General features: G+C 40.6%; 1 protein-coding gene across 2 annotated transcripts; it reads left to right on the top strand.

Moving 5' to 3' along the window:
• The first annotated feature begins 26,726 nt into the window (after positions 1–26,726).
• Positions 26,727–65,568, top strand: LYPLAL1 (lysophospholipase like 1). Of its 2 annotated transcripts, none has more exons than XM_073338868.1 (5): positions 26,727–27,007; positions 31,675–31,774; positions 49,934–50,103; positions 64,607–64,722; positions 65,314–65,568. In XM_073338868.1, exons 1-5 carry the CDS (start codon positions 26,932–26,934, stop codon positions 65,551–65,553), a joined length of 702 nt encoding a protein of 233 aa, XP_073194969.1. In that variant the 5' UTR covers positions 26,727–26,931; the 3' UTR covers positions 65,554–65,568. The 2 variants fall into 2 exon arrangements, with proteins under 2 accessions (XP_073194969.1, XP_073194968.1); XM_073338867.1 differs by lacking the exons at positions 26,727–27,007; positions 31,675–31,774 and adding exons at positions 41,692–41,764; positions 49,353–49,428.
• Positions 65,569–72,089: the final 6,521 nt, after the last annotated feature.

Raw genomic sequence — 72,089 nt, 5'->3', positions numbered from 1 at the left:
ATGTTTCACGCTGTGACCCCTCTGAAATTTCTCCTGCTCCAAAACCCAGCTATAGGAGAACTCCTTTCACTATTAGCAATATAGGACTTATGACTCACAGTTGCGCAGTTCTGATTCTGTCCAATAGAGAGCAGTGGTACACATGCACATATACATACCCCTCCCCCACACCATTTCATTATTTTGCCATTTGATTTACACCTACCAAAAACCAAAATATAATATAACTTAGTTGTTTCTATGCTGAGATCTAGATTTATAACGGTTAGTGGATTCCTGCCACTCCTCTCTTTTAATTGAATTTGTACACCAAAGTATTTTGTTTGTTGGGGGTGGAGTTTAATATTTTTTTATTGTGCCCTAGCAACTTCTTTTCATTTTTAATAGAAAGATCAGCTCTGGTCACTAAAGCATACGTCTTCTACAGCTGCATATGTGCTGCAGGTCGCCATGTGATATTGGGGGGTGCTGCCCTTGCACCCACCTAGTTATTCTGCCCTATCTAGAAGGGTAGTCTTATTGACTCAGGCCTTTCTGCCCAATAACAAAGGACTCTGGCCATTAGGCATGGACTCCGACCATTAGGCAACAGTGCCTTCGGAGCCAGGGCTGCTGTGGCAACTTGGTAGTCTAGATCACTTAGGCTGCCCAAGTTTTACTTTAATTGCCCCACAACCCGACACCCCCTGACAGGGTGGACCTAGCTCACGACAAGAAGAAAGACAGAAAATAAATAAACTTCAAATGAGGTTGGGATAGTGACCAGAGATCAGCTTCACCGCTGGTGTAAAGTGGCAAAGCTCCATTACTTACATTTTGACTTCACTGGAGTTGTGCCAGTTTAAACCAGTTGCAGATCTGGCCCCTACTTCTGATATTGAGGGTGCTCAGCATGTTCCAAGACCATGTCCTTAGAAAGGTGACGTGTCCTAGGGGAATGGTCCATGTTAGGAATCAGAAAATCTTGAGTCAACTTAACTTCACCCCTCTGTTCCAGTTTCTCCTTCGGTAAATGAGAATGACAGTTGCATTACAAAATTAGAATAATATAAAATCAACTTGGTGCATGTTAAATGGATTAACAGCTGTCTAACAGATGGGTCTCAAAATGACAGGCTTCAGAGTAACAGCCGTGTTAGTCTGTATTTGCAAAAAGAAAAGGAGTTCTTGCGGCACCTTAGAGACTAACCAATTTATTTGAGCATAAGCTTTCGTGAGCTACAGCTCACTTCATCGGATGCATACTGTGGAAAATACAGAAGATGTTTTTATACACACAGACCATGAAAAAATGGGTGTTTATCACTGCAAAAGGTTTTCTCTCCCCACACCCCACTCTCCTCCTGGCACTGCTATGGGTACCCGCATGGCCCCACAGTATGCCAACATTTTTATGGCTGACTTAGAACAACGCTTCCTCAGCTCTCGTCCCCTAATGCCCCTACTCTACTTGCGCTATATTGATGACATCTTCATCATCTGGACCCATGGAAAAGAAGCCCTTGAGGAATTCCACCATGATTTCAACAATTTCCATCCCACCATCAACCTCAGCCTGGTCCAGTCCACACAAGAGATCCACTTCCTGGACAGTACAGTGCTAATAAACGATGGTCACATAAACACCACCCTATCCCGGAAACCTACTGACCGCTATTCCTACCTACATGCCTCCAGCTTTCACCCTGACCACACCACATGATCCATTGTCTACAGCCAAGCTCTGCAATACAACTGCATTTGTTCCAACCCCTCAGACAGAGACAAACACCTACAAGATCTCTATCAAGCATTCTTACAACTACAGTACCCCCTGCGGAAGTGAAGAAACAGATTGATAGAGCCAGAAGAGTTCCCAGAAGTCACCAACTACAGGACAGACCTAACAAAGAAAATAACAGAACGCCACTAGCCATCACCTTCAGCCCCCAACTAAAATCCCTCCAACACATTATCAAGGATCTACAACCTATCCTGAAGGATGACCCAACACTCTCACAAATCTTGGGAGACAGGTCAGTCCTTGCCTACAGACAGCCCCTCAACCTGAAGCGAATACTCACCAGCAACCACATACCACACAACAGAACCACTAACCCAGGAACCTATCCTTGCAACAAAGCCCGTTGCCAACTGTGCCCACATATCTATTCAGGGGACACCATCACAGGGCCTAATAACATCAGCCACACTATCAGAGGCTCGTTCACCTGCACATCCACCAATGTGATATATGCCATCACGTGCCAGCAATGCCCCTCTGCCATGTACATTGGGCAAACTGGACACTCTCTACATAAAAGAATAAATGGACACAAATCAGATGTCAAGAATTATAACATTCATAAACCAGTCGGAGAACACTTCAATCTCTCTGGTCACTCGATTTCTGATCTCAAAGTGACTATCCTTCAACAAAAAAACTTCGAAAACAGACTCGAATGAGAGACTGCTGAATTGGAATTAATTTGCAAATTGGATACAATTAACTTAGGCTTGAATAGAGACTGGGAATGGTTGATTCATTATAAAAAGTAACCTATTTCCCCTTGTTTATTCCTCGCCTGCCCCCCCCCCCACCCACTGTTCCTCAGACATTCTTGTTAAACCCTGGATTTGTGCTGGAAATGGCCCACCTTGATTATCATACACATTATAAGGAGAGTGATCACTTTAGATAAGCTATTACTAGCAGGAGAGTGGGGTGGGGGGAGAGAAAACCTTTTGTAGTGATAAACACCCATTTTTTCATGGTCTGTGTGTATAAAAACATCTTCTGTATTTTCCACAGTATGCATCCGATGAAGTGAGCTGTAGCTCATGAAAGCTTATGCTCAAATAAATTGGTTGGTCTCTCAGGTGCTACAAGTACTCCTTTTCTTTTTTGGGTCTCAAAATGTAATCGTAAATGTGGAGTCATCATAAAGTGGGTGTGCTTCCAGTGAGGTCGCTTCATGGCCCTATCCTGTTTAACATTTTTATCCATGACATCGAAGGAAACATAAAATAATCACTGATAAAGTTTGCAGATGACTCAAAAGTTGGGGGAGAGGTAAATAATGAAGGGGAGAGGTCACTGATACAGAGTGATCCAGATCACTTAGCGAGCTGGATGCAAGGAAACAATGTGTTTCAATATGGCTAAATATAAATTTATACATGTAGGAACAAAGGATAGTGGCCATACTTACAGGCTGGGGGACTCTATGCTGGGAAGCAATAATGCTGAAAAAGGTTTGGTGTGGGAGGGTGGATAATCAGCTCCTAGTGAAATGCTGTGGCCAAAAGAGCTAATGTTTTCCGGGGATGCATAAAGAAGTGAATCGTGAATAGGAGTAGAGAGGTTATTTTACCTTGTATTTGGTACTGGTGTGACTGCTGCTGGAATACTGTCTGCAGTTCTGGTGTCCACAGTTCAAGAGGGATGTTGATAAATTGGAAAGGGTTCAGAGAAGAGTCATGAGCATTATTAAAGGATTAGAAACCCTACCTTGTAGTGATAGATTCAGGGAGCTCAATCTATTTAGTTTAACAAAGAGAAGGTAAAGGGGTGACTTGATTACAGTCTGTAGGTACCTACATGGGGAACAAATATTTGATAATGGGCTCTTCAACCTAACAGAGAAAGGTATAACACAATGGCTGGAAGTTGAAGCTAGACAAATTCAGACTGGAAATTTTTTAACAGTGAGAGTAATTAACCATTGGAACAATTTGCAAAGAGTCATGCTGGATTCTCCATCACTGACAATTTTAACTCAAGACTGGATGTTTTCTGACAGATATGCTGTAGGAATTATTCTGAGGATGTTGTATGGCCTGTGTTATACAGGAAGTCAGACTAGATGATCACAATGGTCCTTTCTGCCCTTGGAATCTATGCATAAATAAATAATACTTACTTACAGGGCCCGATTTGTCACTGTGTTCCCAGTTTTATGCCAGTGAAATCAACAGAAAACTTGCAATGAAGTTTTAGTCCCAATGTATTTACCTTTCATATATGATTAGTTAATGCTTCTTGAGTTCTTTGAAGGTATAAAACTCCAAGAGTTCTTACTACTTTAGGAGACTTATCTAAACTTCCACAATTTAGGGAGCCCCCATGTTTTTTGAGATTAACAACAGGGTAAATAAAGGGCTAACCAGTTTTCAAAATAGCATATCCACTGGTTAGCTTTCTATACCCAGTGGAAAAGATAAAGTGCTCTGTGATTTCTATTTAGAAATAAGAGCATAGGGCCTGAAGCCAGATTAAAAATGAAAATATTCAATAAGTGGTATGTATTATTTTCTGCTACACATTCTTTTCAAGGCCTAAAAATGGCTCCTCCCACCTCCACCTTAAAAATAAGTGGAGGGTTTTGTCCATGTCCAGAGCTCAGACCAAAAATGCCCACAGAGTCTGGGAATTCCCCTCAGACAGAACATACATCTAATTTCGGATGTCTGCCCATCCCACTGGTGATTTTGTTACACTGGGAAAATCTCAGAGCCCTAGTTAAAAGAAAAAGGAGAGAAGGGTGTTTTTCCATTGAAGGATATAAAGAGAATCTCAAGCCAAGAAGAAGAAAGAGGGGGGAAAGCTAAATATTTTTTTAAAAAAATCATGCCTTGAAAATACATTAAATGGCTGAATTATTTCAAGAGTGAGTACAGAATAGTACTGGAAGGAATAACAGAAGCAAAGTAGCTGACTTTGAAAGAAAGTGGAAAGTACTTCTGATTAGATTTCTACTAGCTGTGGGAAAGCTACTAGAAAAAAAGTGGGAAATGTTTAAGCAACTGTTGGAGACAGTGCAGCTGAAATTCTTCCCAGTTAAATCTAGAGAGGGAAAAGTGCAACATAGGCCATTGTGGTTAGGTAAGGAATGAGACGCAAAGAGTTTTACAAGCAGTAAGCTGAAAGCTTTTTAAAAATATATAAACAAATCTGATGTGGAGGATTTGGAAGTACTTTGTGTAAAAATAAGCAGAAGTAAGTTAAAGGATCAAATTAAAAGAGCAAATGGAATTACTGAATGCTAAATTGCATAAATACTTCAACTGACAAAAATGGACTCTTTAGCTATATTCACATTACAGAACAAGGAAAAAATAATAGCAATTTCCTAAAAACGCAAAACAATGAGAAGCAGAGGCAAAGGAAATGGTACTAATAATAGTAAAGAGATGAAAGGAAAAAAACAAGTATTATATTATAATACCAGATTAGAGCCCAATCCTACATGCATTGAAGTATATCATAAAACTCTCAGTGGGACAGATCCTCAGCTGTCCAAATGGCAGAGGAGAGACAGAAGTGGCTATATGCCACCTTTCCAATCTTTTTCAACTCCAGTCTCTCAAGTCTGGTACAACTTAGAGCAGCCTCAAAGTTTATGTAAATAGTAATTGGTTTCAATGATCCTGAAGGGACTGGCAGCCAGAAATCACTGAGGTGCAGCTGTTCTCTGGCCACATGCCTCATCTGGCCCTACGATGCGGGCTGAGAGTGGGGGTGGTATTAAGCTATTATGACAGCTCTATACCACTTGGGGATTCCCATTACAGTAGCAGAATCCCAAGGTAGCCCACTGGTAGTGACATCAGCTTCCTTATGCATTATGCCAATAAACGGAAAAGAGAATTACAAAAGAAATATAGAATAATATGTTATATCGCTAAGGTAAAGAGTCTTGTCATCTACTGACCAAGAAATGGATTTGTTAATTATAATATTATTAATAATAACTTAATAATAATAATATAATAAAAATTTTATTTGGTTTGCAATAGTGCGCACACTACACTAGACTCTTTCTGAACATATTATAAGATCCCGTCCTAAAGAGCTCAAACACCAAGAAGACAAGCTACATACAAAGGGATGCAGTAGTGTAGAGAAAACACAAAGGGAGAGCACAAAGTATATGCACAACTGTTGGGCACAGAAGACCTACATTCTTTGGGGGATCCATTGTGCTCACCTTTGAAAATCTGGGCCTAAAAATCCATGTTTTCAGAATATATTTTAATCTTATTTTCAATGGAGATGAGAAGATTTTAAGATGACTGAATAGACAGCTTCGAAATAACAAAGAAGCTGATAATAAAGCACAAGATAAACCATCTTCTAAGCTGTGAGGCTCAACAACCATGAAACATAGGCCAACAATTATAAACGTATGAATAAACTGAGAATCCAGTAACAACTTTTTTTTCTAAGAGCAGTCAACACATAGGATAAATTGCCAAATTAGGCTGTAAAAGCACATTTGCATGAATGATTTAAGCAGTTTTACGGAGAAGGTCAAGAAACGTAAAAAAACTGGAAGATGGAAGTGAGATAAATGTAATGGGGGCAAAAGGAGGCTACTTGATCAACATGCAGGCTGCACATGGACCACAAAGATTACTATAAACAGACAATGAAATTAATTATTATTATTTCTTTTATTACTTAGTATTTATTTGTTTGAATAGAGCCAAATGAATACTAGATGCTCACAATGGAATTATCAGTAAGGGTTTGTTTACAAGGTCTATAAGAATGAGCCCAATTTCCTTTTTTAACTATTAAAATAAAGGCCTTATTATTGGAAATATTGGACCAGACCAATGGAAGCTAAGGGTGCTTATCACCGTCTAGGAGTAGGTCCATTATTATTAACTTTAGCTTTTAATTAGCAGGACCTTCTTGTCTCTATAGAACCATTTAACTCTATTTAAAGTTGGCCTGAACCCAAATCTAAACCCCAAATTTTGGAACAGTTCAGGTCTGTCCCTGAGCTTAGTTGCTCAGCTCTGCTTCTGGGCCAGCTCCTCAGTTGGTGTAAATCAGTGGAACTCCATTGACTTCGGTGGCATTATACCAGTTTATACCAGCTGAGGATCTGGCTTTATATTTTTAATTCCAAAAACATAAGCTGGAGAAGCCATGCGGAGCCAAAAGGCCTTTTCTGGATGGAGTAATCCTTTGATCCAACTGTGTGTCTACACCAGTCCTTTAAAACAGTGTTAGACAATTAACTAAATGCCATGCTCAAAAAGTAAATGGCAGTGAAATATGATTACTGCTCTTACTTAACATGACACTTGTCATTCTGTTTCCTCACAACAGCATCATTAGCCTCCTCCTTCTCAATCAGATTTGCCCTAAGGCATGATGTTCATACTTCAGCATTTTTGTTTCCAGTAAATTTAATGCACATGAATGTTGCTGAATTGACAGCACTGCACACTCTAGTCCCACTCTGTTGAGACATACAATAGGTATCAATGCAAGCTTCTTCTTTGCTACCCTGACAAAAGCCTCAGTGTTGTTCTTGAGAGCCTGCCTCTAGGCATGATAAGGACCCGTCTCTGCTCTCTAGCCAGTTCCTTGCCTCTTTGCTGAGGGTACTAATTATTGACCATTGGGTCTGTGGGTTTTTTGCAACATGATCGTTTGTCCGTTGAAATTGGACTGAAGCCACCAACTAATTTCTTATAGTTGAACAGCCACAAGACGGTGAAAAGTATTAACCACTACTACCATTAGCGGGTTTGAAGGCAGTCACCTACAAGCTGTATCCCATTACCAACCCCTCTCGGGTGTCGAATCATGTTAGCACAGAAAATGTCTAGTTCAGTGGATTTGGCATGGGAGGAAAGAAACGTAGCAAAATTGCATTATTCCAGTGAAAACACCTGGATGCCCTTAGGAAATAAATATAACAACTCTATTATTGTACTGAGAAAAATCATCACTTAAGAATTTTTAAAGGGAGAAATAATTTGAAATCATCTTATTGCTTTTCTATATCAGAAACAGCTTGGTAAAACAGCTCCTTCTTCACTATTGTCGAAAGTTCTGACACATGGGTGGCATAAGCAAAATGCAAGTTTTCTGTCCAGCTAAAATATCAGGGTACAACATTGTGCATTGTGCTGACTGGTTCTGCTTTAAAATTAAAAGCCTTGATAAATGTTTCTTCCTATGCTGTGAACAAAAAAAAAAAAAAAAAATTCCCACTTACAGAAGTTATGGATGTTCCTTTGTGCTTCCTAATAATGCTTCTGAATTAGGACCTGAATCTGCAACTCTTACACAAAACAAAGTAGCACATACTGACACGAATAACAACTGCTGCTTGATATAAATAAGAGTTGAAGAATTTGGCCCTAAAATTGGAGGAACTTTCACTCAGCTTTCTTGCTTCTCTCTTAATGAAGTCTGGCAATTTTGGATGGTTTCGTATGGTTTATAAGTGCCAGTCCTGTGAATTGATAGGAGAACAAGGCATTTAGCACTCACAAGGCCACGCCTATAGAACTTTTACACCATTACCACAAAGACTCTAATGCTAGAACTCTCCAGCATTCAGAAAAGCCTCCCTTCCGATCTTATAGGGCATGTTGCCTGGACTGTCCTTCTTGGAGGTCTTCTTAAACTGCAGTTCAGAATTAAAAGTGAATTTCGTCACTGTGCACAAGGCCATGAATCACTTAAGTCCCCCTTAAGACTTCAAAATAGGGTTTAAGTGGGATTTAGCAGTACATGGGCCTTGTTCTAGACCCCTGCACAGGGATGAATTTCACCCCCAAAGCTCTATACCAGTGGTTCTCAACCTATTGTACTGGTGACCCCTTTCACATAGCAAGCCTCTGAGTGCGACCCCCCCTTATAAATTAAAAACACTTGTTTATATATTTAACACCATTATAAATGCTGGAGGCAAAGCGGGCTGGGATGGAGGCCAACAGCTCGCGACTCCCTATGTAATAACCTCACGACCCCCTGCGGGGTCCTGACCCCCAGTTTGAGAACCCCTGCTCTATACAAACGGATGAAATGTGTCATTTTTATTAAATAAAAATCTACTCTGCATTTCTAAGTCTTAGACTCTGAGACAAAGGAACTTCGTGTTAATGGGGTGTCTTTAAGACTCCAACTACTTATTACTCAGGGCTGGTCTACACTTAAAAGGCTGCAGCGGCACAGCTGTGCCTCTGTAGACATGACCATCACTGATGAGCAGGCTTCTCCCATCACTGTATGTACTCCACCTCCCCGAGAGGCAGAAGCTGTGTTGATGGGAGAAGTCCTCCTGTTGACATAGCGCTATCCATACTGGGGGTTAGGTCAGTTTTTAACTGCGTCACTCAGGGGTGTGGATTTTTTACACCCCTGAGTGGCGTAGTTATAGCGACCTAATTTTCTAGTGTGGACCTTTCCTCAGGTACATCTGGGGAGGATACAATGTAAATGCACTGACCAGAATTAATTGAAACCCTACATTTATTTTTAAATATGTATTAGGGATACTCCGCGATCCATTCTGTTCATAAAAATGTGAGTTGCTTTTCAACGCCGAAGTTTTGGGCAGTTAATGGAGCTAAACTCATATCCCATACCCTGGAACAAAAGAGAGGCAATGTCATATGTCTCCATGTAAAGTTATCTTAAACTTATTTTACTTTTTCCCTGCTATGAAACCCCATATTTTCCTTTTTTCCTTTCCAATAACTGTGATTTACACAAAAGAATAGCACATCCTCCATATTGCCACAGATAGCAAAATCCCTCCCCCACTAGCCATTCTTTATTTGGCTTCCTGTACTATAAGAAATTATTGTTCAATTTAGGCACAAGACAAAAGGGAGTATCTAACAACTCAGAGACTCATTCTGCTGTAACCCTTAAGAGAATTACACACAGAACATGAAAAAATGGGTGTTACCATACACACTGTAAGGAGAGTGATCACTTAAGATGAGCTGAGCACTCTCCTTACAGTGTGCATGGTAACACCCATTTTTTCATGTTCTGTGTGTATATAAATCTCCTTACAGTGTGCATGGTAACACCCATTTTTTCATGTTCTGTGTGTATATAAATCTCCTTACTGTATTTTCAACTGAATGTATCCGATGAAGTGAGCTGTAGCTCATGAAAGCTTATGCTCAAATAAATTGGTTAGTCTCTAAGGTGCCACAAGTACTCCTTTTCTTTTTGCAAATACAGACTAACACGGCTGTTACTCTGAAACCTGTTAATATAAAACAGTTGAACATTGGAGAACACCTGATTAAAGGAAAACTGGAACTGAACCAACCCTGGTTTTTCAAGACCAAATATGTTAGAGATGGTCCTCAACAGAAATCTATTATCAGAACCACCTTGAACATCTGGTTCAAATTAAACAGAACTTGCATATTAGCCACCTCTAGTTACAGCTCATCTCTACTTAATAAATAAGCTGATGTGAAAAAACTCCACCCTGAAAGAACCCCTCTTTCTTCTCTTAAAACAAAACAAAAAAACCCCACATTTTTCATCTCTTCCTCTGTGCTAGCAAAGACAGATTATGTGTAGCTTGTATGACTAGATTTATCAAGATAATTGGGGGATAATTTTTTCAGCAATTCCCATCATCATTTTTAAAGGCAGGGATGATTATGTTCCTCTGTCACCCATCTGGAAAAATACAGTGTGCTCATGTAATTTGAACATTTCAGCAAGAATGTGAGCCCATCGGTTTGGACTCTGGCTAATCACTCTGCCATTAGGCCATCCTCTTAATAATTGTTAACAGTATCTCTCTTTCAGAAATGACCAGCCATCCTTCCGTTTCTCTCCTCTCTCCTTGCCACTCTCCAGTCACTTTGAAATCCAAATTTCCTTGCCGCTTATGATTATAAATGATTAAAAATTAATTGATGCCTCATGAAAAACATTGGAGACAATTCTATGTTTGTAGCACATATGCTATATTTCTTTTATATTACTAGGAATATTTGCATGAAAACAGGATCTTATTTCCTTAAACTATACCAAAATTAAGCTACATGTCCCCACCTATAAGGCCTCATACAACTTTGTCTTTGAGTGCAGGTGGATTCTCTTCTCATTTACACCAGTTTTCTATCCATGTAACTTCATTGTTTTAAATGGAATTACTCTTGATTTGCACCTAGTGTGAGCAGAGAATCAGACCCAGTTGCTCTACTTTGTCCACTTTTCGCACCTCCCCAGATCCCATTTGCTCTACTGAATTTTGATAACTCTGGTATCTATTACCATAATAAGCCTCCTTATTTTGAAATAGAATCCCTCAGCTGCAATTCCATGTGTCTTCAAGACCCATCATGTTGACCACCTATGCTGATTAGGTGATTTGTATTTTGATCTACTTTAACTACAGGGAATGGGTTTATATCCAGACATTTGAATCTACTACGGTTGGTCCCTGACACTTGAAAGGATTTATATTTGAGGTCTCAGTTTTTGACTATCTTTAGTATTAATGTAAAACAAGAAAAATTGGACGTGTTAATAATATAGTAATTTGTCCCATTAGTAGCTTGAATCCTGATTTCTATATCTCTCCTTGGTTGATAAGGATAAAACATGCCCATTAAACATAAAATTAGCCATTTCTAAACATGGATTTGCAAAAGAAGCTTATGCAAGGGTTTCAGGAGCAAAGACCTTCTTTGCAATGTGTATACAATATTGTTCATGTACCTTGTATGATACATCCAGACAGTTTATAAATGGAACCCAGTATAGCTGCTTGTGCTACCTTTTGCTCATGATCTGTGCTGTTTTAAACTTCAACAAACTTCATCTTTCCTGGCCCCTAGTAACAAAATAAACCTTCTCAGGTAAGCCAATTAAAAAAAATCATCACTGTGAGTAAAACTAAAATCTAAGTCAACTATAAGAAACTCTGAAAAACAGGACCATACTGTTGACTTCTAGTTAGCTAAACAGGAATTTTGTAGGAAGGTTAAGAAGATCTTTTGAAATGAAATGTAAATTATTCACTATCTGGAATGTTCAAAGTACTTCAACATTCTACCCATGAGTTTGTCTGACCTGACTGGCAGCAAAATAAATATGATGGGTGGTCTGTTTAAGGCACCTGTCCAAGTCCAATCACATTACATTTTCATAGTATCAACATTTGAAAACACTATAACTGTTGCATCAACAAAAGTGCATGGGAATATCTCCAAAGCAGATGGCAACTAGCACATCACAAAAACATGCAGATCTCTGAGCCAATTTCTATAGTTAAACAGCATCTACCACAGAGCAAAGGAAAGAGTAATTAGCATATTCAGACTTTCAGAACTTCCCAACATCAGATGCAAACTGAGGACAGTGAAAGAGTATTTGCTCTCATGTACTATTTGGTTTCATTAGCACCAGGCACAGTTTGCAGAGGAGTTTACTGAGCTAAGTGATGCCCTTTGAATCTGAGACGCTATGCAAGTCATTTTGAAAATATAGGCTAACTGTAGTGTAATAAAAATCCAAGCAAAGATCTTCATATCACAAACATTTGAGTGCTTGGACCAATCAATTCTTCACAAGGATATTCATCTTCACATATCCATTTTTATTATAATATCTGTACATATCTAATAAAGGCCACATTTCCAGACATTGGGGCACCAAAACATACTCACATATTTCATGCAGTATTTGTTCACACAACATGTGACATGTGCATACACCCTTTGTAAATATTTCTTAGACACCAAAGGGCCTAATTATGCTTTCAATTGCACCAGAGCAAACCTAGACTTCAGTGGATTCAGTGTGAATTTGCACTGATTTAACTGAGATTTTGCACATTGTCTGAAAACCTAGCCCTGTATGTACAGTAGTGCTTGTTGAGTTATCCTGGCTCACTGTTGCTCAAATGTTTTATTTTTAGAATATCTTTAAGTGAACTAGGTTCTAGTGAAAAGTGTCAGACTGACACAGAATGATGTGCATCCCTTACTCGCATGGCTGAGTGCTTACACGAGTACAGGAATAATGGTGGCATATCTAGGGTCAGAAAAGTTACAACATTAACAGTGGCCAATCTAGCTTCCCTACATTGACCTGCTAATGTTCCTCAGTTTTCTTTAGCTTCTCTGTTGAGGGTGACAAGAAGAGTTTTTGTTATTGCTAACTGTGGTAGTAATTTGTATGATGTGGATAAATGTCCAGTAGTAACAGAGCTGAGGACACTAGTTCATTTCACATTCCCATCAGAAAGCAATGAGTCACTAGTACTCTGAAGTGGGTATGAATCTGTCCTCTGAGACATTCAACCCTCAAATTTCTCAAAATACTAATAGGTCAAATGCTAATGCTATAGCCATGACTTGAAGTCCAACAACAGAAGGTTAAAAGTAAAAACATAAAGTCCAAGTAAATAAAATCAATAGAGAACAACCATCTTATTAAGATTTATTACATTTGGCATTTATTACTGCTTGTACCTTGTACAGTACATCCAGACCTTATCTTATTATACGATATCAAACCTGCAGTTTTGAGATACAGTGTAAGCTATTGAGAAAAATAATAAAAGATGGCTTAATAAGTTTATACATTATGCTAACTCTCAACATTAAATGTGTATATTATTTTTATAAAAAAAATGCATTGGGTACCCCTTTTGTATATTACTTTTTACATGAAAAAGATAAGCCACGGTGTAGTTTCCTTTTCTTGAATGTTTAGACTGCAATCAGCCAACACAGTGCAATGTTTCACAACCAGAAATATTTACAAACACTTTCTCTGATGAAGCAATGTGCTACTCTGTGTGTTATAAGAAACACACAATATTTAAGTGGATAGTTCATATTCTTTTCTAATAACCATTTCCTTTTGCCTACTGCACTCTGCATCAATTTTCTTATAATGCCCTGTATTTTTCAGTGTTAAAAAGGTTATGAGTCGATCTTATCACAAAACTGCACTGGAAATGTGAACAAGATACTCATTTTCCCAAATGAAATGCTATAAATTTAGGCCAATATAAACTTGTCAGAATTATGCCTCTAAGTTTCACACCAGGGTGTGGTGCTACACAGCTGGGGAGCTGAGCTAATAAGTGTTGAAAAATGAAAAATGCTGTTTTATGGCATCACATAAATTGGCAAAAATATACTTACACCTACGCCCCACTTTCGAAAAATAAATGTCAAAATGTGGAAGCCATAAGAATCAGGTTCCAGTAGTATAAAAGTGAGAGGAGCGCAATAAGAAGGGTCTATCAGGGAGTTCTTTATTTAACATATGTTTCTTAAACTGATACAAATTTGTAGAACATTTTTTACCTGTTGGATCCCCAAATGGGCAAATTTAACAAAATACTGTTAAAAATAGGGTTGCCAACTTTCTAATTGCACAAAACCGAACACCCCTGCCCTGCTCCTGCCCCGCCCCTCCTCCGAGGCCCTGTCCCCACTCATTCTATCCCCCTGCTCCATTGCTCGCTCTCCCCCACCCTCACTCACTTTCACTGGGCTGGGGCAGGGGGTTGGGGTGCAGGAGGAAGGTGAGGGCTCTGGCTGGGGGTACAGGCTCTAGTGTGGGGCTGGGGATGAGGGGCTTGAGGTGCGGGGGGGTATAGGCTGTGGGTGCGGACTCTGGGTGGGGCCAGAAATGAGGGGTTCAGGAGAGGGCTCCAGGCTGGGGCAGGAGGTTGGAGTGTGTATGTGTGTGCGGGGGGGGGGGGGTGATGAGGACTCCGGCTGGGGGTGACGGTCTCTGAGGTTGGGCCGGGGATGAGGAGTTTGGGGTGCAGAAGTGGGGTCCGGGCTGGGACTGACGGGTTCAGAGAGCAGGAGGGGGTGCGGGCTGCAGCTGGGGGTCTGGACTCTGGGGTGGGGCAGGGGATGAGCGGTTTGGGGTGCAGGAGGGGCGTGGGGCAGGGTGTTGGGGGGGTGCGGCCTCTGGGAGGGAGTTTGGGTGCAGAAGGGGACTCTGGGCAGGGGCAGGGTGTTGGGTTGTGGGAGAGGGTTTGGAGTGCAGGGTCCTGGTGGTGCTTACCACGGCTCCCGGGAAGCAGCTGCCAGGTCCCTGCAGCCTCTAGAACCATGGGCTGCCAGGGACGCTCTGCACACTGAGCCTGCCCTGCGGGTCAGCTCCGCAGCTCCCATTGGTCGCGGTTCCCAGCCAATGGGAGCTGTGGAGCCATCCCTTGGGGCAGGGGCAGTGCACGGAGCCTCCCCGGCCACCCATGCATCTAGAGGCTGCGGGGACCTGGTGGCTGCTTCCAGGAACTGCACAGACCTAGGGCAGGCAGGGAGCCTGCCTTAGCCCCAGGTCCCTGCTGAGCCGCTGACCGGACTTTTAACTGCCCGGTTGGTGGTGCTGACTGGAACCATCATAGTCCCTTTTTGACCAGGTGTTCCAGTCAAAAATCAAACGCCTGGCAACGCTATTTTAACAATTTTAAACTTGGGCATTACTATAACAGTTTCATCCTATGTAATAAAACTGTGCTTTCTGTAGGTACAGTGCCATGGATATTGTCATGATATTAGAGAGTAGTTAGTCAAGAAGACAAGCACCAAATTACCATCTCTGTTATAATCTGACATCTCTGTTGTCAGCCTGAGTTCCTCCAGCTTGACAGTGGGGTAAGTGAGATCAGAATCTAGTACTAACATAGAAAAGCAAACTTAGTAATAATTTAAGAACTGCTGCATCATGTAGCACTATGCTCTCATTGGATCACTAGGGTCACCAGACAGCAAGTATGAAAAATCGGGATGGGGGTGGGGTATAATAGGTGCCTATATAAGACAAAACCCCAAATATCAGGACTGTCCCTATAAAATCGGGACATCTGGTCACCCTAATGTCAACCCTCAGCATTCCAATATGAGTCAGGACCCAAAAAATCATGAGATTGGCACAGAAACAATGAACTTTAAAAAGGAAAAACAATCTGAATTCTTTTTCTTTGCCTTCTGGGTTTAGAGCCTTTCATAGTTCATATTTTCAAACTTTTCTCTGCAATCAAGAGTGCTAGAAATTTACTTTCTTTTTGTGGTGGGTTCGGTCACAGAGACCCCCTTGGGACTGTGACCTGATGTGCTGAAATTACCTCTGATCCCATTTTCTCTGCCAGCTTGCGACTCCAGGACCCTGCTTTGTTGACCCAGACACACTAGCTTGCTGCAACTCAGACCCAGGGCTGGTCCACGCCCCCAGAGCTGCAGACTTTAACCAAAAACTGCTCAACGGGTTATTTGCCTCCAGCACCCAGACACCCAGCTCCCAATGGGATCCAAACCCCAAATACATCCGTTTTACTCTGTATAAAGGTTATACAGAGTAAACTCATAAATTGTCTGCCCTCTATAACACTGATAGAGAGAGATGCACAGCTGTTTGCTCCCCCATGTATTAATCACCTACTCTGGGTTCATTAATAAACAAAAGTGATTTTATTAAGTATAAAAAGTAGGATTTAAGTGGTTTCAAGTAATAACAGAGAGAACAAAGTAAGTCACCAATCAAAATAAAGCAAAAACACGCAAGTCTAAGCCTAATACATTACAAACTGTTTACAAGTAAAATCTTACCCTCCGAGATGTTCCAATTAGCTTCTTTCACAGATTAGACTCCTTCTTAGTCTGGGCCCATACCATTCCCCTAGTACAGTCCTTGTTAGTTCCAGCAGATATCTTAGGTGAAAAGCAAGGGTGTTCTCATGATTGGCAGCCTCTTTGTTCTGTTCCATCCCTTTTTATAGCTTTGGCACAAGACAGGAATCTTTTGTCTCTCTGGGTCCCCCCCTCCTTCTAAATGGAAAGGCACCAGATTTAAGATGGATTCCAGTATCAGGTGACATGGTCACATGTCCTGTGAGACCCCAGCCTCCATTCTTTCAGGGGTGGCCCGCAGGTACCCAGGAAGGTTTGCAAGTAAACAGAGCTATTTAGAGGTAATTGATTCTGAAGTACCCTTAATGGCTTCCACTTAATATGTTTACGTCAGTAATATAAGTTTATATCTTATTCTCCTAACTCCAGACATAGAAATAATACATGCAAACAAATGGGATGAACACACTCAGTAGATCATAAGCTATGTCATGATACCTTACAGGAGACCTTTTGCATAAAGCATATTCCAGTTATATCATATTCACACTCATAAGCATATTTCCCTAAAACATTGTGGAGTGCAACGTCATACTTTTAAAAGCAAAGACAAAAGTCCTCATCTAATAATGTGATCCTGAACCAGGATCTTTAAGAAAAATACAAAATATTGTGAGAGTCACAATAAAATCAGAAGAGTTGGCAACACCGAGTTCCAGATCAAGAATCCTTGGGCCCAAAAGCATGACTTATGACTAAATGGACAGATTTAAATAATTAATATTGTGGACCCTATGCTGAAATGCTTGCTCAGGCAAACCTCTCATTGAAGTAAAACTCTCAAATGGAGTTTTACAGAGTAAGGACTTTAATTTTAGGCCCACTGAGTTTGCTTTGCACTGCACTTAAAATTGGCCTGAGATGGTGAGTTAAATAAGATATCCTGCCCCTGCACTATCCCCCTCAGAGTTCCTGGTATAGAGGATGTCAGAGGGAAGGGGCCATGACCAGTGTGCTGCTGCATTCCAGTGATCTCCAGATACTGCAGTGCAATGCACTCTTATGCATGGCTGCAACACTAGGATTGGGGAAGCACAAATTACCTCAGCCCCAATTGTTCTGTTACTAGATTAAGTTGCACCAGTGTAAACCCTGCTTTGAACTGGGCAAGAGTCCCTGCATTAGGCATTTGCACCAGTATACAACTACATTTATCTAGTGGCGCCAGTTTGAATTTCTTTAATGTAGACAAGAGTAGAGAAAAAGAGAGTGAGAGAACTTGCCTGTGTTCAATAATGTTAGAGAGACAAGGTGAGTGGGTATTATCTTTTATTGGACCAACCTCTGTTGGTGAGAGAGACCAGCTTTTGAGCTTACACAGAGCTCTTCTTCAGATCTGGGAAAGGAACTCCCAGCACCACAGCAAAATGCAAGGTGGAACAGATTGTTTAGCACAACTAGTTAGCACATATAAGGGACCATTCAAGGTAGAGTATAGCAGTGGACTATTAACTTGAAAGCTTGTCTCTCTCACCAATAGAAGCTGGTCCCATAAAAGATATTACCTCATCTACCTTGTCTCTCATATATCCTGGGACAGACATGGCTACAACTATACTTCAATAATGTTAGCATTTAAATGGTACCAATTAGGCCTTGATGTTCACACCTCATTGAGGGGAAAGGGGCAAAGGAGAGGTGAGTTCCCTTGTTTGCTGCTATTTCTTTAGCTGGAGTTAGTTTTCCACTAGGCTGAGCTAACAAGAAGAACACAATGATTTACACGATGACAGCTGTTAATTTGCAATGGGAAAAAAATAGAAGCTTAATTTTTTCATAATAAAAGATCAGAATTTGCAGAGTATTTCAGAGTGCAGCCAAAAATGGGGAAAGAAATTAAAATCACCAATCTCTGATTTTTGTGTGTGCGTCAGTGACTTTTTCCTATCCCTGATATTAAGGCAGTTTTAAGGGATTTTGCTATGTGTGCTTCAGTGAGAAATGTACAGTCTCCCTCATACAAATTATCCCCCCCAGTGTCTGACAGCAGTAGCCTCTTGGCCAGTCAGTCTGGGAAGAGAAAATGTACAATAATGTCACAAAGGAAAGGAGGAGCTTTCATTGAGCTCTGCTAAAATTTCAGGTCACGTCCATCGAGTATTCTCAGAAGTGATTTTTCAATTATTTATACTTTTTGCCTTCCTGATACAAAACTTAGGGAAGCATACGCATCCTTGAGGACATTTCCAAGGTTCACGCTTCAGCCATTTTTGTTTTAACCCTGTACAAAATAAGCATGGTTAGAATTATTTTACTGTGGGTATTTTTTTTTCCAGTTTCCCATAACTCAACAATTGCTGAAGGAATTCTATCCAAACATTAAAAAATAATTCACCTTTACGAAGAAAGAAATCATAGAACATTTCAACCCTAAAGGAGAATGTTTCAGCAAACCCAGGGGGCTTTATTAATGAATTAGTGTATTAGTGTATTAATTATTAGTGTATTAATTTGTACTGCAATAGTGCCTAGGAGCTCGAGTCATGGACCAGAACCCCATTGTGCCAGGAATTGTACAAACAGAACAAAAAGCATTTCAGAATTTAAATATTTTGGTTTTTCATGGAAAAGTCAAACTTTTCCATGAAAAACTTTGAAGAAAACTATTTTTTATGTTTATTTTAGCTGGAACAATGAGTGCCCAGAAGTGCAGACTGTACTAGAGTGCTACTGAAGCCAGTGTAGAAATATGACCTACCAGAGAAGGTATTCTTGACCATAGACCATCAGGGCAAGGTCTACACTGAAGAATTTTAGTAGACAATTGCTACCAGAAGTGCAGCAGCTCTGGTGGGAAATATTTGCTAAAATTCCCTGGTGCAGGTAAGCCATGATACTTACTGAAAAGAGAAGACTAATAAAGAAGACACCCCATGTGAATTGTGGGTCAAAGCAATGCCACAGCTTTCCTTTTCTTTGAATTTGTTTTGGGAATGCAAAGTTCAGGAGGCAGTCTATTTGTGTCTAATCATTGTAACCGGTATGGTGGCCTTCACAAGAAGAATGAACAGGCAAAAATTGAGGCAAGGATGTGAGGAGGAAGGAAGGATAGGAAAGAATCAGAGAGATTTGGTGTTTATTTCTGATGCCTTCTGTTCTGGAAAAAAGCAATAAAATGATATCTACTGTTATTTAACTTACCTGGATGAACACCAAATACTAATCATGGGACCTTCAAGTGGTGGTAGTGGCAGGGACAATGTCCTAACATATATTTCATGCTTAATTTCTATACCAGAATCCCTGCTTACATGAACTCCATCTGCATGCAAACATAGACCCGTTAGAAATAAAAAATCTATATAGCACCTGTGGGCCAACTAACTCATAAAAAAGAAAATGTTGAATGAATACAAGCTGACCACAAATTGTATTTTTCAATAAATAGGGCCTTTAAGATTTTCATTTTGATTTCTATAGGTAGGAACAAAGAGGGGGGAGAGAGAGAGAGACTCAGACCCCTGTATGTAATTATAGCAGGCTAGATGTTACATACCCCGGACATAAAAAGTACTCTGCAGCTTATTGTTTTCAGCTAAAATTAACTTTGAAGTGCAAAACCACTTTAAATGAGAAAAAAACATCAAAAAGCTACAGATGGATCAAACTCTTCTGGATTCCTCTGACTAGGGTGAAGATTAGTACATATATATCAGAGAGCACAATGGGTGGCATTTGATACTGAGAAGCCAAATAATGAAAGTGAATATTAATTTTGAGCTATGACCAAAGCCAAATATGCCCCTATGTTTTCATTTAAATGTTTATGTTGAGTTTGTTTTAAGACAAAAAATGTTATACCTGTACTGTGTATATGCAGTGAAAGGAAAAAATACCAGTGCTCTCAACAGAAAATGTATTGGTTTTTAGTGGTGTAGGGAGGAATTATTTTTATTAATATTGTGGAATACAATAAACCCTTTGAAGACATATTATACGTCTGTTATGAGTGACTTAATTTTTTTTTTTACATCAGAACATGCAGTATAAATTGCTCAGTCCTACACAATTTGCAAACTACTAGCACAGTGGCTATACTTCTCGAGGGTTATTATTATATTGTTAAAATAATCTGTTCAAATTTAACCTTCTCCTGCTTAGTAAAGTTGTATGCTTGCAATGCCCATAATTTCCATGATAAAACCATGGGCTAGAATTCTTCCATCGACCTCGTGCTGTCCATGCTAGGTCACCTTAGGTCTGCTTGAATGCAGTTGAGGGGTAGGGGATGGGGGACAGAGGGGAAGAGTGTCGTAGGGAACCAGCTGGGCTAGCATCCACCTCCATTGCTTGTGTTGGAATCTCTAATGTTTGAAGGGTATTACAGCCTTCCCACTGAGGCCATAGAGATCCTTCCATTCACTTCAAGGAAAGTTAATGACAGCCTTTAATTGGTTTTTAATAAAAAATAAACAATTAAATCATGTGCCAAGACTGTGCCTCCCCCTCTCACTGTTTAAAAAATAATTTAAAACATGCAAAAGCAATACATTGCCAAACAAACCCAAGATTTTTTTTTTCCAGTTTGGCTCTGGCATCTAGTCTTACTCATTGACACGGAGTAATTCTCTACCTTTAAAGATAACTGGACTTGCCTCGGTTTTGTCTGAAGTTCAAAGAACAAAAACAAGAGGCTGAGACAGAGACAATTTTTTTTCTACATAGCTAAGCCAGATAGCAATATCCTACCTTTGCCCAGGGTGACCCCTCACTTTTATGAGCACTAGAATTTACCCACAAACAGAATTATCAACTGTGAAGTAAAGCTATTAATAAATAAGCATAATTAAAAATATGAATATGTCTTATGATAATGATTGACATTTCCTGATTAACCCATTTTAAAAGTCAACATTTATCAACAATATCAATATGGGAAATATCACAGTTATTTCTCTGTTCTTTGAATAGAAAATAACTAGTATCTCAGATAATAACTGTTGGCAAATATTTACTTTTTACGCTGATCACTGCATTTGCCTCTTTTCTTGGTGATCACTACTTTACTGGAATTTTGCATTCTTGTGTTGTGCAAACTGTGTTTGTCTTATAAAGTTTGACAAACAGCTGAATTCGATCCTCTGCCCATTAAAGTAAATTCATTCAATTTCCATTAAATTCAGGAAGTTTCTTTTTTCTATTTACTTATTGAACTAGGGGGAACATGTGACCAGAGCTAAGCCTGATTTTCTTTAAGTATAAAATTAAGAGGAACAATACCTCTTAGAACAGCATAATGCTTCTGGCTACACAGTGAAGATATTTGCATATATCTTAGATATGCAGCATGCTATTTACATGTGCCACTGCAAGTCACAGTGATGCCCACAGATTTGATGGCCTAGGTATGCTAGGAAATGGTGCTCCAGGGTGGTAAAAGAAAGAGTAACTCAAACAGAAATATGAGCACAACATGTTCTTCATATTACACATACACTGATGTTTCACCTACATAACCCACAGCCATTGTTAAGGTAATAACATACTACCTCAAGGGGTTAAGGTTTCATTACGTTTTTAAGGACTAACAGGTGTGCCCCTATGGCTTGCCAAATACTTCATGATGAACTGCAAAACTAAACTATAAACTCATTATTCACCCCCTGGATCACCCTGCACCTGGCCAGTGAAATGGCAGTATTGGGATTTGTTTGGTTGTCCTTACTTGAATGCTATGGACCTCAAATCACCATGGTAGTGGTTAATCCTACACAGCACCAAAATATTCTTATGGCCTTGATGAAAGCATACATGCTTCATGAAAATGGGCAAGGGACACTGTGTAATACATGAGAACTCCTATGCTTTCTCACAAGGTATTCAGACCCGCAGAACAGTAAGAGCTATCAAAAGCATCAAAGTAGTTATGTACAGGGATGGATTTAAGGGTGGGCAAAACTGGCAATGTCTATTGGGCCTTTCACAATGTTGGGTCTATCTAGGTCCCTCACTTTGAGATATGCCTTGAAGAATTACTATGCAAAGTCTCTACCACCTGGTCCCCCTAAGTTCATTTGCCAACTGGGCCTTTATCTGTAAAACTACACCTGGTCACACTGAAACTTAATTACATTTCCAGACATGTATAGCTACATGAAAGGAACAAACCTCCTTTACTGTTTGCTCCACAGTTTGCCTACTATATGACATTTCTAAATATAGAAACCACAAACCTAAAATGTATTCTATAAATAGATTAAAACGGAGGAAAGGAAACAACAATGAAAGCTTCTGAGCCCATCTCAAATAGAAGGAAGTGACAGGGGTTTGATTTGTTCCGGTAGCAAGGGTGGGTTCATATCAACTGTTATGGTTTGATGCTAGCTGCACCTTTGACCCCCTCTGGTCTCTCTAAGTGCACCCTCTCAGGTGACAGGCTGTCAGGGTTCCTTCCCCACTCTGAACTCTAGAGTATAGATGTGGGGACCCGCATGAAAGACCCCCTAAGCTTATTCTTACCAGCTTAGGTTAAAAACTTCTCCAAGGTACAAACTTTGCCTTGTCCTTGTACCCTATGTTATACAGAAAGGTGGTTACCCTTTCCTTTATATTTATGACACAGGCCTCTCACCTTCACCTTTCTCAGGAGTGGAATCCTGGCATTCTCCCACTCACAGACCAGGTCTTGGACTTAGCCCCCTGTGTACCAATCACAATTGCTCAGCTAGCCAGACTGGGTTCGGCACCTCCAATTCTTCCCATTGGGACTGTGTCAAGTAGTAAATACAGTGACCCATATCAGGCTTCTTAAAAACAAATATTGTTTAATTGTAACAACAGGAACACAGCATAATGGGAGAAGAGAATTTTAAAATAACAAAATGCTTATTTTACTTTAAATCTGACCATCCTGAAATGAAGATCTAGGCAGGGGAAGCTTCCTCAAGGCATCCCAGGAAGCCTGGGGGTCAGTTTCTCTGCCTTAGCCATCTACCCTGATTGATAGGATGCAATATTTTTAAATCCCCGTCTTTTGATCTCCCCTCCTTCATGGAAGTGTATGTGTGTGTGACTTAGTCCTAGGAAAGCCAGTCTGGCAAGCCCCGCAACAAGCGGAAATAGAATATTACAGTTAATAATCCTGGGTGTTGCCACAAAGCTCCTATGTGGGAATCCCTATTGTCCATCTTCTTGGGTCCATTTCCTGACCACCCGGATATTGAATTAACCCAATATACGCATGCAGTAAACATCTTGACAATACTCAGACCAACATAATCAGCACATAGTTGTGAAGGAAGTGAGTGATGCCTGAATTATTTTATATTATATGTCCATCTGTTAGATTGTTATTGTGTGGTTTCCTATACAATTACAAGGGATTAATTCCAACAGGAGTAGACAGCATGTAAGCTAGGAAGCAGACAATACTTGCATGTAGACCCATTTGCTGATATCTAGAAGATTAATGTAGAGCATCAATTGCTTTGAAGTGTATACCTGTTCCTCCCCCTGGACCTCTGTGGACCACATAAAACAGTGTAACCAGGTTCAAGAGACACAGGGCATTGACAAAAACTTTAGGAGTAAATAAAAGGGTTATACCTGAAGAAAAGGGAGAGACAGAGACAGAGATTGCATGGATGCCGACTGTCCCCTCCAGACCAAGAGGTGAGGCACCTGGGATAAACCAGCCTTACTTAAAGCATTAGGTAAGCAGATATGGGTTTAAACTGTTTATTGTGTTTATTGTGTTAAAATCTTTTTCTTCTTATGCTTTGTTCCTGTTTAGGTGAAACAATACTTTGTTTGGGTCACTGTATTTACCAGCTCCTGAAGGGAAGAATTGCAGGGACTGAACCCAGTCAGGCCTACTGAGCAGTCCTGGTTGGTCCATAGGAGGCTGTAGTCCAAGAACCAGTCTGAGGCCAGGTTTACATAAAAAAGTTAGGTGGTCCCAGCTATGTTGTACACTGGTGTGAAAAATCCACCCCTCTGAGCAACAGTTAAGCTGACCCAGCACGGACAGCGCTAGGTCAATGGAAGAATTCTTCCATCAACCTACCTACCACCTCTGAGGGAGAAGGATTAACTACAGCAATGGGAGAACTCCTCCCATCACTGTAACGAGTGTCTACACTGAAGCGCTACAGCAGCACTGCTGCAGCGTTCCTAGTGAAGACATAGCCTGTGAGTGGGAGAATCATGGGATTCCACCCCAGAGGGAAGTGAAGACACAAAGCCTGTCACCTGAGGGGGTGCACTTAGAGAGAACAGAGAGAGAGGTCAAAGATGCCCTGAACTGTGACAATAGTATTGATAGATTATTAAAGGCAACCCTGAATCCATCATATAAAATTCTGAAGGTAACACACAATGCGGCTTCAGGGGTTAATGATAATGATAGTTAGCACTTGAAGCATCCCAGTTTGGCGCATTTTCCTGCTCATCCCTGTTCTAACTATATAGTGAAAAGAAAAGGAGTACTTGTGGCACCTTAGAGACTAACCAATTTATTTGAGCATAAGCTTTTGTGAGCTACAGCTCACTTCATCGGATGCATACTGTGGAAAGTGTAGAAGATCTTTTATACACACAAAGCATGAAAAAATACCTCCCCCCACCCCACTCTCCTGCTGGTAATAGCTTATCTAAAGTGATCACTCTCTTTACAATGTGTATGATAATCAAGTTGGGCCATTTCCAGCACAAATCCAGGTTTTCTCACCCCCCCCCCAACACACACACACACAAACCCACTCTCCTGGTGGTAATAGCTTATCTAAAGTGACCACTCTCCTTACAATGTGTATGATAATCAAGGTGGGCCATTTCCAGCACAAATCCAGAGTTTAACAAGAGCGTCTGAGGAAGGGGGGGGGGTGAGAAAACTTGGATTTGTGCTGGAAATGGCCCAACTTGACTATCATACACATTGTAAGGAGAGTGGTCACTTTAGATAAGCTATTACCAGCAGGAGAGTGGGTTTGTGTGTGTGTGTGTTGGGGGGGTGGGGGGTGAGAAAACCTGGATTTGTGCTGGAAATGGCCCAACTTGACTATCATACACATTGTAAGGAGAGTGATCACTTTAGATAAGCTATTACCAGCAGGAGAGTGGGGTGGGGGGAGGTATTTTTTCATGCTTTGTGTGTATAAAAGATCTTCTACACTTTCCACAGTATGGATCCGATGAAGTGAGCTGTAGCTCACGAAAGCTTATGCTCAAATAAATTGGTTAGTCTCTAAGGTGCCACAAGTACTCCTTTTCTTTTTGCGAATACAGACTAACACGGCTGTTACTCTGAAAACTATATAGTGGTGTCTGTGCTGATCTTTGGGACCTGTTTTACAACATGAAACTTTATTTTGTAGGGGGCTTGGGAAATATCCAAAATATCCAAAGTGACAGTCGCAAAGTTCAGTGTGGTTCTGTTTTCCTGTTTTGTTTTTTCAAAGTAAAGAGAAAAAAATTTCAATGGTCAGCCAGGGACTCAGGATCAGTCCTCTCTTTCAGTGCCTGTTAATGAGAAAATGAGAATCTTTAGCTTTGAATCTTCTAGGAATTGTGGTGATATCACTGCTACTTCTCTCAGTCCCTTTGCCATTTCTTCACCTCCTACCACTTGTACATTTTTCCCCACAACCCCATTTTTTTAAAATCACACAGTGGCAGCTACAGAGGGTTGAAAAAAATGACATTTCTGTGGAAAATCTGTCCCTTTTCATGCAATCCCTCCCCCCCAATTTGGAATTTTGGAACTCCAGTGGCTCACTGCAGCGGATGCCTGCCCTGATCTCTGCTCCCTTGGGAACAAAACCGATTATTGCAATGAGTCACAAGGGTGCGTGGGGATCCAAAGCATTGGATTATATGCCCACCTGAGGATAGGGTTGCCACCTTATTGAAAGTAGCTATCCGAAAGCTTATGCTCAAATAAATTGGTTAGTCTCTAAGGTGCCACAAGTACTCCTTTTTTTTTTACAAGTACTCCTGTTCTTTTTGCAGCTACAGACTAACACAGCTGCTACTCTGAAATCAGTACACACTGTCAGCTCTCCAGTTTTATGGGTCAGGCTCATCCCAGATGGCTGGTGGTGGTTGTTTTTTGTACCAGGGAGGAGATGGCACCCCTAGGATACTAGGCAAGCTATGGAGGGTCCCACGGGCATTGGTGCCTATGCAGCTGGACCTCAGATCAAACCAGAGCTGATGGCGATAGGCAAAGTTGGCACAGCCCTGCCTGAGCCACACTCGCCTTGGGGGGAGGGCTCTGTAGGGGAGCTGCTGGGAAGCACTGTGAAGGGACGAGGGGGGCTCCAGCTCCAGCGGGCCGGGTGAGGGAAGGCCTCAGGCCTTCCACAGCTCACCCGCCTTCTCCCCAGGCCCGCCCCCGGCTCGCGCCTCACGCACAACCCGCAGCCTGGCGCGCGGCCGCCCCACCTCCACGCGAAGGCCTCCCCGGCGGGGCGGAGACAGACAGACAGCGAGCGAGCCGCGCCGGCGCGGGACGGGAAGCAGCGCCCGCCCGGCGCTTGGCGGAGGGGAGCCGCGGCCATGGCCGCGCTGCAGCGGAGCGTTGTGTCCCCGGCGGGCAGGCACAGCGCCTCGGTGATCCTGCTGCACGGCTCAGGTGCAGGCCTCAAGGCTTTATGTCCCGAGGCACTTGCAGGGGGGCGCTAGGCTGGGGCGAGCCCGGGGACCCTGCTTTTTGCAGGGGTGGGGGCCGCTGGGCTGGGGCGAGCCACGGGGGCCCACTCTGCAGGGGAGGCGCTGGGCTGGGGCCTTAGGGGTGTGTTGTAGTCGTTAGTGCACAGGTATGGACCATCCTGGATTTAGGCTGGAGGCTCAGGGCTTTACTGAGGCGAGTGGCACCCTTACCTTTAATGAGATCACTGGTGTGAGTACGGGCTCAAAAGCAGACCCCTTGGACCCCCCCCCCCCCCCATGCCTCATTCTCCACCTGTAAAATGGCAATAGGGGCAGTAAAGGGACTCTGTCGGTTTGAAATCTAGACGATTTCAAAAACGGAGTCAAAATGAGTTTGAAGTTCTGTACCTGCTCCCAAATTCCCATGCTAGTTTATGTGGGTTTACACCCACAGTTTCCTCCCCTTTCAAAAATGTTTTTTTCTCCCCCCTGCTGCAGTCTGCACACAAATAACAGGGAAACCAAGGCTACAGATCTGCAAACACTTAGGCCATGTCTAGATTGGGATAAAAGGTGTGGTAGCTAACACATCCTAACTGAGGCATTTGAAAAGTCTAGTGTAGACAAGGTGGGATGTATTTTAACGTGCACGCATAAAGCTGAGGCTTCTCCTCAGCTTGAATTTGACCAGTTCAATGTGAGTTAAAGGCATGTGTTAGCAAATATAATATTTATCCTAGTCTAGACAAGGCCTTAGATGTACGGATAACTGAATTCATGCAGGGGATTACCTTCATAAGTAAAAAATTACTTGTGTGCACAAAAATGTACAGGATCGGGGTGACATTTTCAAGAGTGCCTAAATCGGTGGGACTGGTGCTGCTGTATCACGTAAATTCTTTTGAAATCCCCAACCCAGTTCATACCTGACCACACAGGTGAAATATTTAAACTAACTATATGAAAAAATGCTTTTAATTTTACAGAGTGAACAAACTGAAAAAGTATTTCCTCCATTATAAGTTATAGTCATTTTAGGTATTGCTTGCTATTTTTTTTTTACCCTAATGTTGTTACATCAGGAGGAAATGTAATCTTGAAATTGACTCTCTCTAATTAATTAAGGGTATGCGTAAGGGTTTGATGGATTGAGGCTTTAGGAATCCATTCTGTTGTGGTGTCTACAAGTATCTGTCAGTGCTTGAGTTAGATCTCTTAAAGTTATTTTACTGATATATATATATATATATAATCATGATGTTTATATTTGATTTGACAAAGTTTTCATATGTGTTTTTATTTTTATAATCCAGTTTGAATTTAGTTTATTAAACCAGGACTGTCAAAACTGTTTTGATTTCACAAAGCATACAAATGAAGGGGAGTTAATACAATATGCTCAGCTTCTCCTATTAACTCTAATACTTTAATGCTGGAGGAAATAATTTCCTCTTATTTTTTAGAAAGTGGGGGAAGATTATGGTTAGAGGTTGATTCCACAAGTGGTTTAAGTACTGTACAATTTTTCATTATTGTTATAACTCTACTCATAATATTTACAATGGAGCTGTAAGGAAAAGTAAGAGTGCTCTTTTATCTGGTTTTATTTAACAGTTCTGCAGGGTGGGTTCCAAAGCAGGGGTAGCCAGTTATCTTAGTTATACTGCATTGTTGCCCTCTGGACAGAGCAACAGCTCAGTAGCAATCCCATTAATCCATTTTTTTCCTTAATGGTTGCCACCAGTTAATTGCAATACAAAGATGAGTTGACCCCAGATTGAATGGGAAGGTAGTGGAGAACTCCCCATACAGTAAATCCAGTATTAGCATCAAGCAATATAGTAGTTCAGCAAGAAAAGCGGTGATCTTAAGACACTGGAGTCAGGCCTTAAATCTGTAATCATTTTGTAGACAGCTACTCAACTCTGTGTATGTGTCTGAGAGACACGTGGAGGGTTGGAGAGGTTTGGCCGCTCATGGTTGAAAGGGAAATTAAAACTTGTGTTTTTATTTTAAAAGGAAAAGGTAGCAATCGGTATCACAGCTAGCTGATTTTAGCCTCAGGCTTTGAAATAGGGCCCTGAAACTGAATTGGTTGTGCATTATTCATTCTTCTTAGTACTGTTCAGAAGAGAAGATAGTGTTAAAATAGTATGTAAAAATGTCTGAAGTCCAGCACTTTCTGATGTGTGCTTTTTATGTAACAGAGATTAGTTGCATCCAAATGGGAGCCCTGGTAATTATGACAATGTTAGGGCGATGATGGCAGTTGGTACATGAGGATCAAAGTCTCTTAACTAATGAGTCTTCTGCAAGCTGTTCAAACAGACTAAGGGCTAGTCTGCACTAGTAGACCAGCGGCTGTAGCGCTTCACTAGAAGATGCTCTATGCTGACGGGAGAGAGCTCTTCCGTCAGCATAATAAAACCATCTTCTCCAGAGGCAGTAGCTATGTTGGCAGGAGAAGCTCTCCCACCGCCATAGCACTGTCCATACCGGAGCTTAGGTCGGTGTAACTTAAGTCGCTCGGGGGGGAGGGAGGGAAAGAGGAGCTTATTCACACCCTGACCAACATAAATTATACTGACATAAGTGGTAGTAAGAAAAGGAGGACTTGTGGCACCTTAGAGACTAACAAATGTATTTGAGCATAAAATTTTGTGAGCTACAGCTCACTTCATCGGATGCATTCAGTGGAAAATACAGTGGTAGTGTATACAAGCCCTGGCTCCCAGCTTTATGCATCCTCCTGCTGACACTCAAAGCTCATGAAATGGCAGTAAAGAAAGGGGAGATGTGATGATATCTCCTGTATCACAGAGAAAACATAGAAGATCTATGGCTCCAATCTGGCAAATGCTTATAAGCATTCACACTTAATTTTGATTTGCAGAATCAAGGCTTACGTTCTCTAATGAAGGAAAGATATATGTAGGGAAAGGAATTTTATTTTCAAGCTTTTAAAAGTATTTTGTTAATAGTGTATCTTAGACAGACAACCCATATGTTCCAAATTTGACTGTTGAGATTTGCTTTGATTCCAGCCTACGCTAGTCACATGATTGAAGTTACTCATGAGCATGTTTGCAGGAATAAATCCACAATGGGCTCCTAGTTATGTCTTTAATTTGTATATAGATTTTTTAAAAAAATGACAAAGTCAAAATAAACACTGTAAAATTTTTGGGCCCAATCCTGGAAAGACTTACTATGGAGACTAGCACTTACTGCTGTGAGTTATTTACGATTTGACATAAATAGGGCCATTCGTAGTACATTTTGTGCTTGGCAGTAAGCAGGAGCAGGACAGGGTCCTTTTGCCTTCCATTCATTAACTGAAGCATAATCCCGTAGTATTTATTTACATTTTATTTTGTAAATAATATCTCGGGGCTTTCTTTGTTGAAACCTAAAGCAATAAAAAGCCTTTTCCACCTGAGGGCTTGTCTTCACTGCAACAGTTACCTTTAGTGAATACAATGGAGTTACCCCACTCAGGTTATCCTGGCTCCATTGAGAATGACTATACTGTGAAACAATACTTCAGATACACAGTGATTTGGATTAGTAGTACAGAGCGATTGGATTCGCCGCTGATCAGTTTCTGTAACTCAAGATGCCGCTTCCCTGTTGTTTATTTGCTGGAGTGTCAGTACCACTAGAGCTTCAACCCACTTTCCTGACTGGTCTGCTAGCTCCAATTTAAAGAAACACTTAACTCCAAGTTAGACATTTTTGTGTGTGTGGATGAGCGTTGGTTAAAGGCAAAACTCGAGTTATACATTGAGAACACTGCAGATGTTCGCTGAAGATAAGAGCTTAAAAGGAGGAGAAAATGGATGGATGTTTGTGAGACACTTTGAATACATTGAATCTGCAAGGATCCACGCATGTGGACACCTGCTTGTAGGATCACAGACTCAACTGTTGTTGGGTGTCGGCCAGAGCCACAAAATTCAGACCCTGATCTCAGCCAACTCTCAAGAAAGGGACTGGTTTGGATTTAGGATTTTGAGCAGCCTGTCATAATTCTAGGAGCCAGGTGGTTGGATCTGGGTTCATATTTTGAACTCCTTTTTACCAAGAGTTCAGGGGAATTTGGATCTGAGATTTTAGTTGAACTCTATTTCTAATAAAAACATCATATTTAATTATACAGTTATTATTTTCAACTACGTTTTGAGGACTGTTCATTTAAAACCTTTGTAATTAAAAAAAATGAAGAAAATAATAAAATGCATCTTTTTTAAGAGGACATCAACTGACAAGCTTTTTGGATTGTTTTTTACTTTGTATTTTCTTGCATTTCCCTGTGGGTTTTTTATCACTTTACTATCAGTGGATAATTATCTAGGTTATAAGGACACAAGATTTTTGTGGCCAACTGGGAAATCAATGGCAGTAATGCTGTAGCAAAATGTTTATAAAAGCAATAGTATGTAGTCCCTTTAAGAGTGTGATCAGACAGGTGTTGAGTACGTCCTGATTTCAAAGAGAGCTGAAGGTTCTCAGTACTTTCAGAAGTTGCTGAGCAGCTTGCAGGATCGAGTTTGTAAATTAAGTGAATTTCAGGTATAAATATTTTTGGCATTGTATGGTGCTACCTATAAATATGTGGAATAACATTTCCTGTGTGTTTGTGTTTTGCAGGTGACACTGGCCCCGGAGTAAGAGCGTGGATCAAACAAGTTCTGAATCAGGATTTGGTTTTCCAGCATATAAAAGTAATTTATCCAACAGCTCCTGCCAGGTATTGTGCAATGCCTTTTACTACTAAGACTAAATTCCTCTAATCTTCTGACAAAATCATTGTTGTGAAAATATTCTTATACCTTTGGGTACAGGTAGTGCTTTGTTTTGCAATTCTTTCTGTCCTTTTTTTGGTGATACTTGGAGCTCAGTAATGCTTTGCAACCTCAGGATCCTATTTTTAAATGCATGAGATTTTATGTAGGACACACACTTCTAATTCACATTAAAGTCCTGTCCGCATTACAATTGAATACTTCACAAGAATAATATAGATAGGGATTTTTCTATGACATGCTGTAACCAGGTTTTATTAAATCATATTCTGGGCTACCTCCATACCTATAATTGTTCCCATAAATCTATTACCAGAATTAACCAAACATTTCACTATACATAATATCACACTTTGGTTCTGACGAACAGTAGTCCTGTGTGACTGGTAGGAGTATTTGCCTTGTAATAAATATATAATTAGGAGCAATGCAAGGATCATCTTCAGCTATTGGTGACAGCACTGGAAATTAAAACATTTGAATCACAAGGTTGATTTGGTTTTTAATTTAGAATAATTGGGTACAGAATCAATAAAAATTGAGTCCAGTTTCCTCATCGCAGGTGCCTGCGTTTGCAAGCCCCATTATTATTTGTTTAGTCATAGTAAAGTGCCACAATGTGCTTTGTGGCATACAGGAAATAGATTTCAGAGTAGCAGCCGTGTTAGTCTGTATTCGCAAAAAGAAAAGGAGTACTTGCGGCACCTTAGAGACTAACCAATTTATTTGAGCATGAGCTTTCGTGAGCTACAGCTCACTTAGCTCATGCTCAAATAAATTGGTTAGTCTCTAAGGTGCCACAAGTACTCCTTTTCTTTTTACAGGAAATAGAGGGAGCTAATGGTACTTGCCCTAAGGAGCTTACAAGCTAGGGCCAGCATTTTCAGACTTGACTGCCTAAAGCTAGGCACTTAAATCCGTATTTAGCTATCTAAATAAATAGCCTGATTTTTCAGAGGCGTTTGGCTTATCTCTGAAAATCAGGCCACTTATTTGAATGTCTGATGACCTGATTCAGGAAAGAACTTCCATGGAAGTCAGTGAGACTGAAGCGTATGTGTAAGTGTTTTTCTGAGTCTGGGCCTAAATATGGATTGAAGTATTTATTTTAGGTACCAATGTTGAAAGCTTTTGTCCTAAATATATATATGGGGTGGGGTTTGTGACATCTAGTGTTTGCTTTCAAGGACCAGAAGTTTGAGAGAGTTTTCATTGAATTGGTTCAGGTGGTACAAAATCAAAAATTATTATTAATAATAATAATATGTATTACGGTAGCACCTAGGAACTCTAATCATGGGCCGGTACCCCATTGTGCTAGGTTCTGTACAAACACAGACAAAAAGACAGTCGAGATTTTGTTTTGCTCTTCACATATCTATATAGAAGCAGTCCTTGACCCAAGGAGTTTACAGTCTAGTTATTATGCATGCAACATAACTGACTCACTGTATATGGATGAGAGCAACTCAGGGTTGTGGAGAAAACTTGCCCAGGACATTGCTGAAAATCTTTGTGGAAGAAGTGTGTTTTATGGAGAGATTTAAGGGAGGTAGTTCAATAGGTCAGCTCCACTATGGACATGATTTTATTCAAACAAGACACTGCTCCCTTGACGCTAGGCTAAGTGTGCAGCTAGCGTTATCCGTGGGGCCCAAGAGGCTCCATCCTCTGCATGAATATTGGCAGTAGATGCAGGTTTGCTAGAATTAACTTCTGTAACGTTCCTCCTTCAGCCTTCCTGTGTGTGTCCTATGTGGGCAAAATGCCTCAGGCCACATCTATTTGGCCACTAAAGTTCCGCTTTCCCATTCCAGCATATCCAAAGCCACAATCTTGCCCTATTATTTTATTTTTTTGTAGATAACTACAGCTATAGGCAACATTGTAAATGATTAAATCAGTACATGTTATGATTTACCAAGGAGCTTTTTTTTGACTTGGACACAGATTGTAACGTATCAATAAAGATGACATGTAAAAAAAGAGCCTAGATTGTAACGTAAAAGGTATGAATAATTAGTTGCCCGGTTTCAGTCAAGTTTACTCTCATTATTCTTTTCCAAAGCAAACTAAGGTCAAGCATGATTTGATTCAACTTTGCAGCTTTTAGCAGGATTTTTCCATTCTGTTCTCCTTGTGTGAAAGGGATATATCCAAAGAAAAATACCTGTAGTGCATTTGTCTTTGATTGGTAACTGAGAAGTACATTATAGAATATTGCTTTACAGCCCCCTTGTTCCTGTTAAACACCATTAACTGACACAGTGAAATAAAACAGATGCGCTTAAGTACAGTAATGCTTGCCACTGTTTGGGGCTATATACAAACAAAGGAAGTTTGTAAAAGTATGCTTTACTGGTTACAATGTAAATAACTTTTGCTTGGCCAGTATGGGTTTTTGTTATTTTGGTGTTTAAATCTAATGCATGTTATATACTTTGTAAAGTCTGTAATGGTTTCTCTTCCCTCTTTCCATAGAAGAGAAAAATCAAGGCCAAAAATGTCAAATTGGAATGACAAATGGTAGGCTCCTCCATCCATATGTAGGAACCTAAATATATGGACTGATTTCTTTTTCCTGTGGTACTGAGCACCAGTTAAGGTTTTCAGTACCTCTGAAAATCAGGCCTTAAATTACCCAGTGGTACTGTCCAGGTACACTGAGGCCCTGATCCTATGGTTGATAACCTATGAGGGGATGGTTGTGTCTGAGTGGAGTTCTGTTGACATCCAAGTAGTTCTGTGGAGGTTAGCAATCCACAGTTGTGCATCAGAGCATAACGCTTATTGGCAGTTTTGACCCTAATGATTAAAAGCAAAAAGAAGCTTCAGAAGTTAGGCATGCCTATAAACGTTGCCTGAATTTTTTAAGGGACCTGACAAGCAGTAGAACTTGTATAATTTTTATCATGCTGTCTTGGAATTTTTTTAAATTGTTTTATCCCAGCACTGAAATAATTGCTTTTTCCCCTCCTATTTCCTATAGGAGTTATTGGGGCTTAACTCACCAACTATCATAGACCGAACTCTTTTGGAGCAACCAAAGAACATACTCCAGAATAAAATCCTAAAAACATATTCATTCTGCCTGATTAACTTTTAAAATATAAAATTATTTAGTGTTGATTGAGGAATGATACAAGGCAAACTACTCCTGAGAGAATTCTGCACCAAAAAAATTAAAAATTCTGTTCAAAATATTTTAAAGTTTGGCAAAAATCTGCTTATTTTATTTGTTAAAATAACACAATATAATCAAACCATTTTCAAATGTTTGCTGACAAGTATTTTGAAATAAATTACCAAAATAATTGAAAATGGTGTGATTACATTGCTATTATGTTACTGTGTTATTTTGCAGAACTTTGCAGAATTTTAAATTTTTCAATTTTTTTGGCACAGAATTCCCTCTAGAGTACCAGGGTTCTGTGTGGCGCAGTCTGGGTGTGGGCAGCTTGCGGGGGTCTGGGTACGAGGAGGAATCTGGCTGCACAGGCGCTTGGTGTGGGGTTCTAGGTGCAGGGGGAATTGGACTCTGCAGGGGAGTCCAGGTGAAGGTGGTTAGGGCTCGGGGGGAGGGCTGAGGGAGTGGGGCTTGGTGGATATAACCCAGCCCCAGCAGCTCTGTGCAAGGAAGGGAAGGGGAAGGGGGAACTACATTTCCATCCTCCTCCCCCTTCCCCACCCAGCTGAGACATCCCTGGGCAGCCAGGGCATCCCCAGACCTCCCTCCGCCCAGTGATTTACCTCTCTCCTGGTGGCCCAAACAGACATGTCTGAGCTGCCAGGGAGGAGTGAGTGAGCACTGATGCAGCTTCTCTTTGCTTCCCCAGAGAAACCATTTTCTGCGGAAGGTAAAGAGAATCTGCGGGGGATTTTTCTGCTGTGCAGCAGTGGCGCAGAATTCCCCCAAGAGTAAAACTCTTCAGGGAAAAGCCTTATATAATAGGGATTAAAGCGATAAGATGGTAAATAAATTATATCCGTTGTTATAGTTGTTTTAGCTAGTCTGCAGAAGGGATATAATTCTGTTATTCTATAGAAGGTTTAAAAAACCCGGAGAAAGATTATCATTTTTTTTAATTACACTCTTCTGTAATGGGAGCTGACCGCCTTCAAATATCTGAGTTGGCTGCTTTAAAAAAAAAAAAAAAAAAGTCTGTATAATATGGCTGGCTCTCAGTTGCTTAAAAACAAAGTATAATTTTAACATTTGTTTTACTTTAAAATATATATACGTATATGGAAATAATTCTGGTATAAGAAACTAGATTAACCACCCTGGAGACTGAAGGCCTTCTATCCCCAGAACAAGTATAACATGGACAACAACTTCGTTGTACGTCCTTACCAATGTATCTGCTGGGGTATTTCACTTTGAGGTGCTGACGGTCTCAACTGCTTTCTGGCTTCAGGTGTCGAAAGACATGTTGATATCAGAAGATGATTAAATAAAAAAGTCATTTGAATGAAGAAGTTGACTGAAGACACCAGTTGAGGGCACTGAGCACCTTGCAGGATTTTGCCCTCATTCCTTGTTATATCAGTTGTGACTACCAAGATGACTGCCAATTAGTGACATGGTGGATTTTTTTAATTGGTCACTTGTCCTTTAAGAAGTGGGAATGTACTACCAAACAGTCATCCAATGATAGCTTCAGTCATTACTGATGTGGTGCTAAATTTTTTTTTATTTGTCACCAGTCTTTGGAGCCATGCAGTGCCTCATTTTAATGTTCTTTTAAAAAACAAAACAAACTCTTCCAATGACAAGTACTTCAGCCACATTCCTGTTTGGCTTTTGTTCTTGACATTAAATTGCACCAAATTTTATAAAGGCAGTGCAATAGCTGTCAGGTCCCAGAGCAAACTACTTAGTCTGTGGTCAGTCTAAGACTTCAGTTCTTGCATTATTCCTTTTAAAAAGATGAAAATATTTTATATATGTATATCTAACACTACTTTCTAACATACTAACAAATGCTCTGATACAGAGAGCATGTGGGCCCCTGTTTATTAATGTGAAAGAAATACATGCATTTATAAAACCCTAATTTAATAAAATAAGAAGTGGATAATTTTGTAATGGCTGCAAAGAAGTTGGGGGAAGATTAATGGGATGGACTCCAGAAGGCACAGACATGTAGCTGAGGCCAAATCATTTTACAAGTTTCTGTTTTTAGTTTTTCACTTTTCCTAGAAGCATTTTGTTTTATCTCTGTATAAGCTTAAAATATTGAAAAAGATGATTGTCGTTTTATTTTAATGGAACATTCAATTAACTTCTTTTTTAGTGTTCTTCCACCATTGATGTCTCTGTAGCCAGATTTAAATTGTTAAACGCGGTTGAATTAGGATTCCCCCCCAGTAATGTTGATGCACATGCTTTAATTAAAAACCAGGGGTTTAAATTGTAGCCCTAGTAGCTGATGCAATACTTAAAGCCACTTCTGCACTCACAGTTTTAAAGGCAAAGAGTTTCCTTTTTTTTCTTCTTTATTTGGGTCAGCACGGCTGCAGCTTTAAATACTGTTTCAGTTGCTACCACTGTGACTTAAACATTCGGTTTCTATTGACTATCTAAATCAGGAGAACTGAATACCACCCAGTTTAGCTTTAAAAAAAAAAAAAAATAGAAAGTGATAGTTTAAATTGGCATTGCAGCAGCTAACGTGGTAAAGTTAAAACTATTGAGGCTCCACTTGTTTTAATAAATATACCTTGCCTTTATAATTCTCTTGAAAAATCTAGGTCAAAGATTCTTTGCGCTGTTTAGCATTCCCTTCTGACAGTCTTTCCCGTTGTAAGTCAGAAAGTAAACTGTAAATAGACAACTTGGACTATTTTGTGGATCTTTTTGACATCCACTAGCATATCTTCTCATGGCCAACAGACCGCTCTGCATAGTTTGAGTGTTACACATTTTGCACAATACACTGTCCTTCCTCTGTTGGAAGTATATTGCTAAAGGCTGTTCAGTACTGCGGGCTAGTGTTCCAGCCTTTCACCTGGGTTCAAATCTTCACTTTGCTGTTGAGTGGAGGTGAGTTTCATTTCATACTAGTCCCCATCTGGCCACATCACAAAAACCCCAGACAGTTTGGCACCATTCAGCTACATTGGCAGCAGTCTCTGCTTGTGAGAGGCCTAGGATTGGAAAAGCAGCAGGAGTATTGCAGGTCAAGATTGAGATGGATTGGCAGAGCTGTAAGGGGGAACATGCACCGTGCCTATTCGTACTATGTTTGGCTCAAGCAAATGTTATTAATCCCTCAGTTTCATGAGCCCTAACCTCATTCATAAATTTAAAACAAAGGAGCTTTGTAGAAGTGGGATTCTGATGGACACATAGACGGATTTCAGATATTGTCAAGCTGTTTCTCTTTATTCTGACCACATAGATATCAAGACCTATCTTGGAGTTTACACTATACCACTATTCTGCAGCATGGAGAAAGCATATTTTTGCAAATTGAATATCTTTTCATTTCATTTCTCATGTATCCTTTGTGGTTTACGTGCTGCAGCAAGTACGTGAACCGTTTAATGTTCAGGATAACATACCCATATGAAATACATGCATACAGTGAATGCATCTTTGCCCAGCAGGTACCTTGAGGGGGGAAAAGCAGTGTATAATAACGGTTCTGTCTCAGGTTCCTTATTCCTTAATCCATACTCTAGTGGCATTCTTCCTCCCATTTCTCTTCATTTCAACTTTTTCCCCGTGCAGCTGGAAACCTATTATCTCCACCTTGGGAATGGGTAAGAATTCTGCTGTTGCAGCATTATTCATATTGTTTCCCAGCAAGTTATGGGGGTTTGAGATGTATGTTACATTATTTATTTTAAAGCTTTCCTTATATTTTTCTCATTGTAAATGTTAGGTTTTTTTCACTGTGATTAGCCTGTTGAGTCCCTATGTCATCTGCCAATCCCTTCTACATTGTTTGCCACCAGTTCTGGAAAGCTGCCATTCTGAACTTCAGAGCATGGCTTAGGAGTGCCTTCCAGTGCTCCAAATAGAGTTTCTGGTATGTCCCTGGCCATATTCATTCAGCAAAATGACAGTGGGTTTACAGTCACCAATAGGAGGACACTCGGGTGGAGGTGGTCTCTGAGAAGACCATTTGAACTCAAATAGTAAATACTACAATTGTGTAGAAATTTTTAAAATTGATGTGCTTTGCAGACCGAAACATCCAAAACAATAAAATAATACTATGGTATAAAATTCGCTGGGCAGAACAGTGCTCTGTTGCAGTGATACAAATTCCGAGTAACTCCAGTGTAGCATCCTATAGACTTAATCTGTTTTTTCACTACCTCTAAAAGATGCTACAGCTGAGTTATTTGGGATTTAAACTGCTGCAGTTATTTAAAAGCAGATATTGGCCCACTAATTCCCTCCAAACCACACAACTCTTGCCAAAAATTCCTAATCGCCTTACTCCACTTGCCAGTAAATATTTAAAGGTTAATTCACCACTTTGTAGAGGGCCTGTATGAGGTCTGTGCATCACCACTTAAAGTCCCACGTATGCTATATTTTAAGATATGAATGAGACTTAAGTGGTACATAGGTCTGTGTTATAGAATCATAGCAATGTAGGGCTGGAAGGGTCCTCGAGAGTTAACTTGTCCATCCCTTGCTCTGAGGAAAGATCAAGTATACCTAGATCATCCCTGACAGGTGTTTGTCAGACCCATTCTTAAAAACTTCTGCTGACGAGGATTCCACAGCCTCCGTTGGAAGCCTATCCAAGGTGTTTATCCTTATAAGCAAAAGGTTTTTCCTCATATTTAACCTAAATCTCCCTTGCCAGTTAAGCTGATTACTACTTGTCCTACTTCCAGGGGATGTGCAGAACAGTCTCTGTCCTCTTTATAACAGCCCTTCGCATAGTTGAAGACTGTTCTCAGTCATCTTTTCTCAATAGTAAACATGCCCAGTTTTTAAACCTGTCCTCATAGGTCAGGTTTTCCAAACCTTTTATCGTTTTTGTTGCCCTTCTCTGGACACTCTCCAGTTTCTCCTTATCTTTCTTAGAATGTGGCACCCAGAACTGGAGACAGGCTGAGGCCTCACTAGTACTGGGTAGCGCAGGGCAATTGCCTTACATATGACGCTCTTACATATGTCTTACATATGACGCTCCTGTTAAGACACCCCAGAATGATATTAGCCTTTTTTGCAACTGCTTTTCATTGTTGATGCATTTAGTTTGTGATCCACAATAACCCCTGCTCCTTTTCAGCAGGATTACCAGTTATTGACCCTTTTGTAGTTGTGCATTTGATTTTTTTCCTGCCTAAGTATATTCTGTTCTGACTTGGAAGGGAGTGTTGCTTATGGAAAGGTGCACCTTGTTTCCATAGCATCCCAGTGAAGCCTCAAATTATTAAAATGTCAATACTTTTACAGACTGTACTGTCAAACATTTACTGGTAGGCTAAGAAGGATTCTCATACAGTTAAAGCTAAACAATTTTTATGTACTATACTTAAAAAAAAAAGAATTCACTAATTCATAGTATTTTATTAATGTGCAGTGGATCTTCCAGTCATTAGCAGAGATTAGCTGTGAAACAGGAAGGGTTTGCAAAAGTGAGATTAAAAGCTTTTTCCTCCTTTTTCAATATTGTTTGTGTCTAGTCTAAAATAAGAGTGATTTTTTTAAAAAGATAAAACCAGTGTATGTGTGTCCCCTTGCTCTCAGGCAAAAATTATATCCAGTGGAAAAAAGATTTAATAGCCAGAATTGTCAGGAGTTGTGTATAAGGTAATCAGATTCTCCCCTCCCCCAACAAAAATACCCATAGCCTTCTAAATTCTTGCTACATAAGTACTCCAACTGATACATTCTACTCTCATTTACACTGGTGTAAATCCAGAGCAATTCCAGTATAGATTGCACTAATGTAACCAATCAGAATCTGGCCCACTGAGTTCTGTTGAACAGCATGCATGAGTCAGGGCTAATGGCGAGGGGTCCTAGTTTAGAAGTGTTTGAAAATTGGATATGTATATAGGCAATCTTTTCTTTTCCCCCTTTTGTTTAAGTATACTTTCAAGTCTAATTTTCTTGAACTTCTCCTGACACATATCTAATGCAGTAACTATTGGTGCGGTATGGCACCGTAAGGCTGCCCTGTTAACAATAGCAATGTGTTTGTGTCCATGTTTCTAAAATAAATCCTGTTTTTGAGGGGCGTATAAATTTGGCATGAAATGTACCCTGGGCTTTAGGATTTTGATACAGGAATAATGTGTAGTTTTTTTTAACCAAGTGTATTAAACAGAGAGCCTGATCCTGCAAACCATTATATGCATTGAGTGCCTTTATTCATGAGTGTAAGGGTTTGCACAACTCATCCTAAATAGTTTAAAAAGTTAAACTAGGGAAAAAAGGGCAATAAAAAGTTTTTTCCCCCTCTTTTCTCATAAATTTATTCATCTTAAGGTTCAAATAGATTGAATTTAAATAAGTAAAAATAAACAGATTTAAAACTATGTGCCAAATTCTCTGCTGCTGGAAATTACTGCAATGAGTCAAATTGAACCAGCAAAAAATTTGGCACTAGGGGTGAAATCTGGCTCCGTTGAAATCAATGGGAAAGCATCCATTGACTTCAACACTGCCTGGATTTCACCCTAGAGCTTTAAACACTTTTATCTGGCACCCTGCTCTGTTGCCTGTGATCTTTCTTGCATATAAATGTAAGCCAACAAAATCCAGCATTAGAATGTCTTGTACAGAGCCCCAATCAGAATAAAGGGGGTGGGGGGAGAATCAGCATATTATTAACTTTAAAGTTTACCTTTCTCTTTCTTTGTACAGGGTTCTTAGCTCCACAACAGAGTCCCAGCTCCCATGCCATGTGGCACATCAGCAAGCTCTCATTATAACATTTTAAAAACTTCTGAAAAAGGTATAGCTAGTACTTGCCCTTTCCAGGCCAGCTCCAGGTTTCTACCTGGGTTTGTAGCATGTGTGATTTCATCAGCAGAGTGCTAGTCACACAGAGAGTGGAGCTGATAATCCATGATTAGACTGCACTTCTGTACCAGGAACATTTAAAATTAATGATATGCCATCTTATCTTACCCTGCTTACCTGAGGCATCCACCTTCTTATAATTAGGCTTTTGCTGATTGATTTTTTCACATAATCTTTTTAAGTTTTATGTTGTGCAAGTGCAACTAACTGTATTTATTAACTAATCAATACAGTACCAATAATACTGCGTTATTTTTATGTTAACAATATTTTCCAAATGACATTTTGCAGGACTAATTTAAAGGTGATACCTAAAATGGTATAAATTAGACTCCCACTCCATTGATTTAAACTCATTTAGACCTACTTATCTTAAGTCAACCCAGGTGTAAGGGAGTCTAAATTGGTTTAATCTACTCTCCAGAGAGCTGCAAAAGGTGTAAATTACCTCCCTGCTTTCACTTATGTTTCCTACATTGGTGTATAAATTACACCAGCTTAGATTTACACATTACTAAAGTATTTCTAAATTACTTAAAGGATGTCTAATTTACACTTCTTCATGCATTACCTTTGAATTTGGCCCTTAATCTGCATGACAACTACCTTTGTGTTTAAATAAAAATGTAAACGATTAAAGTGAGTCGCTGTGGTTGTCAGTCAGTCACAGGTTTTCATAATGCATTTCTTTTTTATACAATACGTTCAGATTCCTGGATCCATGTGTTCTATTTTGAATTCTTATCTTGAAATTATGGATTAGCATAGATTCAGTCCCTAATATATTCCTCTGAACAAGCAGTTATAATAAAAAATGCACATTTAAAAAAACCCCTTTAATCCATTCAGACAAAACAATGCAGGTGAGATGTGAAGACGTTTAGAAGCATTTTAAAGATTCCATTTACGGGGTGCCTGGGGTTCCTTAGCACTGTTTATCTCTCCCCCATTTTTTTAGTGTTTAGAGTTAGTTCAACTTGTATAATGTTGCATTTGTAATGCTTGTTTGGGGAGAGGAGGAGGGAGAGAGGTAGGCTATGTTCTTTAAACAAGCCAGAGTTTTGAGGTTGAATTGATCAGGAGGAAGCTTTTTTTCTTTTAAAGGGTTGAGTCTTTCATGTGCTCCAAAGTACTTCATATAACTTCTGTTTTAAAAAAATCACTACAGAAAGTAAATCCACATTTTAAAACACATTTGCTAGTAGACCATAAATTTGTATTCAGAGAGTTTCAAAAACAGAGCTTACGGGGACATGAGGCCTTTACTTTCAAAGCCATTTTAAAAAAAAACAAACTTGAACCACAAAAATCTGTTGGGAGTAATGGTAAGGGTTTGATTTAAATTCTCAAAGGCAAGAAAACCTAAGTTAAGACAGACAGTGTGGTCTGATGCTGTCCTTAACTGATCACACAGCTTGCAGGCATGGAGCTGCTTTGCTTCAGAGCCTTGTTGCAATGATGTCAGGTGAGGATCAGTGTTGAACTGAATTTTCAGTGCACTCTAAATTTCCTTGGGTTTTTTTTTTTTTGTACATTTCAGGGCAACCTCCTCATGTTACTGTAACATAGGGTTCTTTTTTTCATACAATTAAACCACAAAGAAAAAATTTTGTGCTCTATTCTTGGAGCTGTGCAGATAGTTCCTTGCCAAACATATTTGTTTACAGTGGTAATGTCTGAGTTGTATTATATTGGTTAGTAAAGGGATTTATTTAAGGAACAAGGTGAATGACTAAAACAGATGTGCCAGTAGGATGTACTGTTAAAGCTGAAAAGTAAGATTCTTTTATGTGAGTTATTTTTTTATTGTATTTCTGAGAAACTAAATTTAGTTGTGAGGACATCTTTGTGACAACAGAATATATTCTGGCAATCCATTTGAGGGTCTGCTCCTGTGCTCTTTAAATGGATCAGTCTCCCATCTCCTTCACTGGGGCTTTATAAAGATGCATGTTAAGACCCTTAATCCCAGGTTTGATCAACCCTACAGTCATATTACATTATGGATTTTACCATGATTCAAAATCTTTAATTTTAAATCCATCTTCAGTTATAGCAAACATATATAATATATTAAAATATTCCATAGTTTCTTTGTAGTCCCCTGTCCATCTGCCTGTATCCATCTGTTGTCCCTAGTCCTATACCTAGATTGTGCGCTCTCTTTGTTCTTTGTATACGCAGCACCTAGCTCAGTGAGGTGCTGGATTGTGACCACGAGGCACTATGATAAGAGAATTAATAATATAGTATATGTTTTTACCATTCTGGTTTAATGACACAAAAATCTTCCCATGTCTTCAGCCTAGGTTTTTGTCATGTCAGGTACATACACACAACACAGTAATTGTGAAAAGAGAGTTAAAAGTGGAGTGGCTTGCAAATATGTGACTGATTTCTCACAGTTATTCACATTTCTGTTAATGGCATCATTAAAATTAGGGATTTTTGAGGCTGCATGGGGAAATAATAAATGCCTTGCATCTATAGCACCTTCCATTTCAGGATCTCAGTGCACATTTCTTTAAAGATCAGTTAATTTAGCCTGCCAATACCTCTGTGATATAGGTAAGTGGCATTATCTCAACTCCAGAGATTGGGTGATAAAGGCATAGAGAGCTTCAGTGAGTTGCCCATGGTCACCCAGATTCTGTCTGTGGCAGAATCTGATTCTCCTGATTCATTCTTTAGCTACAAGGCTGTAATTCCTGATTAGTAAGTGTAGTGAGGCAGAGTGACCTCCCTCCAGACTTGAGAACGAGGGACCACTACACACTGCCTGGTGGGAGGAGCCAAATCTCCCCCTTCTCTCCCCCCTCACCAGAAGTACCAGGGCGGGGCAGGAAGGATAAAGGTGAGTGGGAGCCATGGAAGGAGGCAGATGTCTCCAGCCCACTGCGGCACTCTGGAATTGAAACTGCGCTGTGCAGCTCCCTGCCCCCTCAGGAGACCCATCCTGGGTACGAGTTGTTGGGACTGCCATCAGCCCTGTACCTTGAGGGAGACGGAGCACCTTTGGACTGTGGAGCCCAGCACCTGGAATGGGGTAGGAAGGAGCCCAGGGAAACCAGACTTTGCTCCAGTTTTGTCACTGTTAGGGCCCTTAGCTGGGACCTGGTGGAGTAGCGTGGGCCCAGGTCCCCTTACCCTTCTGCTGCCAACCCCACCTTTGGTTTTGTGGTCTATTCACCCCTAAACCAGAAGGCCTGTGCTTTGTTTGTGGCTTGCCCCAGCAAAGAGACTGGGGGGCCTAGAGTCTGTGTTTGTTGGCTGCCTTAGCCAGGAATCATAGAAGATTAGGATTGGAAGAGACCACAGGAGGTCATCTAGTGCAACCCCCTGCTCAAAGCAGAACCAACCTCAACTAAATCATCCCGGCCAGAGCTTTGTCAAGCCGGACTTTTAAAACCTCTAAGGATGGAGATTCCACCATCTCCCTAGGTAACCCGTTCCACTGCTTCACCACCCTCCTAGTGAAATAGTTTTTCCTAATATCCAACCTAGAGCTCCCCAATGCAATTTGAGACCATTGCTCCTTGTTTTGTCATCTGCCACCACTGAGAACAGCCAAGCTCCATCCTCTTTGGAACCCCCCTTCAGGTAGTTGAAGACCTGCTATCAAATCCCCCCTCACTCTTCTCTTCTGCAGACTAAATAAGCCCAGTTCCCTCAACCTCTCCTCATAAGTCATGTGCCCCAGCCTGCTAATCATTTTGTTGCCCTCCACTGCACTCTCTCCAATTTGTCCAAATCCTTTCTGTATTGGGGCCCCCAAAAACTGAACACAATACTTCAGATGTGGCCTCACCAGTGCCGAATAGAAGGGAATAAATACTTCGCTTGATCTGCTGGCAATGCTCCTACTAATGCAGCCCAATATGCCATTAGCCTTCTTGGCAACAAGGGCACACTGCTGACTCATATTCAGCTTCTTGTCCACTGTAATCCCCAGGTCCTTTTCTGCAGAACTGCCACTTAGCCACTAGTCAGTGTTCCCCAGTCTGTAGGAATGCATAGGATTCTTCCATCCTAAGTGCAGGACTCTGCACTTGTCCTTGTTGAACCTCATCGGATTTCTTTTGGCCCAGTGCTCTAATTTGTCTAGGTCACTCTGGACCCTATCGCTACCCTCCAGCATATCTACCTCTCCCCCCAGCTTAGTGTCATCTGTGAACTTGCTGAGGGTGCAGTCCATCCCATCATCCAGATCATTATGAAGATGATATTCAAAACCAGCCCCAGGACTGATTGGTGGGGCACTCCACTTAGGCAAAAGCCTGCTCCCTGCTCTGCCCAACCCAGAAGGCCAGAGCTTCCCTTATAGACTGTTCATTGCTGCCCTAGACTCTTGATTGGTGTCAGCCTTAGCCTGGAGACTCTGGCCTAAAGACTGCTTACTGCCCTGCCCAAGGGGGCTAGAGCTTCAGACAGTTAATGGTTGTTTGTCCCTGCTAGGAGGCTACAAGCTGCTTGGCCCTGCCTGCTGCTTCCTGCCACAGTGTGGTGGAGTGGTCTCCCTCCCCACTTGCGAGCAAGGGACCACTAAGCTGATAAATTAAATCATTTGCCAAATAAGGGAGACAGAATCAAAGGGGATGGGGACATATTTCCAACTTTGAAAGGTTTGTTGTGCTAACAAACAGTATAGGGGAAAGTCAAACAAAAGGTGCTGTGTTGTGTGGTTATGTTTCTTTATTTTGTTTTTAAGTATCTGTTAGTTTCTCTTGCAAAGCTGTATACCACTAAATTTGTTGTGGATATTTCAGCAATATCCACGCATACCTTTTCCATGTAAATGCGGGGGCAATCCTGCAACCATAGGACAAAGTTCTTTTAAAAAACTTTTACATGTTTTTTTTTTTTTCCCCAACAACCTATGTATTAATCCATTAGTTCTAGGAGCTGAAGTCTCTTGGCATTTGGTCCACTGTCAATAGCAGTGCTTACCATAAGCACTGATGCCAAGGTTTTTGAGAAAGGGCCTGTAACCAGTACTTGGATAATATCTATCCCAAATTGTTTTATACTCCGACTCCTCATAGTATCTGAGTGCCTTCCATATAAAATCAATAGCAATGGTAAAATCCCTAATGGAAGAAGAAAAGAACAAAATTTGTTAAATAGATTTCACTTGAGCTTCTTCTGTGTATTGAATACTGTCTGCTGATCTTCCTTTATTTTAATAGACAATCACTATTTATCCTTTGGAATCCAAACTAAGGCCTGATAAGTGATGTGTTTTAATAGCAATATTTCTTTAAATACATGATTAACTTTGAATTAAGCAAATTAAAGGCAGTGGAACTCAAACGTGCTTTCTGAATCAGTGCCTAGATCTGGGTTGTATAGACATGTTATATTCCTGCATCTGTCTGTTTGCCTATCCGAAAGACAAGGTGGGTGGGGTCATATATTTTATTGGACCAACTTGTGTTGAGGAGAGAGACAAGCTTTCGAGCTACTCAGAGCTCTTCTTCAGGTCTGAGAAAGGTACTCCAAGCATCACAGCGAAATACAAGGTAGAACAGATTGTTTAGCATAGGTAGTTAGTACATATTCTAAGGGACCTTTTAAGGTGGTGTGGTCTGTTAATACCTCTGCAGTCATAGGACAAAAAAGGACAGATTAGTAGTGGGACAGATTGTTGTAATAAGCCATAAATCCAGTGTCCCTATTCAGTCCATGATTTTTAGTGTCTAGCTCTGGCACCAACTTTCCGTTGTGCCAGGTGGTGCTCGACCCCCAGCTCTGCCCCAGCGCTGCCCCCACTCCACCCCTTTCCTCAAGGCCACAGCCCCACCCCACCCCACCACTCCATCCCGGCTCTGGAGCACCCATGGAGTCAGCCTATGGTGTCTAGCAGAGTTATGAATTTAAGCTCTTAGGTTTGTCTTTTGAAAATGTTGTGCAGGTTTCCTTTGAGGATGAGGACTGAGAGCTCAGGTATGGAGTGATCACTTTGTGAAAAGTGTTCACCTCCAGGTGATGGGGTGCTTTGTCTTCTATCATTTTCCTGTGGGAATTGATTCGAGAATGTAGTCTCTTCTCTTATAGAATCATAGAAATATAAGGGCTGGAAGGGACCTTGAGAAGTCATCTAGTCCATCCCCCTTCACTGAGGATGGACCAAGTAAACCTAGACCATCCTTGACAGGTGTTTGTCTTATCTGTTCTTTAAAACTTTCATGGGCAGGGATTCCACAATCTCCATTGGAAGTCTGTTTCAGTGCTTAGCTATCCTTATAATCAAAGTTTTTCCTAATACCTAACCTAAATATCCCTGGCTGCAAAGTGAGCCCATTACTTGTCCTACCTGAAGTGGAAGTGGACAATTGATCAAAGTCCTCTTTAGAACAGCCCTTAACATATTTGAAGACTGTTATCAACCCCTGCCCCTCCTCCCCAGTCTTCTTTTCTCTAGACTAGCAGTTCTCAAACTGGGTCGGGACCCCAAAGTGGATCACAACCCCGTTTTAATTGGATCACCAGGGCCAGCATTATACTTGCTGGGGCCCAGGGCTGAAGCTGAAGCCCAAGCTCCACCCCCACCTGGTGACAGTGTCAAAAGCATTACTAAAATAAAGATAAATCATGTCTACAGCACTATGCCAGTAACCTTGTCAAAGGAAGAAAGTAGGTTGATTTGACATGATTTGTTCTTGACAAATCGATGTTGACTATTACTTATCACCCTATTAGTGTCTAAGTGCCTATACTTAAATTGTAAGCTGTTTAAGTCGAGGACTGTCTTTTTGTTCTGTGTTTACAGTGGCTAGCAAAATGGGGTCCTGGTGCATAACTAGGGTTCTGGAGTGTCATAGTCTCTCTGGTTTAGAAATAGACAATTCTACTTCACACATGTGCAAACCCCATGGTATAAATAAGGGCAGAATTTGCTGCTTCATTAAGCATTTTTGGAATTGTTAGTGGTATTTTGTTTAAACCTTAGTAGTGAGAAAATCCAGATAAAAGACTGAAGGCTTCATTTTCATTTTCAGTGGGTTCCCAGCCAGACAAATTTATCAAAGGCTGTCTGTTTGTAGGCAACTATTGTAATCTGATCTGAGCTTTTCTGAGTTTAAGTTTAGAGTGAAAAATGTGCCTCTTGATTAAACGTAGCAATTAAGGATTTTAGGGTCTTGGTTTTGACCCCTTGACATGAAACACTGACCTCAGTGCAGTAGGTTTGGTATTGAATTGTTACCATTGTAAGACAATTAGATCATCTTTCTGGGGATTCTAGGGGTCAATTCATCATCATAAAAAAAGTCTCCTTTGAATTGCAACTTCCTTGATTATTTGAGTTTTGGACAGTGTATGTAAGGTATTTATGATACTAATTTGACACTACAGTCTTGCAAAGAAAAGTGTAATTACATCTCTAATTTCAACCTGCACGCTGACAAGATAAGCAAAGTTGTGTTTTTCAACCTTATTTATAAAGTTATCTGGATTATTAAGATAAACTATCTCTCACCACTCACTCATTTTCTCTCTCTCTCTCTCTGAAATTTCCATAGGTGCCTGGAAGATTAATAAAAAATCACAAAAGCCTCCCATCACTTTCAGTGGGAATTGCGCCTCTGAATCCCCAAGGTGGTTTTGAAAAAATCTCAGCCTTATTCCTGATATAAAATCAGAACCCCACAAGACACACACATAATATGTGACCTGAGGATTTTGCAACCCATAGACAATAGATCAGAATGTATTGACCCCTTACTCCCATTTATTTCATCAGGAAGTATGCTCAGGAATAGGAGTCACACCTGCAGATCTGTTGGCAGGATTGTGAGCTAAAAGACTTAGTATATGAAACTATATAGCCATGACCTTGTGCTGATTGAAACTTGCATTTGTATCTTAAACAGTTTTCTATATGTCCTCACCCTTTAAGGATAGTTCTTGATGTACAAAGAGACTTTGTATAACTAGTGGTGAATAACGTTTAAATTAGACACATTTAGAATTGAGACACAATTAATTGATTCCTCCTCTCCTTTTCCAGTCAGTCACCAAATTGTCTGTTATTTACCGTGGTTATACTGAATGCCTTTGTTCTCAGACATTTTTAATCAACCTTTCTTTTCTTTTCCCCCAGACCGTATACACCTATGAGAGGGGCCCTCTCCACTGTGTGGTTTGACAGATGGAAGATATCTAATGAGTGCCCAGAACACATTGAAACCATTGACTCAATGTGTCGGGTGCTTACAAACGTGATTGATGATGAGGTTAAAAATGGCATCAGCAAGAATAAGATAATTTTAGGTAAGGTTTTTTTTATGGGTTTTTTTTTTTTTTAGGCTTCTGAGAGAGCCTCTCACTTTGGGTTCCCATTGGATTCCATCCTGCAAGTTTGACCAGCAATCTCTACACGTGCTGAGCAACCCCAGGTCTCAGCTGACCTTCATTCAGAGTTGAGAGCACTCTGTGCATTGCAGGATCTAGCCCTTGGTAGGTCAGATTAGGCTGTCACACCTGTAAAACTGCTTTGAATTCATTGGGGTGCTGTGGGTGCAAACGTATACAGCATTTGGCTGGCTGGGTACTCTGTCCCATCAAATTAAATGTAAGTTTTTTGTTTGTTTGTTTTTTGAACTGCTCATATATCATTGGAATTTAAATACCAGTCAACAATGTCTATCCTATTCTTACTTTGCTATGTCTATCTGGCCTCTTCATATTTAGAGGGCTTCTGAAGAATGTAAGTTTTGAGTTCTCTCAAAGGCAATGTAGTTTCTTATTTCAATAAGCATCTAGACAACACAAATCGTTACACGTTGTATCTTTACTGCTGTGGTTGCTTCAGAGGAGTTCAGTCATGAGAAAACAAAGGTCCTGTGAAATGTTTGGTAATGGTAGAACTTGGTAACAAATGCATTTACGCATCATATTTAGCACTTATTTAGCTCATTACATCTTCAGAACATTGTACAAATATCTACTAATCTTCAGGCACTCTCAAAGGACATGCTGTTTCAAGCCTATTTTACGGTTGAGGAAATTGAAGCAAAGAGGTTGAGGCCACAGGAGTAGCATAAGTCAGAGATGGAATTAGAACTCAGGAGTGCCTGACTCCTTGTTCTATGCTTATACGACTAAATATTTCAGGTTGGAAAAAACTTCTAATGTGGGAACTTCTGACGTCATGGCCAATTGACTCTTGCCGTTGAGCTCCTGAGAGGTGGAGCCAGGACCATTCAGCCTGCATATTTCTTGGCCCAGCCCTGTGTTGCTCTTTGAAGGTCACTGTTTATTTTTCCTTGGTGGCTCATTGCCCTGGCTGCAGAATTCATTGTTTTGAATGGCTGTCTGCACAGTCTCTTTGATCTGGCTTTCCTGTGTTATACCTGCAGGCCTGGAGACAGCTAAAGAAGAGCAGGTGCTTTTTTCTGAGAGTGGGGTGGAGATGTTCCACATACACACTCATTGTACTGTTAGATTTTCCATCTGACCTCGAGAAAATAAAAGTAGTGAGATTTCAGGGTCTGAGACACACTTTAAATCTGGGAAATCATCTAAGGGAGTAATTGAGGTTAATTGTCTCCATCCCTTAGTCTCTTTTGAAAATTCCAGCCTCTGTGTTTAAATTCTCTATCTTTAAATTGAGGAAAATTGTCTTTTCTCCCACCTTTTGTCTGTCTTGTCTATGTAGATCGCAAGGTCTTTGAGAGAGGTTTTCTTGCTATGGGCCTGTCCTGTGCCTAGCACAATAGGACCCTGATCTGCACCTTGAAGTCTTTAAATGATGATTTGAGGATTTCAGTAGCTCAGACATAGGTGAGAGGTTTATTGCAGGAGTGGGTGGGTGAGATTCTGTGGCCTGCATTGTGCTGGAGGTCAGACTAGATGATCATAATGGTCCCTTCTGACCTTAATATCTATGCGTCTATGAGTCAGTTGGGGCTTCTAGACATTACGATGACAAATAATGAAATAAGAACTGAGTCAGTAGTCCAGCATCATACCAAATAAGTGCAAATATGTACGTTAGGGTGATGAGAATGTGGGTGTGGAAAAACTGGTGCACAAGCTCTTATTCACCATGGTCATGTAGGTACATGGTGTCATTTACACCTGTGCAAAAGGGAGTTAAAGCACTGCTAAATCAAAGTGGTAGGGTTGTACACTCCCTCTGCACAGATGTGAGAGGCAGCAGAGAATCAGGCTTTGAGTTTCTGTAAGGAAAGAATGGTTATAACATGGATCTGGACCAGTGTAAGGTGACTTTATTGTTAAACTGTTGGCCATAGACTTCCACTGAGACAGAAAACGGTGTATTTTGTAAAGGCACCTTGCATGATGCCTTTTGTGTGTGTAACTTTTGGGCAACAAGGTGTTTTTATGCTATGGCTTAATCAGCCAATCTAGAGCATCTATACAGTCCCTCTTCACCAAGGTGCCAGGCTTCTAGGGAGGAGATTGGGAAGTAGTTGGGGGGAGAGAGAGATGCAGGACCTGGAATTTTTTTGAATATGGGAGAGGCTGTGGTGTGTTTATATTGCGAGGAGAAGGAACCCGATGAGAATGAGAGATTAAGGGAAAATTCAAGGGAGGGTAGGGGCAAGGGAGGTCATATGGTGGGAGAAGATGGTGTCATGCAGCAGGTGGAGGGATTGGAGAGGAGAGCAGGTGAGGAACATCAGTGATGGGATAAAGGGTGATGGGAGGAGGAGAAGGAAGTGGGACGTCACATCAGCCCTCGTCAGTCATCTCTTTGAAAATGCCAGCAACATTCTACCTGGAGGAGGGAGAGCATTTTAAGAGTGGGTCTGGTGGTGAACAGGCAGCTGGTTCATGGATATGATGTGGGGGGAGGTAGAGTGCTGTTTGACAAGGAAGTCAAAGAGAACAAGCTTATAGTTGAGGAAGCCATTGTTACTCAGGAGACTTTCTCCAGACATGTTCAGTGGCACAGATGTAGGGAAATTGAATGGTGGTGGTGAGTCATGTGGGACATTGTTCTGTGGAAAGAAGGAGTGGAGGGATTAGACAACTGAGTCAATGAAGGAGAGAGTGAGACGTAAAATGGCAGATAAGCCGTCAATGGCAATGGGCTGAAAGTAGCATAGGGTGCTAAAGGAGATGAGGTGATAGTCAAGGTGTGGGAACACTGATGTTGAAGGAACAGAGAAGCAGTGTTTTCCAAAGGCAAAGTTGAGGGAGTAGACATTTTAGTGAGTAGGATTTAATTCAGTGGTGAAGGTCAAAGGAGGATGAGGGATAAGATGGCATGTCAGTGTGGAAGTTGCAGGTTGAGCATGAGGGTCAGAGATTGTGAGGGGAGGGAGAGCCAGGTGTAAAAATTAGGACAGAAAGTGGTTGGTAGCTGACAGCTACGTAGAGTGGGATAGGAGAACAGTCTAAAAGATAGGAGGATAAATGAGACAGGAACTCCAGGAATGGAAAGGGAGAACCTAACATTTTTATCATGGGTGACTATCTTTCTTATTCTGATTCAAGTTTTACACAGGGTTGGGGTTTGTTGATGCAATAGGAGCATTTGTTCCTTAAAGAATTGTGGCCTAAACCATTCATCTCAATAACACAGTTAATTCTCATGACACCTAATGATGACGGCTTAATGATCAACACTGTTAACCATTTCACTACTGATCATTTTAAAGGAAGCATCCAGCTGCTCTTGCCTTGAAGGTGGAACCTGGGTGGTGTACTGCCACTCCTCCCCCTTCAACTCAATCTAATTCCTATACATCAGAAGAACAGCCTCCTTAATATTATCACATCCTCATTTTCAAATATACAGTCTAAGTTTAACAGTTTTAAATACATACGTCTTTTGATACGTGATGTAAAGTGTACTGCAAGTTCTGAGGGAGTTCCATGCACTGACTGAAGGCCGTATACAGCCCACAGTTCTTATTCCTTAAGAAAAAGTTTTCAGAAGTTGTTCTCAAGGAATCACAGAAAGTCTTACAAAGGTAGCAAGATTTCCAACTTAAAGAGCACAATCAAGGAATTTTTTCATAAGTTTTAAAAAAAGAGAGGATTTATTCAATTGTTGTGTAGTAATAACCCAATCCAGAACTTGAAAATGGAAGACATTTTCTTGCCAAATGCCCCCCTCTCTTTTCAGTTGTGTGCATACATTGATTTGTTATTGTTGGGTCTTGCTGTTACTGGTTAAAAATAACCTTAGTAGTAGAATTATATGGATATTAAAGATGCAAAGGAATGTTAAAACTGGTCAAATTTGACTGTTTTTATGTTATAAACTTCTGTGTTTATGCCAAATTAGGCAGATCCTAAAATATGCAAATCATGCTGACATTTTAGAACTCTTGAGAATAATTTTTATTCTGTTCATATCTAGGTTTTTATACTACACCCACCACTGTAGTACAAGCACCCTGGTTCTGTGTGAATTTCAGAAAGATCCTTGGATTTAAAAATGAGGTGTCAATTAATGTTGAAGCCTGCTCTAACGTTCAGTTATGATGTTTGGATACCTAAGCAAAAACTGACTTTTCCCTCTTTCCCTCTCCGCCACCTTTGATTTACTACTACTCTCCTAGTTTTACAGGTCACTTTCTGTATACCACAGAAATGCTGATCCAAGCATGTTGGTCTTTGCCACCTGTAGTCACTTGTATAAGCAGCCAGTGAAAATAAACTTTCAATAACAGTCCTGTAGACTTGATCATGTGCCAGAAAACACATGCATGATTCCTGACCCCTTGTACTATAACAATAACATGAGAGACACAACCACTTTTTTGTTTATTGCTAGACTTCTTACATAGCTACTGGACCATGGTGGAAGTAACATGAAAGGGCTGCATCTCTTGTAAATATTGGCATAGTCATCCCTCTCAGTATGTGTGAAAATGGGATGGGGGAAGAAATATCTTGGCACTAGACATCCCAGAGAAAGAAGGCATTGTAAGTACTGAGAGATGAAAAATCAACAATAAATCATTAAAACATGCTGGGCAAACAACTTCACCTACAGCCATGGCTTTTTATGTCTCCAGCCTCCAAGTTCTCTCCTCTTGCATCTTTTGTAATTATTGGAAGATGAAGTATGTTGTCTTTCATGTAAGGACACTTACTACAGAGCTCTCCAGAGGTAAATTTATGGTCGTGTGCTACTGCCCCATTCCTGTAGTATCTGAATGTGAAGATGAAGAAGTAGAATTTTGTGTGTGTGTGTGTGTGCGCAGCACCTTACAAAAACCTTCACCCCCAAATGTGACTCAGCTTTTATATTTGCCACTGGTCCTATTCCCATCCATTCCTGTTCTTCTCATCTTCCTTCATCCTATCTGCGTGAACAGGAGAAATGTCAAACGGACGTGCCAGCAGTGGATAGAAGTAACTAATAATGTCTGCCACAAGAGCATATACTTCAATTTCTTTGTCTTTGCTGATTGTTTTATTTTTACAGCACCCAAACTCTGCTAGTTGTTTTACAGTACACACAGAAAGTCATAGGTCTTGAAAGATTTGCATTCTAAGTTTCGGGTTGCCAACTTCCTACTCGCACAAAACCGAACTCTCTTTCCCCTCCTGAGGCCCTGTCCATGCCTCGCCCACTCCATCTCCCCCTCACTCACTCGCTTATTGGGGGCTGGGGTGTAGGAGGAGGGTGAGGGCTCCAGCTGGGGGTGTGGCCAGGGATGAGGGGTTTGCAGGGGACTGTGGGGGTGGAGCTGAGGGGTTCGGAGTATGGAAGGCGGCTCTGGGCTGAGGCAGGAGGCTGGGGTGTGGGAGGAGGTACAGGTTCTGGGCTGGGGGTGCAGGGTGGGGCCAGAAATGAGGGGTTCAAGGTGTGGGGGGGGGCTCTGGGCTGAGGCAGGGGGTTGGGATGTGGGCTCTGATTTGGGGCTGGGGATGAGGGATTTGGGATGCAGGAGGGCACTCCGGGCTGCGGCTGAGGGGTTCGGAGTGTGGGAGTGGGCTCTGAACTGGGGCGGGGGTTGGGGCATGGGGGGGAGTGAGGGCTCTGGCTGGGGGTGCAGACTCTGGGGTGGGGCTGGGGATGAGGGGTTTGGGGTGCAGGACGGTGTTTTGGGCTGGGATTGAGGGGTTTGGAGAGTGGGAGGGGGTCAGGGGTGCAGGCTCTGGGCGGCGCTTACCTTAAGCAGCTCCCGGAAGCAGCGGAACATCCCCCCTCCAGCTCCTGTACGGAGGCGCAGCCAGGCGGTTCTGGGTGCTGCCCCGTCCACAGGCGCCGCCACCGCAGTTCCCATTGGCTGCGGTTCCCTGCACGGCACTGCCAACCGGATAGTCAATGGCCCAGTCAGTGGTGCTGACCAGAGCTGCCAGGATCGAAAACCTGACACCTGGTCATCCTGTCTAAGTTAGATATGCGTGGTACAGGGACCAGGCTTAGCAAACAGTAGGGAAAGGTTGGAGTAGGGAAGGACAAGGGTTACAGCAATAAAATCAGCAGTTACTCAGTTCAGCCATGTTCATGTCTTTATAGTGCAATTAATTTTTTAAAATATGTATTTATTATTGATCACATATAATGGGCATCATAGACCATCCCTGATAGGTGTTTGTCCAAATTGTTCTTTAAAACTTTTAATGATGGGGATTCTGCTACTTCCCTTGGAAGTCTATTTCAGAGCTTAACTACTCTTATAGTTAGACAGTTTTTTCTGATATCTAACCTAAATCTCCCTTGCTACAGATTAAGTCCATTACTTGTTGTCCTGTTTTCAGTGGACATGGGAAACAAGTGATGACAGTCCTCTTTCGAACAGCCCTTAACATATTTGAAGACTGAGACCAGATTCCCTCTCAGTATTTTTTTCTCAGGACTAAACATGCCCAGTTTTTTTAATAGGTCAGGTTTTCTAAACCTCTGATAATTTTTGTTGTTTTCCTCTGGACTCTCTGCAGTTTGTCCATGTCTTTCCTGAAGTGCAGTGCCCGCAATTGGACATGGTACTCCAACTGAGGCCTCACCAATGCCAAGTAGAGCAAAATAATTACTTCCCATGTCTTTCATACAACACTCCAGTTAATATAATACATCCCAGTGCCTTTTTCACAACCGCATCACACTGTTGATTCATATTCAAATTTGTGATCCACTGTGACCCTCAGAACCTTTACACCAGTTATTTCCCATTTCGTAGTTATGCGTTTGATTTTTTTCCCCTTCCTAAATGTAGTACTTTGCACTTACCGTTATTGAATTTCATCATGTTGAATTCAGACCAATTCTCAAATTTGTCAGTGTTGCTTTAAGCAAGTAGAATATGGATTTCATAATACTTGGGCACCACCAACCAGATGATGATAAGCAATCCTGAATCTGTTCTAGCATTTGGATCACCAGCTTGCCATGTACCTGTCAGTGTCCCATTGTTGGAGCATTTCCATAAACTCATGCAATCATTGATTCTAGGATTGGAAAAAACCTTCTGGGTCATCTTGCAGTTGGCGTGTAACATTATTCTGTATATTAATGTTTTATTATTAGTGCTGGTTTAAAAAGAAGTGTGTGTGTGTGTGTGTGAAATTACACAAATGTCAATTTTTTAATATACAAAATATTTCAACCAGCTCTTACTATTGTTTGTTTTAATTTTATTTTAGTGCCACCTGGGTGCTCAGGTTCATAGAGATTTACATGAAGATAGTTTCTTCTGCATGTAAATCCTGATCCTTCAAATGTAGCCCAGTTGAAATGGAATTATTCATGCTCATATGTCTTTGAGATTAGGGCCAAAATGAGAGACACAAAATAGACTCATAAACTCATAGATATTAAGGTCAGAAGGGACCATTATGATCATCTAGTCTGACCTCCTGCACAATGCAGGCCACAGAATCTCATCCACCCACTCCTGCAATAAACCTAATATGGTACAGACATACTAGATGACGGTTCAAGCTTGACATTGTGTTAGTTACCTTTAGTGGATCATCTCTGAAAGGCAACCCAGAATAAAAGGTCCCTTTTTTACGAGGGAGCTGAAAAGAGCAAAGATGGTTTGATGCTTACGAGGAGGGAGACAACCTCACAAGTGATAAAGCTTCATGGAAGAAGGTACAAGATGTGAGTGAGATACAGATTTTAAAATGTGGGGTTGTGAGGGAAGCTTGGAGACTCATAGGGAGCAAAGTTGGTGCAGGGGGCTGGAAAGGTGAAAATAAATGGAGGTTTTAATCTCATCTGTCAAGTAAGGCCTCAAAAACCTCCCTTGGCAATATTGTTCCACTGTTTAAAATTCCTGTTAGGAGAAAAATTTCTTTTTATAGTTGCAGGCCATTCCCATGTGCTAGGCCAGGTCTATGCTAGAAACATTTGCTTGATATAACAATGTGCAGTGCAGGCAGGTGGTGTTGGGATTGTTTTTAATAACACTTTTATACCAGTAAAAGTTCAGGTTCAAATGCAGTTATACTGGGGGGAAAAAGTTCTTTTTCCAGTACAGCTTATTTCATCTGGGGAGCTTGTATAAGCTATATCAGCAAAAGCACATTTAATTAACTGTTACAAAGCTGACCTTCAATCCTGATCAATGAGAGCAGATCCCTACACCCATGCACTTCGCCACTGAAGTAAATGGTTGCAGAGGTCTGTCTGTGTGGACTGGTCACCAGCAGTAAGAAATTAATGTTATGTTTGACAGATATCTTCCCAGTACCACATCTATGGTCTCATCTTCATAAAGGCATACAGAAATAATGGTTAAGCCATAGTTGTAATAAGATGATCAGGTAAAAGACAAATGGACATTTTCTTGCTGGTCTTTACTTTTCTGCCAGTGAACTTCAATAATTGTAGTCTTATGAAAATGTGTTTTTCATATCAAGTGAAAATGTGGCAAAATTTCTTTGAGTTCCAACATGAAACAATACATACAGCAAAAAAGTATCACTTTTACAATAAAAATGTAGAACTTGCACCACTTAGCTGTTCACAGAAAACATGTCATGTTGCTTGAGTGTTTTGTCAGGAGAGAAAACTGGACAGCAAATTTATTCATGCTCCCAATTTGTAAAAAGAGAAAGTGTCTGGCTACTAAAAGGAAGCTGCCTTTATTCTTGTAAAGGCATTAAGAAATCACTGAACAGCAAACAGGACAGAATGTGGTGGATTCTGAACTGTACATTTCAGTATTGCTAGGGGATAGGCGTGGGAGTTAATGTAGCAGTGCTTTACAGATAAACAAGTCCTTGCCCTGAAGAACTGACAAAAGACAGTTATGTTCATGAAGTTCTTTGTATGATGTAGATAAAGAAAATGTGCTATCCCGTTAACATTCATCCATTGTTGTAATATTCAATTGTATGCCTCATTAGTTCTGGCGCACAGTAATTGTTCATATGTACAATAATAGGCTATTGTTATGTTGTCTTGTCAAGGCACTCTCTCCTGCCGCACGCACTATTGCAGTTCAGCTAGTGGCCACATGCTCATTATATGCCTTTGTACTTAGTGCTTACTTGATATTTTCTGTTCCGCTCAAAGCAAACTGTAACAGGTTGGGGGAATTGTCTAGGTGGGATACTGTAGTGTGTTTATGCTTATGGAAATACTGATTTGAAAGAAGGAACTAAAGAGCACATGAGTCTCTTTGCAGGTCACTTATTAGGATATTTTGTTGCATTCACCAATGGGGAAAGAGAAATTGCCCAAATCGCCCCTAGAGATGGCAGAAAGATGAGGAGAAAATAACAAAATGAGAGTCAGTTTGGAAAAATACAAGCTAATACTTCTGAGTAATAATTATCCTAAACTCAGATATTCAATGGCAAGGATAAATCCGGGTATCAGTAATGCTGAAAGAGTGGACAGAAAATTAGACCTGAATATACAGTGCATCATGGCAGTAAAATGGGCAAGAAGGTAATTGTCTCTCCTCATGCTATGCTGGTGTACTACATATGGAATATTATGTTAATTTCTGGCCACCTCATTGTCAGAGATATATTGATAAACTTGAAGAAATTCAGGGAAGAGCTGGAAAAACTATCAGAGAAGGGCCTGACTAATGAGGAAAGATTCTAAAAAGCTGAATATGTATAATTTGGCAAAGTGATGATTAAGGGCCTGGTTCTCCTCTCACTTAGATCAAAGGGAGTTACACCAGGGCGTGATTATGACTCAGGGAAGCAACTCATGATTTACACCAGCGAGAGAGAGAAGAATCTAGGCTTTAGCGCTGCAGAGCACTGAAACATCAAGGAGTAAGGGCAGAATTATTTATGGTGCTAAATTTGGAGTAACTTGGTGAAATAAAGGGAGTGTTTAAGTTGAATATTAGGGAATGCTTCCTAATATTCAGGGGGATGGATGACTTGATGATTACCTGTTATGTTCATTCCCTCTGAAGCACTTGGCATTGGCCGCTGTTAGAAGGCAGGATACTGGTGTAGATGGGCCAATCGTCTGACCCAGTATGGGTCTATGGGTCTGTAGAATAGTTTCCAGGCAAGTGGCTTTGAACATGTTAAAGCTAGATGGAAAAACCTAACTGGCCACCTGTCCATTCTACTGTAAATCTAAGATTATTTTCTACAACAAATGTACTAGTACATTTTCCAGTCTCTGATTTCAGAAAACCATTAGTGAGACAAAACTAGAGCCCATTATGGGGTGCAGTCTGCATGACTGAGAAAAATATATTCTTCCACTTTCTAAGACAAAGAACTGAACATTTTGAAGTCAGAGATAGGAAGTCAAACACAATGTAACAAGGGAGATCAGAAGATAAACTGTTAACATACAGTATATATAACAGGGTATACAGGGCACTTCTAAGAGAGACCTTAGGTAAAACGTCCTTCATTCTGGGTCACGAAATTAAGCATTCATTTATAGATTTGAGACCCAAACCATTGTTTGATGAGTGAATAGTGGGTTGTGAGTAATGCAAAGAAATGAATATAACTGAAGTATTATAGTAAGCAAACTGGTCAATTCCTGGGTTTAAGCATAGTGGTTGAAGCAACAGATTTTGCTTCACATATGGTTCTGATTCTCATCTCTCAGGTGTCCATTTGGAGTAGCCTCACTGAAATTTAAAGGTTTAAGGGGAATCGAGTCTGAAGATCTTACATGTAAACAGAACATCTCATTATGAAAAATCCTAAAGCCCTTTTATAGACTGTATATGAAAGAATTTATTTACTTGCCACTGAAACATGGCAGCAGTTGTTGGGATTTAATCTTCCTTGAGAGGGAATAAAATACTTATGGGAAGCACAGTCTCTGCCTGCTCCTCCCATGTTATGTCACCGTGTACTTGAGTGATTGAGTTACTCTATACTGCACCTGAAATTCTAGAGAACAGCCTGCCTTAAATCTCTCATTTTTAAGATGGGTATCACACATGCAGAGCTCAACCTTGATTCACGGTCTTTATTTGGAAAGTGAGGATGTGACGGGTTCTGATTTCAGCTGAAAGCTCACAATTAGCTATTTCAAGGACAAGCAGTTTCCTCCACATGGGCAGTGTGTCCTAAAATTTCACTTTATCCATATCCTTCTCTGTTAATAGTGGTTGACTTTCAGAAAGGACACATATGGGTAGCAGACCTATTATGGAAGCAGACTTCAGCCCCATCAGAGCAGGTTTTGGTGTAGGATCTCAGGTGCTTGTTTTGGAGAAACCTTGTTGAATTGGGGCCTAATAGGTGGTTGCCTATTTTAAAAATGTGCGTCATAGGGATGTAAATAGCATTTTAAAAAAGTAAACGTTTAAACTATTAAAATTGTACTGGTTAAATGTTTAACCATTAGACTCCATTGCCAGTTCTGGGGTCCCGGCTGCTGGCCCTGCGCAGAGCCCTGGGCATGGGGGCGCCGGCAGTAGAGTCTCGCAGCAGAGTTTAAATGCTAACCGGAATTAAATGCTTACCGATATGACTCATGCTTATCGGTTAGCCGGTTTACATTTTACATCGCTAGTGAGTCACCCCTTTGATGTCAATAGGATTACTTGTATGCTTAAAGTTAGGGCACACAGTTAAGTGCTTTGCTGAATCAGGGCCACAGGGGAGCATATTGCTTTTTGATGTTCTTGACATGCAGCAGAATCCATTATAAAGCCAACATTTACTAACTGTTACAAAGCACTAACTGCAGATCTCTCGAATTGTAGTTATAAGGGAAAATCTGTGATACTTGCAGATTTTTTCTGTGTGGAACCTATTGGCAAATTCTAATATTTTAATGGCACTCCATGCACTCCTTGGGAGTGGAGTGGTCTGCATGTCTAAGATTAAAACATCTGAACTTGCATCGTTGATCTTGATGGATACTCACAACAGAATCTGGTTAGTAATGTTGTAAGTCTTGCATGTTCCATGCTATCTTTCCTTCTACTGAGATAATTAGTACTTAAACTTGCATGTAGTTTTCGTCTATGTATCTTGTAAGTTGTGTTGGTTATGAGATCTTATTTTCTGTAACAATGTGTATATTTTGTTTTTTGTTTCATTTTAATATTTCTAGTCTTTTAAAAAATAACTCCTTGAGTGAACATGTGTTTTATGTATTATGTCAAACTTAGACGTACATTGAAATATTATCCTTTTGGAATCATAATATTTTGCCTTCATGTATAAATACTCGTTGAAATCACTGTCTGCGAAGCATTTACTATATAGTATTTACCCAGACGCTACTGTGGTATTGAGTGATAAAGTGCAGATTTTCCCATGGAAAACTGAATTCAAAGAACTAGCCCTTTGTATTAAATTTTCTCATAGTAGTATGAGCCACATGAAAGCACCATTACCTAATATTCTTCTACACAGAAGGTGATTGCATTGTCAAAGACTGCCGGTGAGTAATTGCAGATAGTCTTGCCAGAGTGTGACTAACCGGGTGCAAAATTTTAGATTAAATCATTTACAAACTAGTAATGGGTTTTCAATGCACACATTTGTCTAGATTAAAACATAAAAATGTGCTTACATTTACATATGGACAATGTATATCTGTGTATAGTGTGTGTATTTATATGTATAGATATAAACACATACAATAACCTTTTGGAATGTAATACACTATTTTTATGAGTTTGGAAGATGGCATGCCTGGGTGGCATGAGGAAGTGGGTGAGAAGCAACTGGATCTCATGAGAGAGAATAAAGCACACTTCAGCCAAGACACATTGCTGTTTTACAGAAGTGAGTTTTGGGTAGTTGTAACAACATTTTATCTAAATATTGAGAGAGAGTCTCTCTCTCTCTCTGTCTCTGTCTTCCTCCCCACCCCATGATCTGCGGTGGATTTTTCTGTGGTGGTCTTTTGAGTTCTAGGTTTTCCCTTTGAACTTTAGCATTTTGTGTGATAAACAGCTGTGGGAAATCCTGTGCCCAAAAGGAAATTTCCTGCTGGAGAAGACCAAGCAGTATTTGCACTGGTTTTCTCCTGGGGGTTTCAGCTGGGGTGGTACAAGGTGCAGTTTTAAGTTGCGTTCTGGTCTCCCCCACCCCTGCTCGCGCCTATCTGTGCATCCCCTGGCATGTTGGCTGTTTCCTTTCCCCCTGCTAGGGCCTCACACTTTTGATGTAGCACTGGTTGCCTGTAATCATCTGTCACCATTGCTGCTCTTACCCCCAGACAGATTTTTCTGCCCTGTGGCTTGGGATACACTATCATAAGACGTGGCCAAGTCAAGCCCACAGTACCTAAATTATACAGTGCAGAGTTATGTTTATGCTCAGTGCAGTGTCTTTACAGAACTTCCATGCTAGCAGCTTTGTGTAAATGCTGTTCAGGGCAGAAGTAGAGTGGAACTGGGTCAACCCAGTGGATGGACTATGACATCAACCTGCCATTCTGCCTTTAAAAGCCCCAGTCAAAATCGTACTGTATTTCATCTGTATTTCCTTTTCCTCTAATCTATATTCAGCACGTTTTGTGTTTAAAAAGTCCAGAACTCAGAATTTCACATCTATTTTTAGCACCAAACTACTTGGTGAAAACCAAATGCACCACCAAATAAGTGAACTGTGTAAAAGTACTGTTCTAATTAAGCATAAGTCATAACCATTCTCTGTTAGCTTATGTCTGTGCACTGGGAGAGATTTCAACAGGACAGTCATGCCACCTAAGTGCTTCACTTCTAATGTCCTCTATTAGCAGGATACAATAATAAAATACCGTCTACATTGTGTACATGGAAAGTAACGTGATGGTCACAGAGCCAGTTTCCTAACAGGCAAGTATCTGTCATCTTAAAAAAAAAAAAAAAAAAAATGCTGGTGGCAGCCTAGTTATTGTTCCCAAAAGGTAGACCCTGGGTAGAGAGAGTAATCCATTCTCTTACCCTTCAAAGTGATCTATTAGAACAGGGGTAGGGCACATTTGTAGGGAAGTGTTTCCGCTTGTCCAGCTGTACCGCCCATGCCATATCTCTCCTGTGAAAAAAGAGAGGATCTCAGTCTGCCTGGCATGGTGGTCCAGTGGTATGAATATTGATTATGTACAGTGATGGCAATATGCTGTCATCCTTCATGAGTGCTAGACTGACAAAGTATGAAAAGTCACCTGAAGAACTGGAGGTGACAGCCGTACCCACATCATGGAATTCTGCTTTGCATTGTCTATAAAACACACATCTACAATATCCAAACAGCTGGTGGAGACCATTAAATGAGAGGATTATGAAATAGTACCATTCTGGTTTATAAATTTTTCCTCCTCTTTTTAGCTCTCCAGCTTTCTAACTGAATCTTAGTTTGTTTTTATATATATAACATAAAATATTATATGTATGATATTTTTCCAAAATCTAAAATACTTTTTTTTTTTTTTTTGGTCACGTTTTAGGAGGTTTTTCAATGGGAGGTGGCATGGCAATGCATTTAGCGTACAGGTATCATCAAGATGTGGCTGGAGTCTTTGCTCTTTCTAGCTTTCTCAATAAGACATCTGCTGTTTACCAGGTGAGTGAATGCCAGTCTTTTTACAAATGCCTTTTGGAGCACATACAAATTCCACCTAAAAAGATAAACTGATAATTAGGCAAAAACAGTTGAAGCACGGCGTTACCTGGGGAGTGGAATTGATTAGCTCCAGGTGGTCATTAACTGCAGGGAATGTTCTGCACTGAGAACATTGGTAAGCAAAATATCAGGGAATAAAGGTTTAAAAACTACTTTTATCTTTACACATTGTTTATTTGCTTACTTTTGCAGTTTCACTGCTATTATACTGTGCAAAGTATGCCAAGTGTGCGATGGAACATTAGACAATCAAATTATTTGTTTAGTTACATGGCATCTTTAATTATTGTACCTATTATTTGAGAATGTCTAGCAGATTATAAAGGTCATGGGCTCCATTCTGCTGTATTCAGGTCAACATGAATCTTTCTGTTCATGTTACGTGGAGCAGGATCAAACGCTGTATGTAGCTTTTTGCAGTTGTAAATGGAGCTTGTTTAGCACATTGGAATTCCATATATAAAGTTTTCATATATCAACATTTGCATCTTCTAAAATCCATATTTGAACTCTTTTTCTTCCCCCATCTAGGCTTTACAGAAAAATGAAAGTGTCCTTCCTGAATTATTTCAGTGTCATGGAACAGCTGATGAGTTAGTTCTGCACTCGTGGGGTGAAGAGACCAACAAGATGTTAAAATCATTGGGAGTAGCAACATCTTTTCATAGTTTTCCAAATCTTAATCATGAGTTACACAAAACTGAACTGGAAAAATTGAGCTCCTGGATTGTAAAGAAATTGCCTGTGGAGACAGCAATGTCAAATGAATAAATGAAATTAACTTAACATTTCAAAATAACATGTTTATGTATAGCAAGGGCTTGCCTACATTATAAATTAATGCACAACAGGTTAGTGTGAGGTAAATATACAACCCAGCTTGCCATGCACTAAGTGTCCGTGAGGATCCTGCTGCCTCACTAGTTCCCTAGTGCACTTTGGTCTACCCTGCTTTGAAACAGGAGTAGATCAAAGTACATAGGGAATGGTTAGTACATGGCAGCATGGTCCACTAGTGAATGGAAAACTGGGGTGTGTGTCTACCGCACACTAGCCTTCATCACACACAAGCCCTAAGAGTGTGCATCATTTATTTCGTAAATATAAATCCAGCTTCAGATAGACACTGATGTTACGTACAACTTTCTTAAAACCTAGCCTGGATGATGATAAACTACTGATACTTACTGATGATTTTACTGTCCAATATGCAAAATATGGAAGCTACAACATTCTGTGGAAGATACTGAGAGTATTAAAACCATTTATAAATGGCCCAAACTCTTTTCAAAACTTTAATATATAGTGTTCCATGATTTTCCACATCATCCTATTTTTATTCCAAGCTGGAAAAATCTGTAATAGTTTTGTTTTTTTTTTAAAAGTATAAAAATAATTTTACAGCCTACAAATGTAGCAGTGTGTAATATGATTCAAGTTACATTTGAGGAAAAAAAATTATGGTGCCATTCCTGCAAAGACTTAAGCGTGTGCTTAACTTTACACACTGAGTAGTCCCTTAGAGTGCACTGCAGTAGTCTAAGCAGGAAGGTACAAAAGTATGGATAGCAGTGGCACAGTCCGCAACTGAAAGAAAAGATCACAACCAGGGCAGCTGGCAAGAAGGGAACATGGTTACTGCTATAATATGGTCATCAAACAGCAACTGTGGTCTAAAATACCCCTTGGTTGCTAACCCCAGTAATTAATGTCCAACGTACTCCCTCAGTCAAAGGGTCTGATATCACCTCTGCCATCTCCACTTGCCGCAACCCCCCATCATCATGGCAGTCTTGCTCACTTTCATTCATGCCCCGACCTCAACTAGACCCTGGCTAGGGGGCCTAACCTCACTGTCCAAGTCAGGCCTTGAACACGTTACTTATATCCTCCCCGTGGCCCAGTTTAATCATCTGTAATCTTCAAAGTGTACTTCTTAGAGCACCTGTTCCATAGAGATTTTCTGAAAATTAATATTTTCAGAGTTTTGAGATTATTGGACGATTCATGACCTTTTTGTACCATAAAGACTGATTAACATAAAACCCTTTCCAGGTTGTGTGTAAATCATAACATATCTATTCAGGAGTTGGATAACACTTACCTACTTCACAGGTGTGATGATAGAGTAGAAATGGGCACAAAATCTGTATCCAAACATCTTCCAAAATGTAGTGAAATCCAGATCTGGATCTGACCTTGGTCACAGTTGGTCTCTAATCTGTACAATGGGACTAAACAAAACTCCAGGTCCACTATGGTGTTTAATAAAGGGAACCAAAGTAGTCCATTGATATTACAAAATGAATCCTGGTTCTCGTGACCGTCCTTTCTTTGTAACTATTCCTATTCTCACCATATTTGTTCCAATTTCTTTGAGCTGCTCTCGGATGTCATTAGAAAGCCATAATGGCAGGATGAAAAGAGTTTGTCATCTCTCTTCATCTCATTGTGCCTGTCACCAGAATGAGTTACCACCCAATGTTAGTGCTTAACAAATTCCCATGACAGCAACTGTAATAAGAGCAGAAAACAGTACAAAAACCAAACTGATGCATCGTCATTACACTTTTAAGAGACTACTTGTCACAGGTTGTAATTATGGCTGTGCTAAGGCAATGTTAGCTCAGCTGCTTCAGCACACACCTGTTTCAACTTAATCTGCGATAATTAGGAAACGTAGGGCAGCAAAGAAAAAAGCTTTTGAGTTACTATTTCAAATAGTAAAGTTTGTGTGCCATTTAATGTCCTGTGTTTCAGAGCAGACTGCTGACTTGCTAATGCCAGTGAAATGAAATAACGCAAAATATTTTTAGCAGCAGGAAGTTGTTACTTGCTACTGCCAATTACATGCCTTGTACTTTAATGCTGACACTTTTTTTCCTTCCCTTACTCTTCAAGATAGGTGAAAGCTTGCTTAGGGCCAAACACACCAGGGTAGAAAGAAACCTCTCAGCCCCGTGGAGTTGGCTGACCCCACTGAAGCCATAGCCAATACTGGCAGTGATTTCTGGGACAGAGCATACAACAGTGTCCTAAATCTGCTCTTCAACAAAGGGGGAAGGAGGAGGTTAAGCAAGAGACTTGGGTGTATTGACTTTGGCAACACAAATACCTTGTCATGCCAATAAAGTTATTGAATTTGGGGAGGGGGAATTGGGGCAAAGTGGAAAATACAAAGGAAAAAATGAAATAGGAATAGATTTATCAGACACTGACACAGGGTTGAATATAAATAACAGGGACATGAGGTTTCTTTGTATCATTGTTATTTACAGCTCTTTTAAATGCACACTGAGGACTCAAGTGTCCTCATCTTTTAGTTTAAAATGTGATCCTGCAGGCTCCAAAATACAATTGTTGACAAAAATATAAGTCTCTACAGACGCTCTTCCCAAAGAATGATTTTTTTCCCCCAAAAACAGGGTATATTTAAGAACCATTATGGCATCTTTCACTCTATTATTCCCTATACCTAAAACAAAACAAAACAAAAAAAATACGGCTTTAACAGCTATTCCAAAACTAGACCCCGAAATATCACCACAATGATAGTACATAGCAAGCATCAGTACTGAAGCTAAAGACATCTCATTTTAACACAAACCTCAATGATTTCTGTGAAGTGCAGTACAACCCTGTATATGTGTGTTTAACTTTAACTTTACATACGGCTACACCTTAAAACCATTCAGAGGCTGAAAGCAATGTAGCTCACTTGCTGAGAAGGTCATCTCACTGGAGCATATGAAACCACTACTCTGGGATCTCCTCTGGCTGCCTGTTGGTCTCTTGGTGGAGTTTAAGGATGTGCTTCCCTGAATGACAGAAGGGTGGACTGTCAGGAGTTCCTTTTTGAATAATTAATACTGTGGGGTTGGTGGTGTTATATTATGTGTTAGGGTACCTAGAGCTTTGTACACGTGGCTCATTTAAAACTTTAAATCAAAATAAATGAAACACAATAATTCATAGCAGGAATGGAATCCAGCAGTTCCAATTCCCAGTCCTTGACTTTCAAATATCCATGTATTATTGCCTTTCATCTGAAAATGTTCAGATGTCAGTGAGCCAAGTGCACTTTGAAGGCAATGGGGATATAGCAAGGAAATATTTGGGAAACTAGATTTTTATTATTCTGTGGGTGCGTGCTCACATCAGTTTTTTTAGGTGCTTCCTCCTGATGGAGGGGGAGAGAAAATATATTTAATGACCCACTAGCCTAGGTCGTAAGAAGGGATAAAAAGCAGAACCGTGAGCTACCAAGCACAGGTGTAACACCATGAGCTTTTAACAGTAGCAGGATCTTATCCTCTTACGTGGATCAGTCACTGACGAAGAACAGGACACAATTAGCCAGCATGTAACATATGTTCTCAGTAGTCCTTCCAAATATCACTTTTTTCAAAGTTAGATAGTCTGTCCTTTCACTTTTGGGCTTGAAGGCCATTTGGAAAATATGAAAAAATAACTGAATGGATTTAACTGTTCAGGTTCCTGATACCTGCTGGAGCTTGCTGCTATTTTAGTAAGGTTCATAATTCAGTGAGCTAAAGAAAATTAGTTTAAACTAGGCTTATTCTCTTGGGCTCAGTAAATGTTTTCTGTGCTGCTTGGAAACAAGGCACAAGTGTGTGTTTTGTTTTTAAACTTCTGTAATTATAAATTTGTATTTAAAAGAGGTTTAAAATGTGTGAATAGATTGGTGCTATGAACTGCAATCCTTCCTGACTAACTAGCATGTTACTGCAGACACTTGGAGCCAGAGACAGTCACAAATAAACCTGAAATCAGCTGATCAACCTGGGAAGCCAAAAATAACTGGTAACCTTATTTTTAATATCAAAATTATGAGTTCTGCACTTACGTTAATCTCTCCTCCTGTTAAATCATAACACTCAAGGTTTGGTAGTAAATCATCTTTAAAACCATTTAACAAGTCTGTGCAGATGAAGGGAGCCAAGTGGGTGAACAGAACTTCCATGCACAAAGATGAGATCCAGATGGCAAAGCGTGGAAATGGGGACCTGTTGGAATTATGCTAGCCAGAAAACTGTTAAGACATGGATGGAGGAAGGTAGTAGATATCTGTTTTTTGGTTAAAGATCATGCTCCAGGAAAGCAAAGGAGGACAGCTGGGAGAGGTTTTAGAAAATGTCCCGTCTGAAGAGAAATTGAACCTTCCCTTTTCTGAGATGAACTTGGGTTAACCTACATTAATAGGATGGCTAGCTACGGCTTCACATGCAGACTTGAAAGGAAACACTACAAGTACTAGTTCATGCAGTTTCTGGGTAGTTTGACCCCAAAAGAATCTGGTGGTTCTGTTTTCAATTTGCAGATTCCCTAACATCTGCACAGATGCCCCTTGTGTATGCTACTGCCTGTCCCACTCCCTCATGTCCACCCAGAGATAGCACAACTCCTGCAGGAGCTATGCATCCAGTGGGTCCCCCTTAGTACAGGACAGAGGGAAAAGCAGTGCCAATTAATATACACTGTGCTAATGTGCTAAGATTTCCCTGACAGATTGAGGGGATGAGCACCTGGAGTAGCCCAACCGACTGCACGACAGTCTAGGTGTTTGAGACAGCTTGCCACAGGAGAAGCGCTACCATGCAGGATGCTTGCATTTATAAATGATTACAGTGTGGCGCAGGGTATACTGGTGGTTCAAAGCCAGGCTCTGATTAGGCAGTTACGCTTTTCTGTCCAAGCCAGACACTAAAGCCCAATGATGCAAAACCAGGACTGAGTCACTAAGTAAAACAAAAAACAACCCTCCAACCCACCATTTTCTAGGTGAAGGAAAACAGATATAACTTTTTTTTTAATGTCTGTGTATTTTAGCTGTAACTCCCTTATCTTATGCCCTAACTATTCTCAAGTGCTGCTAACATTGGCTGGATTGGAACAGCAAGTGTCTGCTTCCCTTTTAAAGAAAAGGAATACTTGTGGCACCTTAGAGACTAACAAATTTATTTGAGCATAAGCTTTCGTGAGCTACAGCTCACTTCCTCGGATGCATTTGACTCACAACTCTGAGCTTCTCCCACACAGCATTTTAAAGAGAAGGGGTAGGGTAAGGAGAGAGAAGATGAATAAAAATAAACTTGGGGAAATGACAGCAGGGATTTTCAAAGGAGCCAAAGTGAAATATGTGCCCAAATCCCACTGAAATGGGATAGGATTTGGAAATTTAACTCCCATAGGCTCCTTTGAAATCCCAGCCTACACTGGCTGCTGGCTCTTAGTACTGATCGTGAGAAAATGAGACAGTGAGAATTAAACATCCCTATTGGACCACAAATGGCATCTGTAAAGGCAGCCAGGGTCCTGGGACCAGGCATGGAAGAGCAGATCCAAATAATTCAGGTAACCTGGGATTAAAAATAATAAAAATTTAAAAAGCAGTGACTAGAGGTTAAAATAGGTGAAAGAATTTGACCTTTTCACTGCTTTGTACAGGGGCTATATTTTGTGGTGGCAGAATATATAGCATAAGCTCCTTGAAACGGCTTTTTATTTTAAATGAAATGCAAGAATAAGGAGAAGTAACCTAATATAAGATACAGGACAGTTGATCACCTACTGGTACACTTGTTAATGTAGTTGAAAGCACTTGGCAAAGTGTAGGATGGTAACCATGCTGCACGTTCTGTTCTATATAGGTTTTTATACCAGGCATGTCATCGTAATATCTGATGCTATGACTTCCAGTAGTGCATTAAGCCACATGACTGCACATCCGTCATGTGGTGTTTGTTCTCTCATCCAAAGGAAGAAGCATGTGCAATGGAGTGTCTTGTTTTGGAAGTGTGTATATTTTGGGTCTTTTAAATATAAATATACCTGTTGCTATATGTTCGTTGGAGAAGAAAAAGTCAAAGAAAAGTTTCTTGCACTCGCCTCAGAAGGTGGTGAGGTTTGTAATGGTCCTTAGTTCTCGGAGGGGTACATTTTACAGGATCAGACCAGCCCCTGAGAAAACCTTGTCTCCTGAACAGTCAAGCTTTACTCACTTCAGAGAGTTCCATTGTGCCAGAGGAGTTGAGCTATCGATCGCTGTCTTAATCCTGGAGCTTTAGACAATCAGACTGTAGTGTGAGTTGACTAGTAGTGAAAAGATATACTTGTCACACAAAGTTTGAGACATCCACACGAGCTCTGCACATTCCTTCTCTAGCTACCTGGTACCAGAGGGAGCCGCAGTCTAGATAAGCCAGGCCAGTTTTTGCTACTTAAACCTGCTGCTCTGTTGACTGGTCATGTATCTACACTAGGGCCCCTATTCAGCAAGATACTTA

This window comes from Lepidochelys kempii, chromosome 3 (genome assembly GCF_965140265.1).
Source record: "Lepidochelys kempii isolate rLepKem1 chromosome 3, rLepKem1.hap2, whole genome shotgun sequence".
Taxonomy (NCBI): domain Eukaryota; kingdom Metazoa; phylum Chordata; order Testudines; family Cheloniidae; genus Lepidochelys; species Lepidochelys kempii.
The sequence above is the reverse complement of the archived record's forward strand: the minus strand, read 5'-3'. Positions and strand labels throughout refer to the sequence as shown.

Bases quoted from the DNA above. Each gene is read 5' to 3' on its own strand.
- LYPLAL1 (XM_073338868.1), top strand. From the start codon at position 26,932: ATGGCCGCGCTGCAGCGGAGCGTTGTGTCCCCGGCGGGCAGGCACAGC. The intron at 31,775-49,933 runs GTATTGTGCAAT...CTTTTCCCCCAG, and splicing joins TATCCAACAGCTCCTGCCAG to ACCGTATACACCTATGAGAG. The intron at 50,104-64,606 runs GTAAGGTTTTTT...GTCACGTTTTAG, and splicing joins CAAGAATAAGATAATTTTAG to GAGGTTTTTCAATGGGAGGT.